Here is a 72,089-nt window from a genome sequence, read left to right on the forward strand (position 1 = left end):
CTTCGAGCTTAGCAAATAGAAGTAAATGGATGAGCTCTTGTTTAACTGACTAATTATTAGATCACTAAACACCATTTACAGGTAGCTAAGTGTTTTAAGGGGCAAAATACATTGAGGGGTGAGAACGGTAAAGAAATCCCATCTCGATGTAGATCATCTATATAGAGGATCTTTAAATCACAATAAGATTATAACAATGGTTAAATGAGATAGTATATTGATATCGTGGAACATACAATATGCTCTATACAAGTCTGAGAGTGCAATTCTAAGTTCTAAGAGTGGATTCAACGAAGAATTAATAAGTAGAAATTTACTTGGTAAATTTGGTTCACTTATTGGAAGCTCAGCATATAGATCCATGGTCCCCATTCTAGTTGAGAACATTCTGCTTGTAAGACTCATTAATTGATTCGTGATTGATCAATTAAAATTCTAAAGTTAGACTATGTCTAATTTTATGAATTTTCACTAAGCAGGGGTGAAATTGTAAAGAAAAGAGTTTCTAGGTTTATTTATTTATTAATGGACTTTATATGTCTAATTAATAATTAAATTAAATGGCAATAGTATATAATAATCTATTTTAGTTATTAAATAATTAGTTTTGGCATTTAAAAGGTTAGAATTGGAAAATTGACGTTTTTGAGAAAATAGAGATAAAATTTGATAAAACTGCAAAATCAAGTGAGGCCCATTACTACACCTTGGTCGGCCACTATATGGAGTTTTTCAAATTAATATTTTCATTATTTTAATGCCAAATAAATCCTAACCTAAACCTAGTAGTTGCCTATAAATAGAAAGTGATGGCTCAGTCTCACATAATGCTTTGACAAGTTTTCAGATCATCTTTCTGACAGAAATTTCTCTCTTCAGAAAAACTGAGCCTTCCCCACTTTCTATACCTTGGCCAAAACCCTCTCTCTCTTTTCTCCTTCATCTATTTCGACCCTAGTGAAAGAGTAAGTGCCCACACACAGCAAGCAGTAACTCAATCATAGATTGGAAGACTGTAAAGGATAAAAACTTAAAGAAGAAGGACATTCGGGCTCAAATCTTGATTATACTCTGCTACAGAAAGGATTCAAGGGTTAGAGATCTGAGTGGAAGGAGACATTAATTCCGCTGCATCAATGTAAGGTTTTCTTAACTTTATATGTGTTTAATTTATCGTTTTAAAAAGTTCATATTTAGGATGTTTAAACAACATACTTGTGAGCAGATCTAAGATCCTGGTAAAATAATTTCCAACACAAAGATGCCAAAGGAAATTGGCCAGAAGAACTCCCCGAAGTTCTGTGGTCATACCGTACAACGGAAAAAACAGCAACCGGTCAGACACCATTCTCAATGGCGTACGGTTATGAAGCTATGCTGCCCGTCGAACTCGAACCACCATCCCACAGAAGGTTGACGTACGATCAAGGTACCAATCACATACTCCTTGCAGAATCACTTGATGAAATCGAAGAAAAACGAGCAACTACAAACTTAAAGTTGGTAGCTCATCAACAAAAAGTAGCTCGGTATTTCAACAAACAAGTGAAAGCTCAGAAATTCTTTGTGGGAGATATGGTCCTTAGAAGGGTATTCCTAAACACCAAAGACAGCATGTCAGGCGTACTGGGACCCAACTGGGAAGGACCTTATCAGGTGGTCGAAGTTCTCGACTCCGGAGCATACAAACTTGGTAAGTATGACGAACATATGCAACTCATTTTAGTACCACGATACTGGAATGGAGAATATTTAAGGAAATACTACCAATGAATACTCAGGTCGGGTAGACCACTTCAAAGTACTCAGGTCAAATAGACCATTTCAAAGTAGTCAGGCCGGGTAGACCACATTAAAGTACTATTTAACATTCGCTATAAGTGAATGGCCTCTTGGGCGAATTCCGCGCAAAGGTTACAGAAACAAAAGTACTCAGGTCGGGTAGACCACTTTAAAGTACAGTTTCTTATTTGTTTTATGTCATGTTAAGCTATAAAGATCCACTGGATCACTAGCTCTGATGTAAGTTACTACAGTAACAAATACATTTTCGATCAATAAAAGAATAAAGATAGTATTTCCAATTCTATTGAGTCGAAAAAATCAGCATGATCAAAATTTACCTAAAGTGCGTACAAAAGGTTCAGTCGAACCCAAAACACCGAACAGAAAAGCAATATATTTGCAAAAGACAAGTGACCACGAGTCATATGTCTACTTGGTCACTTGGGGGGCACCTATACCTGTACAAAGCATTTGGTAAACATAAAACAGCGTGGTTCGCAAAAACCAACAGCGTGGTTAGCAAAAACCAACACAATTGCACTGCAATTATAAACAGAGAATGAAATTCATTAAGGATAGCAAGAGCATAAAGTACCGGGGTTAAAAGTTGCTCGGTCAGCCCGTTGTCCAAAAAATGAAAAATAATTCCAAGTTTAAAGACTGCTTGGCCGGTCATGATGTCTTAAAGGCCTTACGGCCATATATAATATGTATATAAACAGGAGAGATAAAAAGATCAATGGTCAAACAGCTGGAGTCCCAGGCTCTGGATTTGGTTCTTCTGAGCCGACTGGAGCAGGAGGATCTGTTGTTCGAGCAGGAGAAGCATCAGCAGCCTGGTTAGAAGCTTGGCCGGAAGTTGAAGCAGCCACCTCTTTCCCACCATAGGCAACTTGGGTGCAGTACTCGAGGTACATGTCCTTGGCGTCGCCTAAGTAGTCGAAGTTGACCTGGGGATTAGCCTTCCAAAAATCAAAGAAGAGCTCGAGGCCGGCAGTCTCCAAAGCATCGACTTTCTCCTTCAAGCGGTCCGCCTCGGTCGCCTGAGCGTCCTTATCTTCCTTCAGCCGAAGAAAGACCTGTCGCAGAGAAGTCCTCTCATCATGAGGACAATCAACCTCAGCAGATAAGGTCTCGATGGTTTCCTCAAATTTATCAGCAACCTTGAGGTCCTTAGTTAGCACAGTGATCTTCTTCTCAGCGACGAACAACTTCTTGTTGGCCTCACCCAACTTATGGCGGACAGCTGCAGTCTCCGCCCTGGCCTCCTCAACTTCCTTCTTGGCCAAGTCCACCTCCGCCCTCAAGGTGTCGAACAAAGCCGTACTCTTCGAAGCAGCAGATTTAGCCCGGGAGTAAGCATAACCCAGCTTCAAACCGGCCTGCACAAAGGAAAATGTCAGCATATAAAGCTAAGTATGAAAAACTAAAAGGGAATTGTCGAAAAGAAAAGACTAACCCTGGTAAGCTCCTGCAAGACTCCGCCCACCAACACATCCAGAGATGAGTGGTCTGCACCAGCCAGATACTCACCAACCTCAGGAACCAGCCGGTTCATGTGATGAGCCATCACCTCCCTGCCCTTCTTGACCTCAGGCAGCACGGGCACGGGTAGAGTTGGTGCCTGCATTCGCTCAGGAATCCTCCTGACCAGTTCGGACCCAGATGTTGGTGGCCAAGACTCTTTAGACTTGGCAGATTGGGGAGTAGAAGGATTTGCAGCAGCCAGCTCCTCAGAAAGGTCAATGACCTCTCCAGAAGGCCTCTTCTCTGAAGACGCCTCTCCAACCTTGGACTTCTTGGCCGGAGGAGAAGCACTAGAGCCTCCGCTCATCCTCTTCCTTAAGGCGTCCATCATCTGCCGAGACATGTCTGCACAAGAGCAAAAACAACATGGTTAGCAAAAACCAACAAAAAATACAAAGTATGGAAGCCAAGAAGCTGAAAAAGAAGTAAAGCGCAGAGTGAATGTCCGCCCAGAAAGTCAGAAGTCCATCATCACTTGATATCTCAGCCATAACGGCCTTTCCTTTTCCAGCATAAGGATGGGATGGCCGAACAGGTGAAATGGGCTCCCTTATGCGAATAGCATGTTCAACGGGCCTGGGCGTGGCCGGGAGTTTCTTCTTCCTCCTCAAAGGAGCCACCTGCTCAGCCTCAGCCTCAGCCTCGGCCTCATCTTCAGGATTCATGAGCTCCTGAGCATACTGCTTTGCCCGGGCACCTCCTTTCAACTTAGCTTCCCGCTTGAGTTGAATGAGCTCATCCTCCTTATTAGCTCATTCAGGCCGGGCATCAGTAGATTTTCCCTTCTTTCCTGTCACGGACTCAGAAGAAAAGTCCTTAGGGTAAAGCCCATACTTCACCAGATTTTCATCAGAGGTCAACTGGATAATATCCCTGTCTTCCGCCAGCAACCGGGCAAGCTTCTGAGCCCTATCCCTAAGGGTAAGAGTGAGGGGAGGACGGTGATATGTTGGAATTTGCTGAAACTGAGTTCGTGTGATGTTCGGATCCTTCACCATGAAGTATTCATCAACAAAATGCCCTATTTTGCTGATGGCCTTATTGTCCGTCCCGCTCAACCACTTGAAGCCTAGTTGAGAGAAGTAAAAATACCCCGACCTGCCTTGCTTGGGGGTAGACTTCAGGTCGAAGAATCAAGCGACCTCGTGGGGAGAAGGAGTGCCCCATCCCTGAGAAGCGTAGAGGACGAAGAGGGTAGACAAATACTTAATGCCCTTGGTAGTGATCTGGCCGGGCAGAGGCCAAAGAAGTCCGCCACATCCCAGAAGTACTTGTGCAAGGGCATCAACGCCCCTTGCTGGACGTGAGCCCCCGACCAGGCACACATCCCCTTACTAGGGTTTGAAGCGCGATTGTCGTGGGCGGGAATGAAGCAGTCCAGCTCGCCCAGGTATCCGTCCTGGTCGAGAGTGCGTAGGAGTGCCTCCAAAATCTTGGACGGAGGACTAACCCATCTGGCACCCAAGGCACCCTGCCTCCTATGAGGAACCGCCTCGGCAAGCTCCTCAGTGACGTAGTCGACGCCTGCAACCAGGACATCCCCGTCAGCATCCACTGGTTGCCCAGCCTCATTGTACTCCCCATAGTTTGGGGGTTCAATCTCCTCCTCTCCCTCAGTAGCGGGAGGGCTGCCCGGACGCGCCTCGTCCAGCTCATCAACCTCCTGAACTTCAGTGTCCCCCTCACGCTCCTCATCCATTGGGACCGCCAAATCCTGTTCGGCGTCGGGCAAGGTGGCAAGCCGAGCCACCTGGGGATCAGAAGCGTCAGCCAGACGCGTAGTTTTCTTCGTACGAGCCATCATTCTATGGCTGGGTACGGAATCAGACGGAAGATTAGCACGAAGACAAGGGTGGACTTCGTGCAGAAGTTGGAGCAGTTCCTGGTCGATTTGATGCTCGGGCTCCCAAGACTCACCTGGGTTCATCTACAAAAGACAACACGCAAGATGAGTGTTGGACGGAGTATCAAGGGAAAAAACAAGCAAATATGCCGACCAGGAATACCCAACTGATTAAAGAACAGCCATGTTCGAAGAAAGGTCTAAACTCAAGAAGTCAGAAATTTTTCTTGAGTTAAGCCATGTTCGAAGAAAGGTCTAAATTTAATTTAGGGGAATTACTCCATATGCTATTTTTTAACTTTTGTTTTTCAAATTTACAGTTTAGGTTGCTTCGGTAGTTTCTCCAGTAATTTCTATGTAGGTTGCTATACCGATCTTGGTTGCAATTTAATTTGCTCCATTAATTGTTATATGGGTTTTTGTGTATAATTCTGTAAAAAATGAAAAAGAAAAAACTATTTTGAAGTGTAAAAGTGAAAAAAAAAAAACAACTTTAATTTAGTTATTATATATAAATTTTAAAAAATAATATGTAGTAAATATATTTTTATAATTTTTATTATTAGTTAATTTATTATATTTTGTAATTTTTTTTTAAAAAATGACATTTACTAATTTAGTTTTCAAATAAGTACATTTTACATCTCAGCCCTAATAATATTTTAAATATTAGAAAGTCTTACATGACTAATGTGGAAAAATAGTACCATATAAAATATATGCTCTTTTCATTATCGATTTTTTTTTTTTTTGAGTTTTTACATCACATACTGAAATTTTTAATTTTTTTACTTTTTTTATTGTGGGGCGAAATTTTTTTCAAAAATATTGTTTTGTTTTATTCAAAAATATTTTGTAAGTTTTATACTGTGTACTGTGTTAAGTTTTCACAGTTGTTCTACGATTGTTTTTTAGTTGTTCCACTATTATTTTTATTACTCTGTTTTGTTGTTTTACGGTTGTTTTATAAAAAATCAGCATTTTTGTAAAATGCCCACAGTAAAATTGTAAAATTTTGCCAAAAATCTAATATTTTTGTAAAAACCCCTTATTTTTTACATTGATCCACACAACTTTCATCCCAAATTAGGTAGCAAAGAAGCATAAAAATTATCCATATGATTTGTTGACATTCATCTTTTTATTGTGCGTACATAATGAATCGACAACTTTGCAAAGCTTCTTTAATTACAACTTTTGCTCACCTCTAGGATCGGAATTCTTAATTTTTATATAAATATAATCTTAATACTACATATATATTTTTTTTGTGTCATGGTTTCTCATCAGGGATATTGGATGATGATGATCTAGTGGTGAGGGAAGGCCTCATCTGCACAATCTGTTCTTCATCAACTCCCATTCTCTTGGCATAACGTCCGGCCTCAAAGAAACGTTTGACAGCTTCTTCCATGTACTCTTTCCCTTCCTTCACACTCATTTGCTTCCCAATTTTTTCTGGGAAGCTTGTCAATATGTTATCTCCATTCAAAACAGAGGCAAGCTGCAGCAGCTCCTGCTGAAACTCACTTAGTTTCGCTTCTTCATTAGCCTCTGTCTTCCTTATTCTCACCGGAGTTGGTAGTATACCTGCTCAAACCAATGTCCATAAATAAATAAATAAATTAAATTATCTTCTCTTACAGTTGGATCAAACTATAATGGTGTCTATCAAATATGTCATGTGACTAACCTGGGCAATCTGTTCTTGGTTCTGTCCTCTTTTCAACAATGCCTTCAAACGTTCCTGCCCATTCATCCCTCTTCGTTAAAAAAGGTGAGGGAAGATTGAAAATCTTCTTAACCGTAGCCGGAATTGACGAATGTTCAAACTCTGACGTTGGGTATGGCAACCCGTTTGTTCCATGAACAACTGCATAGGCAGCAATATATTAATGCAAATCAATCATTTTTCTGTGATAGTATTATGCCAGACAAATATATATTTTTGACATAATCACATGTTTTCGTGTTTACCAGGAATTGCTTAACCCAACATATACATTCGTGTCTGTACTTTTTTTACTCTTGTTTTGTGGTGGGTGTGTGCCTTTCATGTACAATTGGCATGTTAATTTGATGTCGTAACAATTCAAACTCTAGTACTTTGAAAGAAAAAATGCAAAATCAACAATAATTTCCTAACCGCCCATTAATAATCAACATCATCTCATTTACTATCCAACAAGTCCGCAATTGAGTGTTGGTTAAGATAGTTGGACAAAAATGAGCGAGATTTTCTCCCAATTTATTAATATGTTATTGGCATAGCGTGACAATCATGCACTAATAAAAGTACTTTATAACTATGATTTCACCCACCAAATAAAGAAAAAAATAATGGAAACCAACAAAATACAGATGGCCATCAATATCGTTATGCCCAACTTGGTTAAAAAGCAGTGTGAAATAAATCGAGATAGTTGACAAACACTCAAAAGAAAGTAGAATAAGAAACCTGTAATATATATAAATATATATATTTACTTTGACGATCGAACAAATATAGTATTTCGTTTAAATAACCGCTTTTTAATTATAATTTGTATAATTTGACATGTACCCAACCCATTATTTTGGAAATGCATGAAAGAAATAACACTTTTTTTCGTTTTTTTTTTTGCTGGGAGAAAGAAAGAAGACTTGAAAACAAATATAGATGTCTTTTAAGTAATTAGAAATGAAGTTCATGTCGTTTGTTCTTTGTATCTAGGAGTACATCACTATATGATGTTCATACTGTGATCATATCTAAGGTAATTTTATGTTGTTTTATTTTTTTTTTAATTTTTGTAAGGGTAACCAAAGGTATGATAACAAATAACAAAAAATATATAATTTTGAAGATAATTAAGGTGAGGAGATCAGTGTGAAATGCAATTATTGCTCTATAACATGAAAAGTGATTATTGGTAATAAAATATTTGAGTAAATGGAGCATTGCATTAACCAAAATATCTACTACTCCATCAACATTTAAATCTAATACGTGTCGGTGTAATGAAAAAGAAGAAAGGAGAAAAAAAAGTCACCATAAAAGGGATTTTCTTTTTTACCTTTAAAAGAGGTCCACCAATACATTCCGTATCTGTTTCTCCACAGGAGAAAATTTTTTAGTTTATTTTTTTCATTATCGTCTACGTTGTAGTTATTGAAAACATCCTGTAAAATTTAGAGAGATTCAAAAATTTTAACACATCGAAAACAAAAATAGGGTTCAAATAGTCTGTTACACACTACTTTTTTTATTTTATACGTGTGTAAAATAGACAATTTGAATCCTATTTCAAGCGTATTAAGTTTTTTTGAATTTTTTAAAATTTTACAGGATGTTCTAAATAACAACATAAAAACAACCATAAAAAAAAATTAGACTAAAAAATTCATGCAAATATCAGAATAAATAAAGGGTACATCCATAAACCTAAGGAGAAGTATTGTAGAATTTTTCTATGTTTACATGAAAATAGGATTCAAACAGTATTACAAGCAAGATTTTTTTTTTATTATTTTATACGCGCCTGAAATAAACTGTTTAAACCTCATCTTCAACGAGTTAAATAATTTTTCTAAATTTCAAAAAAAAAAATCCTAAATAACTAAAACATAGACAACTATAAAAATAATTGAACTAAAATATTCTCCAAAATGTTGAAACAAATAAAAATTGTATCAATAGATCCCTCTATAAAACTTTTCTATAGTAAATATATACACTTCATTTTATAAATGATAAAACTGTAGAAACAATTGAAATTTAGAATGTTTTAACAGTTATTTTAAAGTTTTTCATCAACAATTTTTTTTAATATATATTATAGATATATGTTATATTAAATGTATCTATATAATACAAGATGTTATTTAAGAAATAAAAAATATTGATTTTTTTTAAAAGAATATTCTAATTCAAATTTTAACTCACTACAGATATAAAAAAAATATCTTTCTATTATTATTTTTTTACCCAATTCACATTTTTCTTATAAAATGTAGCTATTTTACAAAAATTGTTAGTTTAATAGTTTTTTTTCGTTAAAGCTAACGGTTAAAATTAACACCTTAATTAATAAATCAATTAATTATTTTTTTATTGAACAAAACATTTAAATATTTAAATTTAATTAAAAAGTATCAACAAATTAAATAATTATTTTTTTATGTAAATTTTAATTAAAATTTAAATTAAAAGTCAATTTCATTAATTAGTCATACTTTATAACAAATTTACAGTTATATTATTCAATTAATATTAACAAGTTATATTATTTAAAAATATTTAAATTTATTTATTTATTTTATTGTTTAATAAAATTTATTAGACATATTTATAAATAAATTTAAAAATAAATTAAAATTTAATATATTTAAAAAAAATATATAATTAAATTATATTAGATTTAATTTTATTATTATTGTTTAAATTAATAATTAATTAAGTAATAGCAACTAATATTTAAATAATTAACTAATATCTAAAAAATATATTTATATTATTATTTTTAAAAAAATAATATGATAGAAAAAGTGTTTGTATATCTTAAAAAATCATTGTGACACATTGTTATATATTACAGTTATTGAAAAAAAAAAACATTTTGCTATTATTATTTTTTTAAAAAAATTAAAAAGTGAATGATACTTAAAAAATTGAAAGTATTATAAAATGCCTTTAACTATTGAGATTGTTGGATTTAAGACTTTTGTTTAATTTCATTCAATTTTACTATTTTAGTGATTATTTATATACTAAATTATGCTTTCCAAATTTAATATCTACCAAATCATGTTTTTCGAACTTTGACATCTACTAATTAATCATAGTCATGTACTATTTTTAAAGTTGAGGGACATGATTAGCTACATCACTAAAATTCTAATTAGCCTATTATTAATATTATAGACCTCTAAACATACTTTGATATTGTTTATAGAACTCATCAATTTAGTTGCTTGAAAACAATTCATGGACTGAATTGGTAAACAATTTAAATAAATAGTATAGTACTTACCGGTTCCCTTCTCAATCCACGGGGAGACCATAATAGTAGGAACTCTAACCCCCAACCGATTAAACCGAAACGAAAATGGTTCGGGCCCCACAATGTCGTCAGGGCTAGGGACCCCGATAACGGGTGTGGGCACGTGATCAAAGAAACCACCATGCTCGTCGTAAGTAATAATCAATAGGGTTTGGTTCCACTGTGGACTGGCCCTGAGAGTCTCGTACACCTCCTTCACGAACATCTGACCTTGGTAGACATCATGGGAAGGGTGGTCATCATTGGCTGGGGAAGATTTTGTATCCGTGTACCGCTGCTCCACCACAACGTAGCCCGGGAGCTTCCCTTTGCTGGCGTCACTTTTAAAGGAACTCCCGTACGAGTGGAACTTGCCCCAATACTTAAGTTTCCTCAAGTTACGGTAAAACAGAGTGGCTGGGATGTTTTGGTAGTAAATTCCAAAGGATATTCCTGCGTCGTCCAGATTCTCGAAGATAGTTCGCTGAGGATAGCCCTTGGCCAGCATCGCTGGGATGTTGCTCGTTGCTCCGGCGGAAGTTCCCGAGTGTACATATAGACGGTTCGGCTGAGTTGATGAAGGCACAGACGCGAACCACCTGAAAATTTTGTATGAGATTAATTGTTTATATACCATAAAATAACATTATTATATTTTTTAAAAAAGAAAAATACGAAAGAAGTAAGATTATTCTTATTTGATTTATATATAAAAAATCTGTTTTTATAATCTGAGTCTTTATGGTGATTAACACCATGTAATAATCAGTGCTAAGCAGTTTATTATAGTATTTATTAAATCATAATGGGTTGAATGGGATATTAAAATGTTTGTCTATCTCTTCCTCTTCTCTTCTCCTGTGGTAATAATACGGTGTCACTTAATATTATTCTTATCTATTTTAATTAAAAAAGTAAAAATATTTTCCAAAACTAAATTTTATAAAATTATTTTTACTTTTTAATTTTTTAATTGGAAATAAAAATTTTAAAAATTTTAAAAACAAACAAAAAAATTACTTTTGAATTTTTTTAAATAACATACTTTTTCTTAATTAATATTTTAGACCTGATCCCAACATAAACCTTGGGACTTAGATTCCTACTTAAATAAAATTATAAAATAAAAATAAAAATTATAAAACACTTTTGTTTATGTTTTTTAAGTTAAAAAATAAAAATGTTTAAAGAACACATTTTTCTTTTTTGTAAAACAAAATTTTAAACATACAAATTTACTTCTATTTTTGTGATTAAAAAATTACAAAAATAAAAGTATTAACAAACAACCCTTAAATTTATCTCTTGATTATTAACCATTATTAATGTGTCATCTCTTCTTCTTCTCTTGTCCTTGTCTAGTTTTATTATTAATTAAGGATTGTAAAATTTTATTTTCTTCTTTACCAAATATTCAATTATATTTTGTTACATGATCAGCAAATTCATTATTTTCCTGGGCACTCTCGGTACCTCTCCGGTACTTATTTGATTGTAGCATTTTTAAGTATAATACTCTATGAAATTTTTAGACTCTTATATTAAGAATGATAAATTTCAATAACATTGATTTTTCATTTTAAACAAAATTCTCTGAATTAGAATACAATTAATTAATTCCAAAATTACTGTAATATACCAACACTGCAATTACTTTTGAAAAGATTTACCATTTATATAATTAATAGAGCAATAATATCACTTGCAAACAAAATAAATAATAAAACACTGATAAATAGTAATACGAAGCCACTAATTCATCATCTATAAATAATAGGGGTATTATTTGTTAAAAAAATAGGGATATATAAAATAATTTAAATATAAATTTACTTTTGGGACATTTAATGTCGTTATTTCTTTTTTTATATATATATAAAAAAATAGACTATATATAGATATATAGTAATAAATTAACATAATTTAAATTAATAATTCGAAAAAAAAAATTATGCGAAGTACATATTTTTTAAATACATGTTTTAAATTTGGAAATATTTTCAATATTTGTAAGATATTACTAAATATATATATTCTAAAAAATTATATTGTTATTATATATTATATATATAGTAAAAATCTAATAATCAATGTCTAACCATTTCAAAAAAAAATGTCCAACTTCCCATAACTATTCCGGAAAAATAAAATAAAATGTAAAATATTAAGGTGGACTCGTGATCAGAAAACAGTATGGGATATTATTATTGCAATGCAATTATTAAAGACACGTCATTTCAAGCTTTAAACTTTTTTGGCTCTATCAATATGTTCTCTGCTGACCAGAAACACCAATGGCATTTTATAATTATCTAATAATCCTATTAGTTTCTTATAATAGCGCAAAATTAGAAAGAAAGAGAGAAATCAGTTTTCGAAAAACAATTTATATATGTAACACATTCCGTATCCCACACTTTAAACTAAATTGTTGTAACCATTAATATGTATTACCTCTGGGAAAAAGTTCTTACAGTATTAAGAGATAATATTGTGTTAAAATTATGAATAATAAATAAAGAAATGAACATTTAATTAAATTACCTATCAAAGACGGCGAACTCAGAGACTAGAGCTTTATAGACGGGAACCATATCCGGGTCGAAGCCATTCATGACGGCCTGAGCCGTAGCGGTGGTGTTGTCCATGGCGAAAGCTTGTTGGGCGAATCCATTCATTGGAGGCGGCTCGGTGGAGCTCTCGTTATCGGAGCCGAATATCTGCTGGCGTATGGCTTGGAATGAGTGGCCCGGATCCGGGTCCACGTAGTGGGATTGATTCTGGAAGAAGACCCGTTTGGAGTTCGGGTCAGACGGGGTTATTGGATTGGACTCGGATCCATCTACACCGTTGATTTCGGGGTTAAGCCGTTTCATCCATCCCAGCATGTGGTCGAAAGACCGATTCTCCATGACTAGAACGACGACTGTTTTGATGGGGTTGCATGTCGTTTGGATCGGGGATTGTGAGAGAGTGATGATAAGTATTAGGAAGAAGATGGAGGTAGCAGCCATTGGAGAGAGAGAGTGAGAGAATTTAGCTAGGTTGGATGCTTGGAATTTATAATATGGGAAAAAAAAACGAATAAAAACTGTTGATATCCATTCTCCGAATTGAAGCCCGTGAGCTGTTATTTCTAATTTTATTTTTTTACAAGTGACTGTGCATGAAGGTAATTTTGGACTTATTTATTTCTATATATTTATACAGAATAAATTGATGTTAGCAATTTTCTACCACACAACTGAATATTCGAATAGGTTAGACGTATTGTACCTAGACAGCTTTTTGGGATTGTACCTACTGCGTAGGAAAAAACTCATCAAATGGAAAAGCTTGACTAACATAATAGAGTAGTAGCAGTTTTAGATAACAATGCTTAATTGGTTAAAATGTGAGTCACCTCTTTAGCTTCTCTATAAACAACAAACAAATAAGATACACAAACTTCAAATCTGGTGTAGCACCCCGTTCATATCGCCACAACTATCCTCTTTCTCTTGAAGAAGATCGATTGCTCTTAATTAAATAGTCCGATTCCACCAAATTGGCTAAAATAAATTGATGTTATCGTGTCATTCTCTCTCTGACAGATGCCACCATGATTAACACTAGTTTCGACATTCCATATATATTCCAAGCAACAATTAGAAAAAAATCAAATGTGTTGGAGTCCCAAACCCTTGCCATTGTGCTCAAGAAGGTGGTAAGTCTGGAATCATGTTGTCACAGACCTGTGTCCATAGTCCACACTCCTTCCGCACCATAACACTATATCGGCAGCCCCACAATGCATGAACTATATCATCTCTTTTCCCTTTAGAACAATGAGTACAAAGAGGTTCCACTTGGATGCCACATTTGGATAAAGCATAATTAGTAAGAAGCCATGAAGGACAAATTTTCCAAACAAAATGGGCGAAATTTTCTACCTCCATAATAATTTCCACCAGGCGTCAGTTTTGGACGAGTCAGATTGAAAAAATTCCTCTTATTTTTTGCATTTTTATAAGCATGACACGTGGATTCTAATCAAGGAAAGCCAAAAAATCATTACTTGCCCTAATCCCTCAATTGGTGCTCTAGGGAGATAAAGCCATCAACCTCACGTGAAGAGTCTCCGTGACGGGGAGTTCCCCGACTGCTGGCCACACGAAAGGTATCCGTGAACCAAAATCCCCTTCCATTCCAGGAGCAAAGGCTGTCAACGCCCGCCTGGATCGAGCATGGATTGCCCAGAGGGGCCAAGACATTCTGAAACACAGTGAACCAGTTATGCTTTTAACCCGCGGAAGCTTCACCCATACATGTCAGACTACGGACCTAGGGACCAGACTTTTTCAAGTACGACGTCAGAGGTTGTCTCCCACGACACACCATCGTATAGAGCATGTGTGTCCTTGTGTACTAGACCAAATGATCCAACAACTATGGATAAGGGAAATTCAAAAGGGAGAAGCCCTGAGGCGACACGCGTTCGAAGGCCCAGCTCGTACGATCTGACACCCTTAAATGGCATATGGGAAATACGCCACCTACCAATCCGATAGTGGGATTTTGCCCCTACTATGATCCATCTAAAGCATCCCATGCAAAGAAGCTGGCCTATAAATACCCCAGATAAAGAACAAGGAAAAGGGGACCTTCTCTTTCGAAAAAGGAGAATTTAAAAATATCGAATAAAATGATTATACAAAATACATATTTTTTTAAAAAAAATAATGAGCTTTTAATCAAGAGAGATTCGATCTCCATTGTTGGTTTTACATCGCGTTTGTTTTAGTGAGTAATCCTCCCTAATGGAGGAAGGTTCATTAGCAATTTCGCACCGTTTAATCTCGAAAGATAAGTAGTTTGTAAGTGTTTTGTATGGTATGGATCACCCTAATGGTGGCGACCATACTTGACTTGCAAATTATGAAACAATGGTGGAAGCTCATAAGATAGAATTGTCTTGACTATCGCCTAAACGGGACAATGCTGAATTCCAATCTTGATCGAATAAAAGGTTGCTAGAATGGTTATCATTTTAGATGAGTTGACAACTCTATTCAACGGATGATGCTTTGACTCTCGCCTAAACGAGACACTGTATCAGTTTGTTGAAAGACCTTGGAAAATAAACTATGTTAGATTTAGTATTTCTATAACATATGTGATTATTTGTTATTTTCTGAACTGTGTATGAATTTATGAACCAAAACCTTACTTCTGTTTTATTGATGTGTTGTAGTGTCATTATGAATAACCCTCACCCCGATCCTCTCCTAGTTAATATCTTAGCAAAAGAACTCTATAATGTGAAAATGCATCCTGGTAGTTGCATAAACTCGCACCTGTTGATGATGAATCTGAAGTTCCAAAAGGCAAATCTACTAGGAATTGATTTATCAAGAGAACAATGGGTCCAACTCATCCTTAATAGTCTTCCTCCGGAGTATAATGAATTTGTTATCTCTTACATGATCAACAATTCCAACTCCTTCGACTTGGACAAGCTCGAAGCAGAATTACGAGCCCATGAACGGAATCTGATTGCAATAGGTCCCCCTGGGTTTGCAATTCATAATCAGAGGAAAAGGACTAGGTATGAAGGATCTAGCAAAGCTGCTTCTTCAAGTACAATTATCAGACATAATCTTCTATGTTCGAATTGTAATGAAAAGGGACATCAAGAAGAACGATGTCCCAGGCTTCTAAACAATTCAAACGAAGGTAATGCTTTTGTCTTTGAATCATGTGTTTTAGAGAACGACAAATCGGTCTGGATTGTTGATTCTGGGTCTACTAACCATGTATGTTCTTCACTACAGTTGCTTGAAACTTGGGAAAATCTACTTCCAGGAGAGTTAAAGCTTAAAGTTGGCAATGGCGAATTAGTAGAAACTTGATTAGTGTCTCATGTTTGCAAACACAATCTTATATATTGAATTTTTCGAGTACAAATTGTTCAATTTCTCGTAATGGATTTCAAATATGTGTTGCTACCATGGAACAAGGGCTTTATGTTTTAAGACCGAATACATAAATCTCACTGAATAGTGAACTTTTCAATGTAGCTAAACCTAGAAACCTCAAAAGAAAAGAGATTGATAATGATGATCAAACTTATCTATGGCATTTACGTTTAGGTCATATAGGCTTTGATAGACTCAATAGGCTAACCAAAGGCGGTCCATTGAAAAATATCGTCTTAGGTGAACTACCAGTATGCGAGTCCTGCATAGAAGGAAAAATGACTAAACGTTCTTTCTCTGCAAAGGGAGAGCGTGCCAAAATGCCCCTAGGGTTAGTGCATTCCGATGTCTGCGGACCTTTGAATGTAAAAGCCCGAGGTGGTTATGAGTATTTTGTCACTTTCATTGACGATTTCTCTAGATATAGTTTTCTTTACCTAATGCAAAAGAAATCTGAAACGTTTGAAAAGTTGCAGGAGTTTCATGCTTTGGCCCAAAACCAATTAGGTAAATCATTAAAGATCTTGAGAACTGATAGGGGTGGAGAATATATGGATATGCAGTTCAAAGATCATTTAGTTGAACTTGGAATTGAATTAATCCCAATTCACTGCCCCAGGCACTCCACAACAAAATGGAGTTGCAGAAAGAAGAAATCGCACTCTTTTGGAAATGGTTAGGTCTATGCTGAGTTATTCAACTTTGTCTACGTCCTTCTGGGGATATGCTATACAGATGGCAAATGACATTTTAAATGTTGTTTCATCTAAAGCAGTCCCTAAGACACCCGTCGAACTTTGGAATGGTCGTACACCTAGTTTACGCCACTAAAGAATTTGGGGGTGCCCTGCTCATGTCTTAAGAAACAAAGAAGGCAAACTTGAATCTTGTACCGAAGTATGCATGTTTGTCGGAAATTCTAAAGAGACTAGGGGTGGACTATTTTATAGTCACAAGGATAACAAAGTGTTTATTTCTACAAATGCTACTTTCCTTGAAGAGAACTATATTAAAGACTACAAACCGAAAAGTAAAGTTGTTCTAGAGGAATTGCTATCAGATATAAGTCCTTCCAATGTTCCGTCCTCTTCCACTCGTGAAGAAGACAATCCCACTCCCTCAGTCGAACCAACTGAGAAATTACTACTAAAGTTTCTGTTCAGAAGATCACCGCACCTCGTCGTAATGGGAGGGTTTCAACAAAACCAGCTCGTTATGGCTTGGATGGTGAAATCAATATGGTCGTAGGTGACGGTATTGATGACGATCCATTAACCTATAAACAGGAAATGGCTAGTCCGCAACGGAAACGATGGTCGGCCGGCATGGATTTAGAAATGGATTCCATGAAAAAGAACAAAGTTTGGGAATATGTAGACGCACCTGACGAATATCATCCGATAGGATGCAAGTGGGTTTACAAGAAGAAAAGAGGAGCTGGAGGCGAAGCCGAAACTTTTAAAGCTAGACTTGTAGCCAAGGGTTATACCCAAAGAGAAGGCGTGGACTATGAGGAAACTTTTTGTCCTGTTGCCATGCTCAAATCCATCTGAATTCTTCTCTCCATAGCTGCTGCTTTCGATTATGAAATCTGGCAAATGGATGTCAAGACTGCCTTCCTTAATGGGGTACTTGAAGAAACCATCTATATGGAGCAACCAGAAGGTTATGTTCTTCCAGGGCAGGAAAAGAAAGTTTGCAAATTATATAGGTCTATCTATGGACTTAAGCAAGCTTCTCGCTCATGGAACAAAAGGTTTGATGAAATCATCAAGACCTACGGCTTTCTTCAGAATGAAGATGAACCTTGTGTTTACCAACTCAAGGAAGACCAAGTAGTAGTATTGCTGGTCCTTTATGTTGATGACATTTTGATTATTGGAAACAATGTCAAGAGAATGAATCACATCAAGGAATGGCTCAACACTCAATTCGATATGAAAGATTTGGGTGAAGCAGCCTATGTTCTTGGTATTTAGATTATCAGAAACCGGAAGAACAGACCTCTTGCTCTCTCTTAAACAACCTACATAGACAAAGTCTTAGAGAGATTCTCCATGAACAACACCAATGGGGCAAACATGCCTTCTAGATATGGTATTCGTCTATCTAAGGAACAGTCTCCGACTGATCCTTAAGAGATAGAGGACATGGCGAAAATTCCCTATGCCTCTGCAGTTGGAAGTCTAATGTATACAATGTTATGCACTAGACCTGACATCTATTATGCAGTTGGAATCGTGAGCAGGTATCAGTCTAATCCAGGACATGAACATTGGAATGCAGTGAAGTATATTCTGAAATACTTAAAGAGTACAAGGAATCTTATGTTAGTCTACAAGGGTGGTGCTTTAAATCCCATAGGCTACACTGATTCAGATTTCCAGGCAAGTCTTGAAGACAGGAAATCTACATCTGGGATGGTGTTTACTCTTGGGGGTGGAGCAGTGGTTTGAAGAAGTGCAAAACAAACCGCGATATCGGACTCAACTATGGAAGCTGAATACATAGCTGCAGCCGAAGCTGCTAACGAACTTGTCTGGCTAAGAAAGTTCTTCACCAGTATAGGTGTCGTTCCTGGAATGGAAAAGCCTCTGGTCTTACTTTGTGATAACAATGGAGCAATAACAAACAGTAAAGAACCTCGAAGCCAAAAGAGAAGCAAACACATTGAATGGAAGTATCACATTATCAGAGAATACGTGGCAAGAGGGGATGTACTAGTTGAGAAAGTTGACACAGAGGACAACCTAGCTGATCCATTTACCAAAGTCTTGGCCGTGACAGCATTTGAAAAGCACCGTCAGAATTTAGGATTAATTGATATGTACTAATTAGTTTTATATTAGTGCAAGTGGGAGTTTGTTGGGTTTTATGCCCTAAATAAAACTCCATTTCAATGTAATCTATTTTATTTAACATCAATAAAGAAACAGAAGTATTTTTCATTCATTTGTGTATGTTTTGGTTCACTTAATCAATTGCTTGACTATTTGATTTATAAATTCATCTTAAACCCTTTTCACATACTTGATCCTGTTTATTGTGTTGTCATCACATTGGAAAGTAAACATGACTATGTGAATAAAGTTTCCTAGATTTATCAAACACAGGGTTTTACTGATATGATAATCTACAACGAGAGTTTACTTGCATTTGGAGAAATGCTATGTTCTTTCCAGAGCATTGGCTAAAGTAAAGCTCAGGTTGGATGCATGGAGTATGCATCGGAAGGGACCGATATTGAACTTTGACTTAGATTTATTAAACTTACCGTAAAATCTATTCAAGTCAATATCGCCTAGTTGATCCTAGATCAAATGTTCTTAATCCTGTTATGATTAGGCTCAATCTTGAAAGGCTATTCGTGTTCTTTGATTTGTTAGGTAAGCCTACTTTTAGTTCAGGGTGATACGTACATTTTGGGAACAAGGTAGTGCAATTGAGTGGGAGCGCTAACATAAACATGGAATCTATAGCTTCTATCTGGCGAATAGTAAGCAAAGGATGATCTCCTTCGAGCTTGACCAAACGAACATAAATGGTGGAGTACTCATTTCACATAAGCTGAAATATCATTTATACGGGGTCAAGTGTTTTAAGGATAAAATACATAGTAGGGTGTAACGGTAATCTAATCCCTTTACAGTGTAGATCATTCATATAGAGGATCATTGATCAAATTAGGATTATAACAATGGATAACTAATGATGTGTCTATATGGTGGAACATATAGAGCATTCTATATACTGAGAGTGCAATTCTAAGTTCTATGCATGGATTCAACGAAGAATTAATAAGTTAGTGAATTTTGGTGATAAATTCTTGATCTACTTATTGGAAGCTCGGTTATATAGACCCATGGTCCCCGCACTAGTTGAGATAATATTGTTTGTAAGACTCATGTAATTGGTTTTGATTAATCAATTATAATTCTCAAATTAGACTATGTCTATTTGTGAAATTTTCACTAAGTAAGGGCGAAATTATAAAGAAAGAGTTTTTAGGGGCATATTTGTTAATTATGATACTTTGTATGGTTCAATTAATAAATATGATAAATGACAATATTATTTAATAATTATTTATAGTTATTAAATAGTTATAATTGGCATTTAAATGGTTGAATTAGAAAATTGGCGTTTTTGAGAAAATCAGATGCAAAAGTGATAAAACTGCAAAATTGCAAAAAGTGAGGCCCAAATCCAATAAGCCATGGCCGGCCACTTTTATAGGATTTATCCTCTGATATTTTCATTATTTTAATGCCAAATAATTCAAACCTAACCCTAGTGGAATGCTATAAATAGGTAGTGAAGGCTTCAGAAAAAAATACACTTCTCATTCAGAAAAACCCGAGCCTCTCTCTCTACCTTTGGCCGCCCACTCTCTCTCTCTCTCTTCTTCCTTCATATTTCGAAACCCCTTAGTGATTAGAGTAGTGCCCACACATAGCAAAAAATATCTCAATCATAGTGAGGAAGATCGTGAAGAAAGATCATCAGCAAAAGGAGTTTCAGCATCAAAGATTCAGAGAAAGAGATCCTGGTTCAGATCTTGATAATACTCTGCGACAGAAAGGATACAAGGGTTAGAGATCTGAACGGAAGGAGTCATTTAATTCCGCTGCACCCAATGTAAGATTTCCTAAACTTTATATGTGTTTATTTCATCGTTTTAGAAAGTTCATATTTAGGGTGTTAATCAACATACCTGTGAGTAGATCTAAGATCCTGGTAAAATAATTTCCAACAGGATGTACCCCTGGTCATCCATCCATCTTAGGAATTTGCGTCTCTATTGAGCAAATACATCGCAATCATCAGTGCATAGTTCTTCAGTCAGACATGCGCGGCCTACAACTTCCCTGAGTCAAGCCAACTCAATGTCTTCTCCTAGGTCCAGATGAGGCTCGCCTATTGCTGGCTCGCCCACTCCCAGGCCTATTTCTCTAGTGTAAAATTGGATTTGAGGTCAAGTTGTTGTTCCAGGAGGCTATCGCCCCTAGGTCCTTCCTTCAGTGGGAGGCGTCAATGGTGGATCTACTGTTAAAGGCATAGGCCTACCACTTGGATCCACCGGGATGCTCACGTAAGGCTGGCCAGCTCTGGTGGCCAGACTTGTTGCGCCCTGTTGTGGTGAAGGGATTCACCACATCTGCAGTATTCATGGGTATCCTAGTTGTGATTGGAACCTGAGTGTCTAGGTCTACAATCTGTGGGTCTTGAGGGAGACCCGAAGACGCAAATGGTGTCATAGGAGTTCTTCTTGTGTTCACCATGGCGTTTGATCAGATCATGATTAGCTCTCAATGAAAGCACCAAATTGTTGACCCTAAAAAGTGATCAACCGACAACGGGGTCGATAGATTTGATATTTGCCATGTGTGTGTACAAATAAGAATAAGAAATAATAGACAACAAGATTTGTTATAGAGGTTTGCCCCCTTGTGATAGCAGGTAATGACCTACTCCCCTTTTTGTTGTATTATACCGAGTGAATCACTATCCAGATCGCTATAGTTGGGATCTGCTATAGTGCCCTTTAGGATTACAATGTATGAATCGGTATCAGGGAGACTCAAGTGTTGGATAGCATAGGGTGTTGTGCAACCTAGGCTTGGGCATGTAAGAGAGAGAGAGAGAGAGAGAGAGAGAGAGAGAGAGAGAGAGAGAGAGAGAGAGAGAGAGAGAGAGAGAGAGAGAGTCTGACACTTAGAGAATATGAGATTTCTAGCTTAGAGGAGGCTTAAGCAACTTAGCTTTTTAGATAGAGGTTAAGGCATTTATATAGGAGGCCTAGACCCTAGGTTCACAACTTAAGTCCCACTAAAATATGATAGTTAGCTAGATATTTACATAAGACCAAAATGCCCCTAGATTCTAGATATTTCCCAGCCTGTTTATTGGGCTTTTGGGGCCCAATTCGTAGCCCACTTATGATGTCCACGTGTGGGTGTGTCGGACACATTGAGTAATCCTTGGCCGGCCATGGCCTTGTGCTGGCCAGGTTGGCCTGGCTGGCCATGATGCTGTTTCCTGGCCTGGTTAGCCACAGGACCGGCTAGGGGTGGCTAGCCAACTCTCGAGAGCGAGCTAGACTGTCACTTGATCCCCGTTTGAGTGTCGGGGTCTTCGTTGGCTCGGATGCTGACTTAGCCTTTTTTTTGGGTGAGTTGTACTGCCACGTGGCACAGAATCTGTCTCCATAAGCATGCCACGTCATAAAGATAAAAATTGGGATAACAAGGTATATATATATATATATTAAAACATAAAACATGTTAATAATTAGTGATAACTTAGAAAATTCACATATAAATATTGCATAACTTCGTTAGATAACTTTTCCTTATTTTGTTTTCTTTGAATAATTTTATTTATAAAATTGAGAATCAGTAATAGAAAAAAAAAAAAAAACATAAAGAGTAACTACCAAATATGAAAATATAATTTTTAAGCTTAGGCTATTATTAATTTTATATAAAAAGAAGAGTAAATGGCGGCAAAACCCCCAATACTTTGGTTTTGGTTTCACTAAACCCCCACAACCCAAATTTCTGCGGGTTAACCCCCAAAACCACTATTCTGTTAGCAAAAACACACTTCCGTCGAAATTTAGCTGTTAACTGCCAGGTTAGACTGGACCGAGGACACGTGGCACAATTTTATTGGTCCACGTAAAAAATTATTTAAAAAAATTAAAAAATTAAAATAAAATTAATTTAAATTTTTTTAAAAAAATTATTAATAAAAAAAAAAAATCTGTTTTTTTCTTTCTTTTTTTCTTTTTTCTTTTCTTTTTCTTTTTCTTTTTTTCTTTTTCATTTTCTTTTTTTTTTTTTTTTTTTTCAATTTTCATTCTTCTTCTTCTTCCTTCTTCTTCTTTCAGTCACAAATTATCACCACCACCATTTACAGCCACCGAAACCACCACCCACCATTTCTAAAATCACCACCACCTACTGAACCACCACCACTACCTATTTTCAAATCCAAATCACAAAAAAAAAAAAAAAATCAAAACAAAACACCACCCACCAAAATCACCACACAACCTATTTTTCAAATCCAAATTACAAAAAAAAATAACAAAACAGAACTAAAACCAATTTAAACAAATCCAAATCCAACAAATAAACAAACACACACATATACATATATATACACAAAATCTCAGCCCCAAAAACTCATACTTAAAAACCCTAAATTTATTTCCCCACAATTATTATTTTTTCCCATCTAAATCTAAAGAACACAAAAAAATCCAAATAGGGGCTAAGAGAGAGAATCGAATCGGGGCTAACCGGCGGTCCTCGATGGTTCTTCGCGGTACGTGGTTGAGATCGATCGGCAACGGCACTGGCTTGGTGGTCCTCGTCCTCGGCAACGGCACTGTCTTGGTGGTCCTCGGCAACGGCTCCAACTCGGTGGTCCTCGTTGCACCTTACCTGCATCCATACCAGAGAGAGAGAAGAAGAAGAAGAAGAAGAAGAAGAAGAAGAAGGTATCGTGAAAATGAAAAAAGAAAGAAAGAAGAAAAAGAAAAGAAAGAAAAGAAAAAGAAGGAAGAAAAAGAAAAAAGAAAAAAAAATATTTTTTTATTTATAATTATTTTTTAAAATTTCAAATTAATTTTATTTTAATTTTTTAAATAATTTTTTACGTGGACCAATAAAATTGTGCCATGTGTCCTCGGTTCAGTCCAACCTGGCAGTTAGCAGCTAAATTTCGACGAAAGTGTGTTTTTACTAACAGAATAGTGGTTTTGGGGGTTTACCCGCAGAAATTTAGGTTGTGGGGATTTAGTGAAACTAAAACCAAAGTATTGGGGATTTTACCGTCATTTACCCTAAAAAGAATAATAAGGATACCGAAAGAATAACTTTAAGATGTTGTATTCACTATATCTCACTTATAGTCACTACTACATTTAAAGTTGTTGTTATCACCGTATCTTATTTGTGCATTCAATCAAACATAATATATTTTTAAGAAATTAGAGCAGCTTTATAAATTTACACACTATAGTATGTAGATCTACATAATCCTCCATTAAAACTTAATTAGGTTTTAATAAATAAATACAAACAATATAAAATGTTAAGATGGCAATAAAAAAATAATCTTGCATTTTGATTAAACTTGAAATACAATAATTAAACTTTCATACCATATTCTTATCTGAATAATTGATATCCCTAGTCCTTTTTGTACCATATTCTTATCTGAATAATTAATATCTCTAATTTGTGCCTATCAAATAATCAAAAAAATTAATTACTTAAACAAGTATTGTACATAAACTATAAATTATAATATGACTTCAAAATTCATGTAGTTACTCTTAAAAATTAAAATAATATATAAAAAGGTTTTATGAAGATATTTAGAATTGAACATAGAAATTCTTACATTAGTGTGTGGCAAGCAAAAGAAATAATATGCATAAAATAGATGAGATAGAAAAATGAGTGACCTTCAATATAAGAGATACATTAAAGTAAATGATTGGCTTGCGAAAAATATAATTTATATATAATATAAGATATATAATATAAGAGTTGATTTTAGTTTTAGATTTAAGATTTAAGAGTTGAATTTAGATTTAGATTTTTTATAATATAAGAGTTGGTAGTTTCAAATTTTTTTTAAAAAAATTATTATTATTATTATTAGGCTAATTAGGATATTTGCTCCCTGAACTTTGACATGTACCAAATCATGCCCACTGAACTTTTAAGGCCATTGAAAATGCCCCCTGAACTATTGAGATTGTTGGATTTAAGGACTTTTGTCTAATTTTATTCAACTTTACTATTTCAATGATTGTTTATGTACTAAACCATGTTCCCAGACTTTGATATCTACCAAATCATACCCTTCGAACTTTGACATGTACTAAATTATGCCCCCTGAACTTTCATCCATGTTAGACTTTTTTACTAAAATTAGAAAAAAGTCCTTAAATCCAACAATCTCAATAGTTCAGGGGGCATTTTCAATGGCCTTAAAAGTTCAGGGGGCATGATTTGGTACATGTCAAAGTTTAGGTGACAAAAATCCTAATTAGCCTTATTATTATTATTATTATTATTATTATTATTATTAGATTTTTTATAATATAAGAGATAAAATAAAAGAGTTGGTAGTTTCAGATTTGTTTTACAAAGAAATTATTATTATTATTATTATATTAAAAAAGGATGTAGTTATAAATAAATATATATTTTTAATTAATTAATTAATTGATATTTAAAAATTTAATAAAAAATTAAAAAAGTAAGAGGATTAAGGAGATAATAGATAGTGCTATTTAAAGAGATTTTAGAGTGTCATGTCACCGTCTCATATCTCTCATTTATATATATATATATATATACACACATAGATATATATAGATATGAAGGATATTTAAATGGTTACATCAAATATGTAATCATCATAGTTACATTTATTTTTAACTATTAGATCATTGTTGAATGGTTGTGATTGATTTAGAAATTAAAAGAAAAATAAATAATAAATAACTTGTAGCTTGATACTTTATTTTCTTATAAAAACTTAATTAAATTTTGTTATATTTAAAATTAAATTACTAATAATTATTAATTAATTTTATGCAATTTCTTAATAAGTAAATATCTTTTAGCAATTATTTGTTTAACTTAAATAATTAAAATAATTGCAACAAAAATTCTTATAACTTAAAACTATTATGCACATAACCTTAATTAATAAAAAAAAAATAGTATGAATGACCTCTAATTAGAAGTAATTTCATGCTCAATCTTATTTTTTAACACTTTTAAGTGTCAAATTAATATGTCAGTCAAAGATTGGTTCAAGTTATTTAGTTTTTTTTTTTCTTTTAAAAAATGTAATAACAACTATAAATTAATGATTGTTAACTATTTTCGCTCCTCGTTGAAATCATCTTCATCAATCTAAAGATTGTAAAAAAAAATTTATCAAAGTAGATTACTAATTAATTGAAATCGTTGCTTCCTTTTCACAAACAAGCATAACAATAGCATAATAGTAAGCAAATTATTAAAAATCAAGGTGAAATCTAACGGTAGCTGGTTGAATAGAGAGATAGGTTTGTGGCATAGATGTAGAAGATTATATCAAAGTAAAAAAATCACATAATGTTAAGTTGGAATCAATTGAAACCCTAATTTTTTATTTTTTTTTTTATAAAAGAAAAAGATAGGTCAAATGGTTATTGCAAGCTAATAATTAGATGCCATTTTTAAAAATTAATTAAGTATTCAAAAATTTATTTTAGAAGGGGTAGAAGTTTAAATTTTGTAAAAAAATAATTTCATTGTAAATATTATAGTTTAATGGTTTAAATATTAAAAATATTATATTAGGGACTTAAATATAAAAATAAAATTATTTATAAATATTAAATATTTAAATTAAAATTAATTATTTTAATAAAATTGTTAATTATAATTAATTTTACTTATTGGTAACCTGCTATTATAGGTCAAAAAAAAAATATAATCATCATGATTACAATAAAAATATTATTGTTGAATAGTTACTTTGATATTGATGATTATATATACATACAGAATTTATTTCGTAAATCCTTAATATTTTTAAGGCTAATTAGTAATTTTTTCCCCTGAACTTTGACATGTACTAAATCGTGCCCTCTGAACTTTTTTGGCCGTTAAAAATTCCCCTCGAACTATTGAGATTGTTAAATTTAAGAACTTTAGTCTAATTTTAGTAAAAAAATCTAACATGGATGAAAGTTCAAGGGGCATGATTTAGTACATATCAAAGTTTGAGGGGCATGATTTGGTAGATATCAAAGTCTGGGAAACATGGTTTAGTACATAAACAATTACTGAAACAGTAAAATTGAATAAAATTAGACAAAAGTCCTTAAATTTAACAATCTCAATAGTTCGAAGGGAATTTTTAACGGCCTAAAAAGTTTAGGGAACACGATTTACTACATGTCAAAGTTCAGGGAGAAAAATTACTAATTATCCTATTTTTAACCAATGAAAGAAACAAATGTGGTTTTGGCAGTGTGCAGCACAATAATTTTGAAACTAAAATAAGAGCGATTTATTATGTTAGAAGCCGCTACAAGAGAAAACTGAAATCTCATTTCTATGCGAAACTTTTATGTGTGATAAGTTATAATAATAACATGAATATGAATAAGGCCATATCAGCCTCAAAGCAAAACATGGTTCATGAGTTTTTCAGTGCAGATAAAGCATCCTTGGTTGTTGCTGAGATAACCGCATCTGAAGCGTTTGGCAAGTAATAATATTTTCCTGCACAAAGAAATTTACAATGAGACTTTTGTTCCCTCATGGGTTTAAAAGTTTACTTGATAATGTCTTTAAGTCTTATCAGATTAGTTGAAAGGAAACCTTGAGCTACTCTAGCAATCTCCTTGGCAAAGCCAGTTGAGACAAACTTGTTTTCAGTGTCAATCACTAGGAGAGACATCCCCGATTTGTATATTTTACCCGCAACTTCAAGAATCTCATCCTTTATTGACAAGCATTGTTGAGAAAGAGAGCATGTAGTCAGTACGATAAACTTTTATGCTTCAGAACTTCAAGCTCTATCTAGTATGCATATGATTAAATGACAAGCTAGCATTAACAATAAAAATTCGCTCCAACATCTTATATACTGATGATTGAGCTTGTTTTCTTCAGAAAATTGCAAGTGCTTTGTCGTATCAAGCAAGAAATTTTGTCATCACTTAGGCTACTAATAAGAAGTATTAGACTTTTCATTCACAACATGCCACATGTATATTAAAAAAAATATTATATTCACCTTCAACTCCTGTGATGATGGTCTTGGGGCATCGGCAGCAGCAGCAGCTTCGGGGTCAGTTGATCTTTTTAGTGATATGTTTGCCCTACCATCAGTCAATACGACAATCATCACACGTCCAACATCGCCACTTTTCTCTGCATTTAGCCCAACCCTGACAGCCTAAAGAGATTTTAAGTTCATATTTGGAAAATGGTCAGTAATGTTACCACTGCACTTACGAGCAGATAATAAGACTCATACACTTTGCAGCACCAAAAAATATGGTGAGTGTAAAATTAAAGAATTAAAAGTGTATATTTTCGTTATTTGTTTTAAGAATAATTAAGCGCATATCAGAAGGTCCATACTAAGTGGAGCCTAGTCATAATATATAAAACACTGAACATCTCCAAACAGAGTTTTCCGTCCATATTTTTCTTCATTTTAGTTTCTTACTTTCGTACAAGATCAATTAGTTGTGGATTAATGATATAATACACACCGTGGTAAGACCATGAGCAAGGGGTGAGCCTCCACCACATGGAAGTCTCTCAAGACGGTTTCTTGCCATTGCAATTGATCTAGAAGGAGGAAGAAGAACTTCTGCAGAGTCTCCACGGAAAGGAATAATAGAAACCTGGTCCACGTTCACTTAAAAGACTCAGACATATTATCTAAATTAACAAGATCAACAAGTCTCATTATAACACAACTTGTCCTTTTCTTATTATTAGAACATAATGGAGAATTGTATAATCTGAAGATACATTTGAATCAGATTGAAAAAATAAAGCAAAAACTAGTATTGTTTCCACTTTGAACTGATTAATTCGGTGTTCATACTTAATCTACATTTGAACATAGAAGTAGTGAATGTGCCTGCATCTGCGGCCATTTGATATTCCACAATTACCTTCAATGTTTAACTGAACACACGCAAACATACTTTTGAACTCACTATTAGTCAACAATTATGGGCTCCAGTAAATTCATTTTCTCTCTTAAGATATGTCAGTTATTATGCCAAAACCGGTGACTTTTCTTTCAGATCCTCCCATTACTATTACATTTCAAGCTTAAGTCCCCCACCATTTAGACAATGTGACTGAATATCCAGTAAATATTCAAGTATGCCTCAACATAATTAGCGAAGGCTTTTAGGACAAAATTTAAAAAATAAAAAATAAAAAAAAGGACGCAATTTGCTGGAAGAATAACTTGTAACATGGTAGTTCATTGGTAATTTAATACTTGTTGAAAATGAAGATGGTTTGTTTTTTCAAAACAAAGAATGAAGTAAAAACCATAAATTTGGACCTCAATTTTTGTTTTGAGGTGCTAATTACAGCACAGATTTATGAGATCATAAGAGTCATACATATATTTGTTTACTCACCTGATCCCTGCTTGTATAACTCTCTGCTAGTAACTTTAGAGCGGCACCTTTCGCATTCTGCATTCTGTTCAGAGCCATGCTGCCACTTGCATCAACTACAAATATAACCTGTAATGATGTCAATGTTAGAGCACATAAGATCTTTCAAGCGTAAAATCAAAAGTTCACCATACAGAGAGAGAGAGAGAGAGAGAGAGAGAGAGAGAGAGAGAGAGAGAGAGAGAGAGAGAGAGAGAGAGAGAGAGAGAGAGAGAGAGAGAAGATGACATGATTCCACTGGTCATGGTGTACATGGTGTAGAAGATCTCCATAACCCGCTAGTTATGGACAAAATAGTAAGAGATATTGGAGTTTTAAGACTGTACATAAGGTGTTTATGTTAACAGCTTCCATTGATGGAGGAGCAGTAAAAATTGTACAGAGGACTATATTATCAGGGTATGAGAGATACTAGTCCATTAGACGCTGCCTATTGGTTGCTCCAATCATTAGGAAAATTACTTAAACAAGCTTTTAGCGCTTTGTCAGGTTTCAATATTAATAAGACTCAAATTAATTTAATGGGGCTGAATGTGCTGTGGGAAATTGGGCAGGGAAATATTTAGGATTGCCTTTGAGAGACAACCCTAACAAGGTAAGATTTTGGGAGCCAATCATAAGAAAAGTTTCCAAAAGACTAGAAGGATGGAAAAATGACTATTTGTCCAAAGGCGAGAAGGTTGACCTATAATCAGTGCTATCTTCGTTGCCTATTTCTTATTACCTTTTAAAATTCAAAGCTCCTATGTCGGTGGAAACAATAGAGAGACAAATGAGGGACATCCTCTAGGAGGGAGGGGATTTAGGGAGAGGGGAGCATTTAATTTCATGGGGAACAGTTTGTATACCCAAGAACTCTGGAGGTTTGAGCATAGGGAAGCTATCCATGAAAAGCAAATCCCTACTTACAAAATGGCTATGGAGGTTCCCAAGCAAAAAATCATTGTTGTGGCACAAGGTTATCGAAAGCAAATATAAATTGCAAAAGTTAGATGAGCATTTAGTTGGAATCTTCACCTACTTCGACATCTAAATGATTGAGTATTACATTAAGCTAATTCAGAGATTGGAGAATATACATCTGCAGGATATACTGGAAGACCGGAGAGCTTGGAAAAGGGATATTTCATAGATTTTTCCATGCAAATCAGAATTTGAGTCCCTCCGAATGCATGAAGGTTACGTTAGCATTTTGTGGGCAGCTTCTCATTGGAATGTTGAGGCACCGCCTAAAGTCAAAAGATTTTATGGCAAGTGTTGTGGAACAAAGTGAATTTTCATATGGCAATGCAAAATAGAAAAACTTTCAGCTGTTATCCTCAAGTTGGTGTGTTTTGTGTGGAAGAGGAACCCAGTCAATAGATCAACTATTTCTACAGTGCTCATTTTCCTTGAATCTGTGATTAAGGTTCTCAATGAATTCAGTTTATCTTGGTGTGTTTCAGCATGTTGCACTCAGACTTTGGCCGTTCCATATAAGGGAGAACCAACACAAGCAAAAGCTGTGGCAATCCACTGTAGCTGTTGTTTTTTTGGGTTTTGTAGTCAGAAAGGAACAACCGAATTTTTCATGACAAAAGAGAAAGACATAGATAGGCTAATATCAAATTGGCACTGTATAATGTCAAACACTTTGGTTACATCCATTTTTCAGATTGGCTAAGAGACTGGAATTTTATTTTCCAAATTTAGTTTTGTATTTTAATTTCATTGGATTTGGCGTATGTTTTGTTTTCTTCATGTCTGTCAGCAGTTTTGCTGTTCTTCAGTTCATGCTCTCCGTTTCAAAGATAGCATGCTTTTTTTTTCTTTGTATATTCTACTACCCCTTTGATTTAATAATATGTTCTGTTTCTTGAAAATATATATATATATATATATATATATATATATAAATATAAAAGGAAACAAATCCATGTGACAAAATCGTGGTTAAGAACTTCAAATACCAGTGCTCCTGCTTTTCGTGCCATTCTCTTCGCCCTCATATCAGATTTTTCCACAAAAACTTTCCTAATCTTCTGAGTGTCCTTCTCCTTGCGCAATTTTTGATATGGTGCAGCCGCTCTAAGGGTTGCATCAACAGCTAATCTCTGTACAGGACCCTGTTAAAAATAAAGTTTGATTAGAGAACTGTTATATGGTAAATAAAATCATTATTAGATGTATCAATTTGAGACTTCCGAGGTTTTTGGAAGAGAGTTGCAAATTCCCTTTGACAGAGAAAGTCAACGAACTCAATCTTAGAGAAAAGTCTAGAAAAGCTTGTGAACCCAGGAGGAAAATACACAAGTTTGTTAATATAAGGATATTTTGGGACTCGTAAATGGACCAAACAGCAAAGTGAAAAAGTCAGAATGGTTGGAAGAGAAGAGCTCAAACAATCAATATGCAGAGATAAGTTCACAAAGGCGTAGATGCAATTCCTATTTTGAATCGGTGATTTAGAACAAAGACAATACGAAACATGATGGGAAGAACCAACCTTTGGGAGCATTGGCTTGATGTATCTTCCCCTATCTTCTGAAAATATAACATTCTTTGATCTCCCTGCCTTCCCGCGGCGTCTCTGTGCTTGTTGAGCAAAGAAAAGAAGTTTCTCATCCACCAAACCTCCTTCGGCATCAAATATAAATTCTTCAGGTATTTGATCTTGTTGTTCATTCTCTTCATCATTGTCATCCTCATCATCCTGGTTATAAAGAAATATTGTATCATAGGTAAAACAGCAAGTCCTTTGAAATCTTAAGGTGTATGAAAGCTAGGAATTAAGCTATCAAATGCATCCAACTATATTTATAGTTGCTTGAGAAAAGAAAATCATCTAGATACTATCGTATGTTAAATTGAACATTTGATCAATATTAACAAACCTCTTTGTCTTCTTCCTCATTCTGTTCTTCTTCTTCTTCTTCTTTCCCACCCTCTTCATTTTGTGGAGGTGGTGGTGGTGGAGGAGGCTGTTGATTTTGCTGGTCGGGTGGATTTTCATTAATTACTGAGCGTGGAAGAATGACAAGTTCTACCTGGAGTATGTAATATGTCACAACAAAATTTTTACAGGTATATATTCAAGTAAAAGGAAAATCAAGCAAAGTAAAAGTGAAATAAACTACACACTCAATTCCTTAATTAAATTTGATGACAAACTTAGTTGGATCAGCAAGATTTCAGGAAGCACAACACTATAAGCATTTTGCACCACACTAGAAGTGTCTCCATATATGAAGTTATTGAAACATCTTCAAATGTAAAATGCAAATGACATATATAAACATTATATAAATGGAAAGAAAATCACGAGACAAATCTTTCTGAAGAATACTTAACAGCTTTCTTCAAGTCATCAACAGTAACTTTTTCACGCCCTTCTAGAGCGGTTAAGCATTTTGCAACACGGGCAGCATATATCTCAGCTCTGTGTCCCTGCAGTTTGCAGTAAATGGTTGGTGATTATGAAGTGCAATTTAAATATACGAAGCAGCATATAATGTAATCTGCACCAGAAAAGAGGCTAGGATATCTAAATAAACAGCATAGTTACAAGATACATCATAAAAAAAGAATTTTTTTTTTATTGAAATGTGTAAACGTTATGAGTAGAATAGCTCTCATGTGATTCAGATCACATATTATAAAGTTAAATCCCTTTCTTATGTCATACATGATAAATCCATTTTTGTTTTGCATATGTTTGCTTTCAAGTAGAATATGCGTCATGTTATAAAATTTACAAGTGATAACAGCTAATTCCAATAGATCAGTGTGATATTTTAAGTAAATGAGTGGCGTGAGTATCATCCACTACTGCAAAGGAAAAAGATTGATGGAAATCTGTATTCAAATGGAGCGTGATCATGGATTTGACTTAATCTTCCTCATCCAAAGGAAAAAGATTTATGGAAATCTGTATTTAAATTTGGAAAAATGAAATCATGAAAATGTATAATATCAACATTTTTTCGTTTCTTTTTTTTTTTTTTTTTTTTTTTTGTGCGGGAAGGAGGAGGGAGGAGGAATTAATGTAAGAACCTGACATCCGCCTCGAATTGCTTCCATAACAAGATATTTTAATTGGTCCTTACTGATAGTAACATCTTTTAAATACTCCCTTGCCAAAATGATCTGCAGAGTGAAAACATCTACAATCAGTTATTCTTTATTTGAAATGAATTATTGTTGCGGTGTGATAAAGTTGAAATAGGAAGAGAAACGAATGAAGAAACCAAGTGCTTGCAACATATATAATTACAAGTTAAATTTATAATTGATAAAGTCATTATTGGTTTGAAGTAAGCCTAGTACTCCAGTTGCTTAAAAATAGTGTCACAACCATTGTCGAATTGAGCTAGTCCACAATCTAAAATGCAAAACCACTAGTTTATTTTATGAATACCTGAGTTTTGGCAACCTCTGTTTCCTCCTCAACCATCTTATAAACTTTATTACTAAATTCCTGGAATTGAGTTGCAATTCCAACAGCTGCAACACGATCGTCAAAACTCATTGGAAGATCTGCACTGCAGAAGAAGTGTGTCTTTAGTAGAAAGAGAATTTATGTAAGAAGTTAAAAATGAGAATCTATTCTTTAGGCTGAAAGGTGTGCACCTCAAGTTGATTGCAATCCGATCTAATAAATGCTCACGCACAGCACCCTCTTCCGGATTATATGTAGCAATCAAGAGTGGTTTACAAGGGTGTCGAAAGCTGATACCCTCTCTTTCCACAATATTAACTCCTTCAGTCAATACATTAAGAAGCAAATTACTAATACCCTCATCCAAGAGATTGATTTCATCAACATATAGAACGCCTCTATGAGCTTCAGCAAGAAGGCCAGGCTGGAAAATGGTCGTTCCTGATTTTACAGACTCCTCAACATCAACAGACCCAATAAGTCTGTCTTCTGTTACTCCAAGTGGAATCTGAAAGACCAAAAAGGAGGGAGATCATCAGTATTTTTGTATTGTTCAATGAGAAAATTGAGTGGGATAAACTGCTGAGACATAAAGAGAGCAGAGAGAATGCAACTTTCAGTTTGGTTAGTGAGACAATCTCTTGAAACCCATGGATGTAGGTCACCTTGGCAAAACTAAATTAAAATCCAGGCGAGACCTCGAGATAGACTGTGCTCTTGGTTGTTGTATTAGAGTGAATCATTCCATTTTTCAGGTTTACCTTTAAACTAAGACAAGAACCTTGTATGGAAGGACTAAAGAAAAATACCTGAACAAATGGAGACCTGACAACTTGAGTCTTAATATTGCCAGCAGAATCATACTCTAGTTTTTCAGCTAGATCATCATCCCACCTTGAGAATCACAACCAAACAATCATTATCATAAGAAAAAAAAAGATAACTTCCAGTAAATTTCTTTTTTTTTTTTTTTTTTGAAACAAGATTAAGATGACTAAATTATAACAAAAAACAATGAAAGCTTCTTCAAACTTATGTTCCTAGAACATTACAATTCATATTTCATCAAATATGTTAGATTTATAATAACATCTATATGATATTCTGATGAACGCCAATAACTAGGTTCACTACACCAACACGTGTTTCCAAACTTATTATAAGAATTTTAAAAGACAAAATTGAAGATTCATATTATGCTCATTCTCTAAAAGATTAGGGTAACAATCATAAAGACTTCACTTTTAGAGTTTGTATGTGTCATGTTTTTGATGGCAAATTATTCAGGAGAAGGTTCCTATTGCTGCTGATCAAGGTGTTGACAGTAGTTCTGCTGTCCACGGAGAGTCAGTTACTGCTGGTGTACAGGGGGATTTACCCATAGTTTTTCCATCTTCTGCAGCTCCTACATCTGTTGATCCTTCTGCAAGTCTTTCTGCTGAAGTTCATACTGTTCCTGATGATGTTGCTGCCTCCATGGATGTTCCTGCTTTTGCTCTTGTAGCCTATTCTAGCAGTGAGTGATTATGATCACCAGGGGGAGATATTGGGATTATTTTCTTTTGTAAAGATATGTAAAACATTGTCAATATTTTGGGTTAGGTCATATGGTTATGCTAACTTTGTTAAGTGTGATAGTAGTATATTTGTCTAGTCTTTTGTTGTTTGAACTGGTTATATCCTTTGGGTTGTTTGTTATTGACTTTGGTCTTTTTGTCTCTTCTCTATTTTTTTCAATGATCATAATTTGTCAAGGAGAGATGGTAAGTGTCATGTTTTTTATGGCAAATTATGTTGGTTGTTGTTCTGTCTGTTGTGTCTTTATTTGCATTTTCCTGACTTTAATAGTTGTTCGTCTAAGTCTTTGTTAGATGCGTCTGTTAATCTGTATTCAATTAACTTTTGTTAGGTCAGCTTTTTGTTCGTTTTTGTTAATTGGTACAGCTCATTGCCAGTTGTGATGAGCTAGCTTATTGTTGGTTAAGTTGTTTTAAAAAAAACTGATCAAGCTTTTTTTTAACTAACTTCTTCATCTTTGATAGGATTATGTTGAGATTCTTTCTCTGCTAGGGCAAATCCATTTTTCGGATAATCTTGTGTTTGCAGATTGTCAATCATTAGATCTTCAAGGTTTGAAGAAGGAATGTTAATCTGCAATACCCAAGGGAATTTAAGACTAATCTATTGGAGGGAGTTCAGCTAATCAGAAGTAAGGGGACCTTGTCTTCTCAGATCTAAGGGATCTTAGATCTTTGTTCTTAATTGTTGATCAAGTGTATTGGTAATTTTTGTATGAAATCATTTCTTTTTACTTTGTTTGATGTGTAATCAAAACTAGAGAATGTATTTCAAATGATTTCATAGTGATGGTTATTTTACTCGGTTCAAGGAGACCCAAGCAATACTCGATTGGAATGTGTTTCCAATGTCGGAGGTAACTTCTGTGGTCATTGATTTACAATTTTAGTTTTAATACATTAGATTCAAACCTAAAATTGATTAATTAGCTTTCAGATAAAATCGAATTTTCAGAGTTTATACAGAGTATAGCCATATCCTTACTCGTCAGGGCATGCGGGATCAGCATTTGATATTGAACCAACAACTACTTCAATGGGCGGCAAAACTGCGTGTAGCCCACGAGCCATAACAGTTTTAGCTGTGCCTCGCTTCCCGGAGATAGCAATGCCTCCAATTTCACGGTCTATAGCCCCAAGTAACAGAGCAGTCTTTATGGCATCCTATAAAATGGATGTAATCACAAAATGCAAAATCATTACAATTTTCAAGGAAGAGAGAGAGAGATTAATCATCAATTTGAACCTTCTATGATGATTACTGATTAATCATATAATATGAAACGTTCAATGTGAACAGCCAAAAATAAAATCATTGTTTCCAAAACCAAGTGACACACAAATTCACATAATTAACACACACACACACACACACAATATGTCACAATCCATTAATCATTTTACTTGGCAGTACAAAATCAAAGCATTTGCTTTTTCTTTCTGGAAAGAGATAGGGAGAGAGAAGGGAAGTACCTGACCAACAACAGCAGCAAGAGGGAAATACTGTCTTCCATAAGAAGTAACATTGGAGTTGTTATCCTGAGTGAGCATGGCGCCATTCCCAGGGTCAGCGGCGATAGTTGCAGAAGATGCACGAACTCGAAGGTCATGTCGATGAAGACGTTTTGAGGTCAAAAAAGAAGTGAAAGAGGGGGAGAAGAGGAAAGGGTGTCGTAATTTAAGTGAGGGAATTAGTAAAGAGCGAAGCCTAAAAGGATAAGAGGAACACGTTGGGGCTGAATGCAAGCCCGCCATGGAAGGTACAGTGAGAGAGAGAAGTTGAACGCTCTTTCTTATCTGGTATCACATTACATAATCATAATAGAGCGGAAGGACCTCTTGTGGGTCCATTGAAATCTGGAAATCTTAGTAGTATTATGGCCCTCGTTCGTGTGTGTGAATTCTCTCTAGGGATTATCTTTCTTTATTTTTTATTTATTCTTTTTTTGATAAAGTGATAAAAATTAGAAGAAAAAAAAAACAAAACATCCATGTAGAGTAACGTTCGATTAGCCAAAAGGTATACAATATAAATTGAGATTATTTCACAAATATACAAAAATTATTATAAAATTATAAAAATATAGTTTTATAGAATTTTAAATATTTTTACGGTTTTTTTTATTTTATTTATAGAAAAATACGGTCTTTTTATGTTGTACTCTTGTTAATTTGTTGTTGATTTTTTATTATTTGTATGTTATTTTTTGTTGTTATTTAGATATTATTTTCATGTTACTTTTATGTAGTCTTCTTGTAGTTTTCGTGTTATTTTTATGAAAAACTGTAAAAATTAAAAAAGAAAAAAAAAATTCTTTCAACGTAAAAATATAATTTTTTTATAAAAAAAATAGTGTCTTATGTGATTATTTCATATAAATACTTACACAGGGCCGGCCCCGGCCCTGAAACAAAGTGGGCCACAGGGAAAAAAAAAATTGACCCTTATGTTAGAAAAAATGTGGTATTTTTCAAAATCAATAAAAAAATGTATAATTTTAAAAGAGGAAAAAAAAATTGAGCCCCTGGGCTAGGTGGGCCCTAGGCACAGGCCTAGCCCACCTATGCCCAGGGTCGGGCCTGTACTTACAAAATAAAGCTATTTATATAAGACCAAGTTACATAAATTGGGGATAAATTGATAAATACTTCTTTTTTTTATCTATTAATTAAAAATATTCTTATATGATATTTTATTTAAATCTACTAACTTTTATGAGTGAGTTGCTTAATATACTCTTGCTCTCTACTTAAGTGTAGCACATGATTTATATTAATTAAAGGGTATAATGGGGACATAATTTATAAAATTAAGTATATTTTAAAGAATATGAAAATAATAGCAAAAATGAAAATAGATAAAGTAAAGTGGACCTACAATACAATTTCTACCATAAATTTAGACAAAACTATTTAACTTTGAAAAAAGACCCTCAATCTAAATGAACAATTTAAGCAAACCTACAGAATAAATAAATAAAGTATAAATTTGATTAGCACACTAAATAAATAAAATGGTAAGATATATATATATAAGAAAGAAATGTTCAACTATTTTCTTTTTTGACAAGAAATAAAAATTAGCGAAAACTTATATTTGAGAAATTCTTGAATAAAATAGTGTCACCCTTTATCAAAACTAATATGAGTAGTCTAACTTTTAGATATATCTTCTAAGACGAAAAAATTAAACAAGAAAACACCTATAACCACAATCATACAATGCAAAGTGAGAATTAGAACACTAAAATTGATAATGATAAAGATAAAAATATTTAACAATAAGAGTAGGTAGCTCAAATTTTAGTAATTCAACTTATCTTTGATGACTTTATGACTTTAGGACTTATCTACCTCTACCAAAATATAATAAAGACATACTATTAACTTATAAAGACTGAGAATAACTTAAAAAATAATATAAAATATTTATCGAAATTTTTAAAAACTAATATAATAAGAGCTTACCAAATAATCAAATGTAGTAATAAAGGAGATGAAGATTTTTACGTAGTTCAGGCGTTAATGAGTCTTAGTCCATGAGTCAGTCTATTGGCCTTAAAAGGCTTGGATGATACTTTTACAGTGTTTATGCAAGAAACCCTAACTCTATACTCTTTGTTTCTCTTGAAGAAGAGGAAAGCTTAGAGTAATGTTAATAGAGCTTCGACTATCTTGATTTTGATCCCCCTTTCGTATGAAAATGGAAAAGTATTTATAGGCTAAAGGACAGGTATGGGCATGCTCATGACCCATCTAAGGTTTTCACAAAAAGCCCACTAATAGAGTAAAATACATGCAAAGAGCTGACTATTGGGCCCCTTGGAAGGTATTGTGCTCGTGCGTTGAAGCAGTTGGACAATATGGGACCACCATTTCGTATAGAATGTGTGTCACCAAAAGGTTTAACCTTGAATAGTAAATGCCTGGAATAACTGTCTGGCAAAAAGTGTTGGGAATATTTTACTAGGATTTAGATTTACTAACAAGTATATTGATTAACATCCTAAATATGAATATCTCTAAAACAATAAAATTAAACACATAAGGGTTTAAAAAAATATTACATTGATTGCAGCAGAATATAATGACTCCTTCTGTTCAAGATCTCTAGCCCTTGATTCCTTTCGGTCGCAGAGCATTATCAAGATCTGAACCTGGATCTCTTTCTCTCCTTCGGGTTTGGTTACCACAGTCTTACTCACTATGATTGAGTACTTGACTTGCTATGTGTGGGCATGGCACTCTTTCACTCAAGGTTTTAAATTGGATGAACAATGAAGGAGATTTGAAACCACTATTGAAGGTGTCTCTCATCTACAAGTTGTCAAAGAATGAAAACTAGATTTGGTAGGTTGAATAGTCAAGTTGACAAGAGGATGAGATGAGAGCATCATGTTCCTTTTATAGTGTTTCAACTAGGGCTTTAGGCTGAATTATATGGATTAAACAAGAATAAAATTTTGGACAAAAAATCACTTAAGTGCCGTCCACTTAAAGGACCACTTTCTAGTTACAATTTTGCCACTTTATTTCAATAATACCATATTTTTCAATTCAATCTTATAAATGCTAAAACTATTTATTTAATAATTATAATTAATTATTCAAATAAAATTGTCATTTATATAATTTATTAATTAGACCGTACAAAGTCTCTTAATTAATAAATTGACCCCAAAACCTCTTTTCTCCACAATTAAACCCTTGCTTAGTGAAAGTTCATAAATAAGGCATAGTCTAATTTTAGAATTATAATTGATTTATTAAAACCAATTAACCAAGTCTACAAGCAGTATTATCTCAACTAGTGAGGGGACCATGGGCCTACATAACCGAGCTTTCAATAAGTAGATCTAGAATTTGCCAAGTAAATTCTCTAACTTATTAATTTCGTCTTGCGCCACTATAGATTTGGAATTGAATAGCACTCTCAGTTATATAGAACGCTCTATATGCACCACAATATAGATACGTTATGATTATCCATTGTTACAATCCTAATAGTCAAAGATCCTCTATAGATGATCTACACTGAATAGGGACAAATTTAATGTTCTACCCTTCAATGTATTTTATCCTTAAAACACTTAGCCACCTATAAATGATACTTTTTTTTTTAAGAAAAACGAAGCAATATATATTAATAAGAGAAAGAGTTAGACCTCGCGGTCATTACATAACTGGTTCCCCGGTAAAGAGGAAACCGGAATAATACCAAATGTCTTGTGGGTGAAAGCCCACTTGGCCACGTTATGGGCCGCGTAATTACAGGTTCTACTAACATAAGAAAAAACACAACTGGAAAATAAAGGAGTAGATCTATTACAAAATGAGATGTAGTTCTCAAGCGCCCATTGAGACTCCTTCCCAATAAGAGCATTGATAACCACACTCGAATCATTCTCCACAATAATAAATTTTGCCTGAAGAGCCAGCGCCGTCTCAATCGCCAAGCAGCAAGCTGCCGCTTCGCCACACAGAGAATCAACAAAATCTAGCCTGGCTGTTGTAATCCGAAGCACCCTGCCAAGATGATCCCTGGCCACCACAACCGAACACATGCTATCTAACCCCACTTTGATATCACAATTAAGTTTGATCCAATCCAGTGGAGGAGGCCTCCAGTCCTGCAAAGGGGGGGGGGGGACTAGGAGGAGGGAAAATGGTAGCATGCATATCTGCAAAAGAGTAGCAAATAGAGTCAATACATCTGCTAACATCTACTGGACTATTGTTGTGTACCTTATCATTACGCATTCTCCAGATGGCGTCAACAGTAATCGAAGCATAGAGGAAAACATCCTCCGCATTAACACCCTTGTTCTTCAGGTCCCAAATGAATTTTACCCAGTCCCAAGGTTGAATTCCGGTATTGCAAACTGGATAAATACCCCAGGGGGAAGAACGCCAAAGGTGGAAGGCCACCTCACATGAGAGGAACAAATGTTCAAAAGTTTCCTCTCCTCTCCCGCAAAGAGGACAGCTAGTATCTTCAATGGGAAATCTTCTATTAATCTCAGCTCTAATAGGAAGGGCTTTAGACAAAATACACCACCAAAGCATCTTATGTCTCTCAAGAACCTTACTATTCCAGAGTTTATTCCAGAGTGAGGGAGCAACCTCACACGGAGGCGCTCTCTCCAAAGCCTGAGTTAGGTAAGCGGACTTGCACGAGAATTTTCCATTTCGTTCCAGAGTCCAAGCCCACCTATCCCTACCTTGCCCAGAGGGATGACCCCCTTTTAAGATAGCCGAAATCGTATCTTGATTAAACAGAGCGTTTAGTTTATTAATATCCCAACCCCCATTAGGGAGTAAAAGATCAGCCACCTTATAATCTTCGTTTCCATACGAGACAACCGGCTTTGGGGTAAAGTCTTTGCCATGTGGAATCCAAGGGTCCCTCCAGACGCTGGTATCTTGGCCATCCCCAACCAGTTTACAGGCACCCTTCCTCAAAACCGCATTCGCTCTTATCACGTTTTTCCAAAACCATGAATCCGAACTCTTATATTTATGATTCAGGAGATCCTTCCCTTTTAAATACTTTGCTTGCAGAATCCTACAGCAAAGAGAGTTACACCCATTCAATAAATTCCATCCCCATTTAGCCAGAAATGCCAAGTTCATCTCGCGTGTCTTCCTAAACCCAAGACCTCCGTGGGACTTCGGAAGGCACAGCTTATCCCAAGCTCTTAGGTGCAGACCATGGTTCCCTTTTTCAAATCCCCACCAAAAATCTCTCACCATCCCATCAATTTTGCTGACCAGCCTGTTGGAAAGTTTGGTGGTTTGCATTGCATACATCGGCATTGAAAGGCCCACTGATTTGATCAGGGTAGCACGCCCAACTTTAGTAAATGATACTTTAGTAAACTAATATAATTACTGAAATGAGGCCTCAATTATTTATCTCTATTTAGCCAAGCTCGAAAGAAATCATCTTTTCACTTCTAAATACTTATAAAAGCTATAGATTCCATATCTATGATCAATGCTCCCACTCAAATTAACTACTATGTTCCCAAGATGTAAATATCCGCCAGAATCAGTGGTTAGCTTCCACGAACAACTTGAAGAACATAAATAATACAACTAAGTTGAACCTAACCATATTAGGATTAAGATCCATAGACCTAAGATCAACCATTGATATTGACTTAGAAAGATATAACGGTAAGTTTATGATATCTTATCCAAGATCAATATCGGTCCATTCCAATGTATACTCCATACATCCGATACTGGTAAACTTTGCTAATGCCCTAGAAAGGACAAAACACTTATCCAAGGTGTAAGTATACCTTATCGTCGATTATCATGTCAATCTAAATCCATTGAACTAATAAATTATGGGAATTAAACTTTTGAACATATAATCATGATTATATTCCACTATGCTGACGACACTATAATCATGAACAAATATAAATTTATATATAATCTGGACTTAATAGAATTTATACATTAAACATAATCATGAAATAAATTATATGCAACATAAAATAATTTCTAATCTTATATTAATTAGTTTATCTGATTATATTGAAATGAGTTTTATTTAGGACACAAAACCCAATAAACTCCCACCTGCACTAATATAAAACTAAAAGTGCATTTCAAATACTCTCAACACCTTGATATCCAGATCAAGTGTAGTATGTAGTATTCTCTCCGTAATAGGATTTGACAGGTTGTATTCAATACAAACTTTCCTCCACCATTACATTTCCTTAATCACAAAATCCTTGATTATGTGAAATTCCTCTCTATATGTCTACTCCTCTATGGATACTGAATTCTTTACTTTTTGGCAACTACTTTTGTGTTAGTTAGGTTGTAACACTAGTAGTTAATAAAATGTTGGTACAACGCCAAAAACTATATAGAACTTTCCATAGACTGAAAAAGTATCTTTCCTGCAACTTTAACATTCAGTCTCACTGGTAGAGTTAGAGACTTCAGATCAGTTTTTACACTTCTCCAACCCTAGAGTAATCACCATCTCATCAGTAGACTTTCTAGCACTAAGGCAAGTCTAGAAACTTGATTTGGTGTAGTCTAAGAGTATTAAAACACCACCCTTATCGACTAACATATAGTTCCTCTTCTTGATCTTATGATTTTCTTTGATTGTCTCTCAATGTTCATTTCTTGGATCAATCTGATACCTACTCATTACTCCCACTCAACACCAGGTGTCTGGTCTAATGCATACTAAAGCATATCTGAGACCTCTCATTATTGATTTTAAGGAATGCTTTCTTTGGCTTTTATCTTTTCTGGAATAGTTGAGACTTTTCCTTAGATAAATAAAATCTATGTCTAGAAGTCGAAAAACTTCTATAGATTGCCATTAGAAAAATGCTCCAGCAACTTACTAAGGTAAGTTGCTTGCACTAGAGTAAGTAAATTACCAGGTATACTATAAGCCACAGGTTTAGATAAACTCAAACCTATAATACTAGGAGCAGGAAGTTTTGTTAAGTCCATTGAATAAACTTATTTTCAAAATTTTCTTTCTTGTCCTTGTAATAGAAAATATTTTGGTTACTCCATATGAATGGTTTGAACCATAGTTCTCTTGGTTTTACTTCTTAGTTCCTTATTCTGACTATTCATTTCTTGTTTAAACAAACAATGGATTTTCTCACAAGTATCTTCCAAGTCATAACAGGGTGAGTTCTTTGAAACCCTCCCATTACGACAAGGTACCGTGACTTTCTGTCTAAGAATATAAGTGGTATTGTCCTCTTCGGTTGTGTCAATAAAATAGAGGAAGTGAGACCATCTTGTATATGTTGGGTTTTGTGCCCTAAATAAAATCCATTTCAATATAATCAGATTTACTTATTAATAAAGATCAGAAATAACATTTTATGTTGCATGGTTCACATGATTTATTTCATGATTATATATATATATATATCTAATGTATGAATTCTATTTAAGTCCAGAACATATGAATTTGTTAAAGATTATAGTGTTATCAGCACAGTGGAATATAATCTTAATTATATGTTCAAAATTTTATTCCCTGATTTGTCAGAACATTGGATTTAGACTGACATGGTATAATCAACGATAGGTATTCTTACACCTTGAAAAAGTGTTATGTCCTTTCAAGACATTGGCAAAGTTTACCAGTATCGGATGTATGGAGTATACATCGGAAGGGACCGATATTGAACTTTGATTAGATATATTAAAATTTACCGTAATATCTATTCAATTTAATAACACCTGTTGATCCTAGATCAAATGATCTTAATCCTGATATGATTATGTTCAATCTCAAGAGTGTTATTCGTGTTCTTTGATTTGTTAGTTAAGCCTACTTTTGGGTCAGGGTGATACGTTCATTTTGGAAACACGGTAGTGCAATTGAGTGGGAGCACTAACATAAATATAGAATCTATAGCTTCTATCTGGCGAATAGAAAGTAAAGGATCATTTCCTTCGAGCTTAACCAAACGAAAATAAATGGTGGAGTACTCATTTCACTTAGCAGAAATATCATTTATACAGGGTTAAGTGTTTTAAGGATAAAATACATTGTAGGGTGTTATGGTAATTTAATCCCTTTACAGTGTAAATCATCTATATAGAGGATCATTGATCAAATTAAGATTATAACAATGGATAACTAGTGACGTATCTATATCGTGGAACATATAGAGCGTTCTATATGAATGAGAGTGCAATTCCAAGTTCTAAGAGTGGATTCAATAAGGAATTAATAAGTTAGGAAATTTACTTGGTAAATTCGGTTCGACTTATTGGAAGCTTGGTTATATAGACCCATGGTCCCCATACTAGTTGAGACCATATTGCTTGTAAGACTCAGTTAATTGATTTTGATTAATCAATTATAATTCTAAAGTTAGACTATGTCTACTTTATGAATTTTCACTAAGCAAGGGCGAAATTGTAAAGAAAAGAGATTCTAGGTTTATTTATTAATTAAGATACTTTATATGTCTAAATTAATAACTATATTAAATGACAATATTATTTAATAATTATTTTTAAGTTATTAAATAATTAGAATTGGCATTTAAATGGTTAAATTGGAAAATTGGCATTTTTGAGAAAATGGGAATGAAAAATAACAAATTGGGAAAGTTGTAAAGTGAGGCCCAATTTCCTTATATGGGCCGCCCACTATGCATAGGCTTTTACCATTTTATTTTTCCATTATTTTAATGCCACACAATTCTAACCTAAACCTAGAGGGCATTCTATAAATAGAAAGTAATTGCTTCAGGAAATAACATATAATTGCATCTCATTCTTTTCATAGTGAATTCCTGAGCCACCACTTTCCTCTCTCTTTTCTTCTCTTCTAAATTTCGAAAATTCCTTGAGTGATAGAGTAGTGCCCACACACATCAAGTGGTACCTCAATCATATTATGTAAGACTGTGGAAAATCAGCAACAAGAAGGAGAGAAAGAGATCCAGATTCAGATCTTGATTATGCTCTGCTACAGAAAAGAATCAAGGGCTAGAGATCTGAATGGAAGGAGTCATTATATTCCGCTGCACCCAATGTAAGGTTTCTTAAACTTTATATGTGTTTATTTTATTGTTTTAGAATTCATATTAGGATGTTAATGAAACATACTTCGTAGTAAATCTAGATCGTGGTAAAATATTTCCAACAACTGGCACCAGAGCCATGGTAATGATTTACTTTCATGTAATATGAATTAAAACGATATTTTATATGTTTTGTGTTGATTTGGATGGTTTCATGTTGGTTTATGTGCTTATATGATGAAAGTTTGTGCTGTACGAATTTTTTCCATGAAAAATATTTTTTCTATTTTTGAAAATATTTTATTTGGATTTCTTGTGAAAAATTAAGCAATTTTGTTTTTTACGGAACTCGATTCCATTAAAAATTGAAAAAGTTATGAATTTTGGAAAATCGGATTTAAGGCTGTCGAGTGGGCACCAGGCACTCGGACAAGCCCCATCTGCGCGAGCGAGCACCCTGCTGATCCGCCCAGGATCACCCTGCCAGCGCCCACGATTGCCGCCCATGCACCCTGCATCCGCCGAGTTTCCTCGGCTGGGTGCTCTTGTTCCGCGCGCGTAGGAGGCTGCGTGCAACCTTCCTGGGCTGCACGTGCAACCTCTTGGGTTGCCTTCACCAAAATTGCGTTTTTTTTTTTGGATTTTTCCCCAAAAAATCCAATTTTTATGGGATTGTTTCCCAAAAGTTCAATTTTTCCAATTTTAGATTTTTTCAATTTGAAATATTTCCAATTTGAAATATTTAACTTTTTTTTTTTAAATATTTCCATTTTGGAATATTTCTAATTTTAAATATTTCTTATTATGGTAAGATTTAAAATTTGTTAACTTCTTTAATATTTATATATTATATAATTATAAGATTAGATATTTTGATATTTAACATATTTTAAATTAAAAGGTAACTTTGTCTTTTTATTTAAAATATTATATTAAAATTATCTTATATGACAAATTAAATAATTAATAAATTTGAAATTAACATAGATAACTTTGTCTTTTGATCAGTTAATGCAGAAAATTCAACATTGTGGGACGGATTTGCAAGCCTGGGGAGAGTCGGTTGCTGGGAATTTTTCTTCAAGTATCAAGCAGTGTAATAGACAACTTAAGCTTCTTAAAAGAAGACGTGATGTTGAAGGGAAAGAGCAGTATGCGGCAGTTAAACAGCAGCTATTTGAGGTTCTAAACCAGCGTGAAATCTTTTGGCGTCAAAGGTCCAAGCAACTGTGGTTAAAAAATGGAGATAAAAACAGTAAGTTCTTTCACTCAAAGGCTTCCTCTCGTAGACGTAATAATAATATTGTTTGTCTTAAAGACACAATGGGGGTCTCGAAAGGCTGGGATAATGGCTTGGGGGAATTAATGGTGGATTATTTTGCCAATCTTTTTACTGCTGAACCGGGTAGATGGGATGAGGTTTTAAGTTGTGTAAAACCAAAGGTTAATGAAGAACAAAATTTAATGCTCACTAGGCCGATTGAAGATCAAGAAGTTAAAGATGCGTTGTTCCAAATGCATCCTGATAAATCTCCGGGACCTGACGGAATGAATCCAAAGTTCTTTCAAAAGTATTGGCATATAGTGGGGTCGGATGTGATTGCTTGTGTCAAGAATTTTTTTATGTCAGAGGTGATGCCTACTGGGATGAACGATACCAACATTGTCCTAATCCCGAAGAAGAAGAAACCAGATCAAATGAGTGAGTTAAGGCCTATCTCCCTTTGTAATGTTGTTGCTAAAATTATAACTAAAGTGCTTGCCAATAGATTAAAGGTGTTACTTGGCGACATTATTTCTTTGAATCAAAGCGCTTTTATTCCGGGAAGGCTGATTACGGATAATATAATGGTGTCGTTTGAGGTCCTCCATTACCTTAAACGAAAACAAGTGGGTAGAGATGGGTGTATGGCTTTGAAGTTGGACCTTAACAAAGCTTACGATCGGGTTGATTGGAATTTCTTGAGGGCTATGATGGTTCGGCTGGGCTTCAATGATAAATGGATCCGATTGATTATTGGATGTCTTTCTTCGGTCTCTTATAACATAGTCAGTAGTGGACATACGGTGGGGCCTATCATTCCTAGTAGAGGGCTCCGTCAGGGGGACCCTATATCGCCTTACCTTTTTCTCATTTGTGCTGAAGGTTTGTCAGCTCTTATTCAAAGCTTTGAGGAAAGGAAGCTCATACATGGATGTAAAGTGGCTAATGGTGCTCCTGTTGTATCACATATGCTTTTTGCAGACGATAGCTTTATTTACTGTCGAGCCACGGAGAGGGAAGTTTCTAATGTCCAACACTTGCTTGATCTCTTTGCTAATGCTTCGGGGCAAAGAGTCAATTTTGGCAAATCCTCTGTTGTTTTCAGTACTAATACGAATAGTGGAATGAGGCAAACTATTTGTCAAAGGCTGAGAATTAGAGAGGCTGAGGAAAATAGCAAGTATCTCGGGCTACCTAGCTCCATTGGTAGAAATAAGACTTTAGCGTTCAGTTATGTGGTGGATAAGGTGCAAAAAAGGATTCAGACTTGGGATAATAAATTTCTCTCAAGAGCTGGAAAGGAAGTTCTAATAAAAGCAGTTGTTCAAGCTTTGCCGGCGTATACAATGAATATGTTCCTACTCCCTTTGAGTATTTGCCAACAAGTGGAAAGCGCTATTAGTAGATTTTGGTGGAAGTCTAATAACTCTAACGGAATACATTGGATGAGTTGGGATAAACTGGCTTCTCATAAGTTTGATGGTGGGATGGGTTTTCGGGACTTTCGTGACTTCAATCTTTCGTTGCTAGCAAAACAAGGTTGGAGGTTACTCGTGGGGGGGGAAAATTTGGCTTCCAAAATCTTCAAAGCTAGATACTATCCCAACGGTACTTTCCTTACTGCTACTATTGGAAGCAACCCAAGTTACATTTGGCGTAGTATTTTGGAATCTCAAGCATTGGTGCGAATGGGAGCGAGAAGACTGGTTGGGAATGGGTCAAATATTGCTATACTTCGTGAGCCTTGGCTTATGGATGAGGCTAATCCTTTTATAGAAACGTCCCACCCGAGTCTTGAAGGGAGATTGGTCAACTCTTTGATGAAAGTGGACAAGATTGAATGGGATAGTGAGGTTATCTCTGATGTTTTAAATGATAGAGATCAAGCTCTTGTTTGGAAGATTCCTTTATCTGAGGCTAGTTCTACTGATGATTGGTTCTGGTGGAAAGATAGTAAAGGTCTGTTTACTGTGAAGAGTGCATATAGATTGCAACATGGGCAAAGTGGACAGCTCTCCCATAATTTTTCTTCTGATCTGTGGAAGAAGGTGTGGACATTAAATCTGCCTCCTAAAGTCCTTAATTTCTTATGGCGTGTGTGCACCAATTGTCTCCCAACCAAATTTATGCTTTCCATAAAGCATGTGCAAATTAGTACAAGCTGCCCGTTTTGTTCTGCTGCACCAGAAACGGCTTTGCACCTGCTGGTGCGTTGTAATTTTGCCAAAAGCTGCTGGCAGTATACTGCTGTCCCGACTGTGGCCCCTGCTGCTATGACCTTTGGCAGCTGGTTTGAAGAGGGATTCTCAAGGTGGAGTGAGGCTGTTTGTGTGGCGGCGGCAATGACGCTTTGGGCGTTATGGAAGGTTCGTAATGAGGTGGTGTGGAATTCAGTTTCTCCTTCTTTTGATGAGGTGATTCACACGGCAAAAGTGAACTACTCGGACTGGTGCAATGCACAACGATTCGAGTTAGAGCCTCATACTGAGATTCACAGTGCTTGGCCGGAGAAATGGTATCCTCCAAACCTTCCTAACATCAAAGTTAATGTCGACGGCGCTCTCTTTGCTTTGGAAGGTCGTTTTGGAGTGGGATTGGTGGCTCGGGATGCTGCGGGCTTGGTCATTCAAGCTGTTACTTTGCTGAAAATGGGCTCGCTTCAGCCACATGAAGTTGAGGCTATTGGAATCAAAGAAGCCTTGAGTTGGATCAAGACCAATGGATGGAATGGGGTTATTTTGGAATCGGATTGTTTACGGGTTATCTCTGATATTCAAGGTAATAAAAATATGGTCTCTCCTTATGGCCATATAATCTCAGAGTGTAAGGCTTTATATGCCGAGATTGGTAACATCTCTCTTAGTTTTGTAAAGCGATCTGCGAATAGGGTAGCGCATAGTTTGGCGCGATCCTCTCTTCTTGAGGCTGATCGTATTTTTAATTGTTTTTCTTTACCTTTTGTAGTTTCTTCGTTGGTTTTGGATGATCTAAAGTAATGAAGTTTACATTTTCACTCAAAAAAAAAAAACATAGATATTTTTATAGATATTTTGTTAAATATTTAATTATTTATAAATTATAATTTTAAAAATGATATTTTTCTATATATATCATTTTTTTCCTTATTGGAAATTTATAAATCATATCTTGAATATTTAAATAACTTAGATATTTTGTAGAAATTTGAATATTGCTTAATTTAGATATTTTGACATATAATTATGGTAATTATTATTTATTTATTATTTTACCTCTAAAATAATAATTATCTAACCAAATCTATTTTAAAATTGATTTATTTTATTAAATTATAAGATTTGAAAATGATATTGAAGATTCTTTCTTTCAAATCATTGATCTTATTCGATATTTAATTTGATTTAATTCAAATAAACTTAGATATTTTAAAATTAGTTTCTTTATTTTGAGATTTTAAGGTTTGTTTTAACAACCCTAAAATTTCAAAATCTAGTTGGTTAGTTTAAAAATAATAATTTAATTATATTAATATCTTATTTCACATCTATTACATGGACAATGTTTGTTTATTTATTTATATTGTTTATTAATTTTTTTTTTTTACAAACATATTATTTATTTGATCTAAATTGCTATGATTAACTTGTTGACAGATTCAATGATCTGATTTTAATCATAGTCCAATTGTCAATAAATCTTATAAATAATTTGTAACAGGTAAATTTTGTACTTCTTTCATCTGTGTAAACCTAGTAACATGATAGGACTCATCCAAATCTTTTGACATGTGTGAGCCTATATGTTTGCTATTGGACTTAGATGCATATAGGAAGCCCATTTAAGTTTTACTAAGTAAATGGACTAGGTTGCTAAAATAAAATATGACATCAGTAATTTTATTTAGGCCCAATTAGATTTGGGCTTATTCAATGAATAACAATTGTTTATTTAAAGGTTAAATTTCTCTCTTTTGGGTCTTGTGTGATAGTTGGGGGCCAATAGAAGTGGGTACGACATACTGAACTTAGCTCCCCCTCACATGAACTACCCTAATTGTGAAGGCCCATTTGCCTTATTTAAATAATTGTATTAGGTTAATTATATTAGTCTAACCTAATTAAAATTGAATTAGCAACATAATTAACTTTTAAAATATATGAAATTTATTTTTCATTTAATATTTTAAAGTTAATTTTAGAAAAACACTTAGTTAATGATATATATTCTAGATAGTTATTTTTAGGACTAATTATTATTTCTAATATTACAATAGGAAAATATCATTGATTGTGAAATTAATTGTTTCATAATTAATTTTGGTACAATCTAAGTTTAGTATATTTTCCTAGTATTAAACTAGAATTAATAATTAAGTTTCCTCTATACTTAATTATTTATTTCTTGAATTTAATACATTTAACTAAATTGAAAATTTCAATATCCAAGTTGATTTTCATCATGATACTTAAATATTGTTATTTTCATGTTATTTAATTAAAGTTGAAAATGATCTTAAGTTTGGAATCTTATTTCTGAATAACTTAAATTTGAATAATTTTCAAAATATATTTTTTATTTTATTTTATTAATCTTTTTCCCAAAATTTTGAAAATACATTTCTTTAATGCAGAAATTTCGAATTTTATTTGAAAAATAGATTAAAGTTGAAAATTATTTATTCTAATTTTGGACCAACTTAAATCAATGATTTTTTTCATTTAATGATTAATTAAAATAAATGAACTGAAATATATTATAATTAGAAATTGAATTAATTAGTCAATGAAAGTCTAGATAGATATTATCTGTTTTGCTTGAAGTATTTTTCTAGTGTATTTAATTAAATAGAAAATTAATATTTAAGTTGATTCTTAATCATGATACTTAAATATTTAAAATGTTTCTTAAATATTTAATTAAATAGGAAAATTATATTTTTGTTGCAAATTAATTTTATTAATTAATTTTGGGTCAACATAAAATTTAGATAATTTTTCCAGGATTTATTTTTATTTTATTTTAAAGTATTTTCGAAAGTAGTATTCTTATACACTTCATTTTTCGAAATACAATATATATTTATAAAAAATTAAGTTTGAGTTGTAAATTAATTTTGAAACAACTTAAATTGCATATTTTTCTAAATATTTATGGAAATTATTACTAAGATAGAAATAATTCACGTTATTTTCATATCCATCTAAGTATAATATTACATTAAAATTTATATTTAGAATTTTTCATTCTAAATTGGAAATTTTAATTAAATAAATATATATATTTAAAATAAATAAATTAAAATAAGTTTTAGAAGAAAATACAACTTTCATTAAATAATGAGCTTTATTATTTGGACATTCGATCTCCATTGTTGGTTTTACATAGCTTTTGTTTTAGTGAGTAATCCTCCCTAATGGAGGAACGTTCATTAGCAAGTTAGCACCGTTTAATCTCGAAAGATAAGTATATTTGTAAGTGTTTTATATGGTATTGATCACCCTAATGGTGGCGACTGTATTTGACTTACAAAATATGAAACAATGGTGGAAGCTCATAAGATAGAATAGCCTTGACTCTCGCCTAAACGGGACAACGCTGGATTCCAATCTTGATCGAATAAAAGGTTGCTAGAATGTTTATCATTTTAGATGAGCTGACAACTCTATTCAATGGATGGTATCACTGACTCTCGCCTAAACGGGACACTGATATCAGTTTGTTGAAGACCTTGGAAATTGGATTGTATGTTTTAGTATTTTCACTTGTCATTCCTACTTGCTATATGTTTAATAATTTCTGAATTGTGTATGAATTCATATTGAACCATGTTATTTTCTGTTATTAAATTGTAGTTTAATTTCGAATCTTCATTGTTGGTCTAACTTGGTTGTTTTTCTAATGAGATAAATCCCTAATGGATTTTCACCATTAGACAAACATAATAGTGTTAGATCTCGAAAGATAAATATTGTATATGCAACATCTAGCTGTTCATCAATTGATGACACCTTAGACTAGTATTTTACAATATGAAACAAGAAGATTGTATAAATAAGATTACTTTGACTCTCGCTAATCGGAGCATCGTTGGATTCTTATTTAAAACGAAATTATCCTAATTCCTCTTAGCTTATTCATTTCGAATTAGCTCAATGACATACTATTGGATGAATGGTCTATAAATCATATAAAGTCATTCTATATTTTCTCTTAAGAAATTAAATGACGAATATGAATATATTCCCAAAATTCTATCCCAAAATGATATAAATCCTCAATCTTAGAAATCTCCTACTTGTATGGGCAAATCAACTTAGAGTTAAATTAGAAGTGGTGGTCCAAGAAAGAATTACTCATCATACAGTTACACTTTCACAAGTGTTTAAAAACCATTTTCGTTCAATTGATTCAAACTGTATGAGTTGAGTATTCTGTGACCAGAATCCACTTGCACTATTCTAAGAACTCTTTGATGTTGTTGGAATTATTTTACAGGATCTTAGATCTACTCACAAGTATGTTTATTAACATCCTAAATAAGAACTTTCTAAAACGATAAATTAAACACATATAAAGCTTAAGAAACCTTACAATGGGTGCAGCGGAATTAAATGACTCCTTCCGTTCAGATCTCTAACCCTTGAATCCTTTCTGTAGCAGAGTATTATCAAGATCTGAACGTGGATCTCTTTCTCTGAATCCTTGATGCTGTATCTCCTTTGCTGATGATCTTTCTTCACGATCTTCCTCACTATGATTGAGGTATTGCTTGATGTGTGTGGGCACTTTTCTAGTCACTAAGGTAGGTCGAAATATGAAGGAAGAATAGAGAGAGAGAGTGGCGGCTAGAGAAGAGAGAGAAGGCTCAGGTTTTTCTGATTGAGAAAGTGTAATTTTCCTGAAGCCTTCACTATCTATTTATAGCATTCCACTAGGGTTAGATTTGAGTTATATGGCATTAAAATAATGAAAATATCAACTTAAAAAGCCTACAAAGGTGGCCGGCCATGGCTTAGTGGACTGGGCCTTGCTTTTTGCAATTTTGCAATTTTAACACCTTTTGTATCTGATTTTCTCAAAAATGCCAATTTCCTAATTCAATCATTTAAATGCCAATTCTAACTATTTAATAATTATAAATAATTATTAAATAATATTGTCATTTATCATATTTATTAATTGAACCATACAAAGTATCATAATTAACAAATATGCCCCTATTAACTCTTTCTTTACAATTTCGCCCTTACTTAGTGAAAATTTCACAAATAGACATAGTCTAACTTGTGAATTATAATTGATTAATCAAAACCAATTACATGAGTCTTACAAACAATATTATCTCAACTAGTGGGGGGACCATGGGTCTATATAACCGAGCTTCCAATAAGTAGATCAAGAATTTAGCACTAAAATTCACTAACTTATTAATTCTTCGTTGAATCCACGCATAGAACTTAGAATTGCACTCTCAGTATATAGAATGCTCTATATGTTCCACCATATAGACACATCATTAGTTATCCATTATTATAATCCTAATTTGATCAATGATCCTCTATATGAATGATCTACACAGTAAAGGGATTAGATTACCGTAACACCCTACTATGTATTTTATCCTTAAAACACTTGACTTCGTATAAATGATATTTCATCTTATGTGAAATGAGATCTCCACCATTTATTTTCGTTTGATCAAGCTCGAAGGAGATCATCCTTTGCTTACTATTCGCCAGATAGAAGCTATAGATTCCATGTTTATGCTAGCGCTCCCACTCAATTGCACTACCGTGTTCCCAAAAAGTACGTATCACCCTGACCTAAAAGTAGGCTTAACTAACAATTCAAGGAACACGAATAGCCTCTTGAGATTGAACCTAATCATAACAGGATTAAGATCATTTGATCTAGGATCAACTTGGCGATATTGACTTGAATAGATTTTACGGTAAGTTTAATTAAATCTAAGTCAAAGTTCAATATCGGTCCCTTCCGATGCATACTCCATGCATCCAACCTGAGCTTTACTTTAACCAATGTTCTGGAAAGAACATAGTATTTCTCCAAATACAAGTAAACTCTTGTTGTAGATTATCATATTAGTAAAACCCTGTGTCTGATAAATCTAGGAAACTTTATTCACATAGTCATGTTTACTTTCCAATGTGATGATAGCACAATAAACATGATCAAGTATGTGAAAAGGGTTTAAGATGAATTTATAAATCAAATAGACAAGCAATTGATAAAGTGAACCAAAACATACACAAATGAATGAAAAATACTTCTGTTTCTTTATTGATGTTGAATAAAATAGATTACATTGAAATGGAGTTTTATTTAGGGCATAAAACCTAACAAATTCCCACTTGCACTAATATAAAACTAATTAGTACATATCAATTAATCCTAAATTCTGACGGTGCTTTTCAAAGGCTGTCACGGCCAAGACTTTGGTGAATGGATCAGCTAGGTTGTCCTCTGTGTCAACTTTCTCAACTAGTACATCCCCTCTTGCCACGTATTCTCTGATAATGTGATACTTCCTTTCAATGTGTTTGCTTCTCTTGTGGCTTTGAGGTTCTTTGCTGTTTGCTATTGCTCCATTGTTATCACAGAGTAGTACCAGAGGCTTTTCCATTCCAGGAACAACTCCTATGCTGGTGAAGAACTTTCTTAGCCAGACAAGTTCTTTAGCAGCTTCGTCGCTATGTATTCGGCTTCCATAGTTGAGTCCGATATCGCAGCTTGTTTAGCACTTCTCCAAACCACGCTCCACCCCCAAGAGTAAACACCATCCTGCATGTAGATTTCGTCTTCAAGACTTGCTCGGAAATCCGAATCGGTGTAGCCTATGGGATTTAAAGCACCACCCTTGTAGACTAACACAAGATTCCTTGTACTCTTTAAGTATTTCGTAATATACTTAATCGCATTCCAATGTTCTTGTCCCGGATTAGATCGATACCGCTCACGATTCCAACAAAGATAACGTATGTCGTGTCTAGTGCATAACATTGCATACATTAGACTTCCAACCGGCAGAGGCATATGGAATATTCGCCATGTCCTCTATCTCGAGGATCGCCGGTGATCGTTCCTTAGATAGACGAATACCATATCTAGAGGGCATGTTTGCCCCATTGGCATTGTTCATGAAAAATCTCTCTAAGACTTTGTCTATGTAGGTTGTTTGAGAGAGAGCAAGAGATCTGTTCTTACGGTTTCTGATAATCTGAATACCAAGAACATAGGCTGCTTCACCCAAATCTTTCATATCGAATTGAGTGTTGAGCCATTCCTTGATGTGAGTCATTTTCTTGACATTGTTTCCAATGATCAAAATGTCATCAACATAAAGGACCAGGAATACTACTATTTGGTCTTCCTTGAGTTGGTAAACACAAGGTTCATCTTCATTCTGAAGAAAGCCGTAGGTCTTGATGATTTCATCAAACCTTTTGTTCCATGAGCAAGAAGCTTGCTTAAGTCCATAGATAGACCTGTTTAACTTGCAAACTTTCTTTTCCCCGCCTGTGAAGAACATAACCTTTTGGTTGCTCCATATAGATAGTTTCTTCAAGTACCCCATTAAGGAAGGCAGTCTTGACATCCATTTGCCAGATTTCATAATCGAAAGCAGCAGCTATGGAGAGAAAAATTCGGATGGATTTGAGCATGGCAACAGGACTAAAAGTTTCCTCATAGTCCACGCCTTCTCTTAAGGTATAACCCTTGGCTACAAGTCTAGCTTTAAAAGTTTCGACTTCGCCTCCAGCTCCTCTTTTCTTCTTGTAAACCCACTTGCATCCTATCGGATGATAGTCGTCAGGTGCGTCTACATATTCCCAGACTTTGTTCTTTTTCATGGAATCCATTTCTGAATCCATGCCGGCTGACCATCGTTTCCGTTGCGGACTAGCCATTGCCTGTTTATAGGTTAATGGATCGTCATCAATACTGTCACCTACGACCATATTGATTTCACCATCCAAGCCATAACGAGCAGGTTTTGTTGAAACCCTCCCACTAGATGAGGTACGGTTGTCTTCTGAACAGAAACTTTAGTAGTAGATTTCTCAGTTTGTTCAACTGAGGGAGTGGGATTGTCTTCTTCACGAGTGGAAGAGGACGGAACATTGGAAGGACTTATATCTGATAGCAATTCCTCTAGAACAACTTTACTTTTCGGTTTGTAGTAATATAGTTCTCTTCAAGAAAAGTAGCATTTGTAGAAACAAACACTTTATTATCCTTGTGACTATATAATAGTCCACCCCTAGTCTCTTTAGAATTTCCGACAAACATGCATACTTCGGTACGTGATTCAAGTTTGCCTTCTTTCTTTCTTAAGACATGAGCAGGGAACCCCCAAATTCTGAATGGCATAAACTAGGTGTTCGACCATTCCAAAGTTCGACGGGTGTCTTAGGGACTGCTTTAGATGGAACAACATTTAGAATGTCATTTGCCATCTTTATAGCATATCCCCAGAAGGACGTAGACAGAGTTGAATAACTCAGCATAGACCTAACCATTTCCAAAAGAGTGCGATTTCTTCTTTCTGCAACTCCATTTTGTTGTGGAGTAGCTGGTGCAGTGTATTGGGATTCAATTCCAAGTTCAATTAAATGATCTTTGAACTGCGTGTCCATATATTCTCCACCCCTATCAGTTCGCAAGATCTTTAATGATTTACCTAATTGGTTTTGGGCCAAAGCATGAAACTCCTGAAACTTTTCAAACGTTTCAGATTTCTTTTGCATTAGGTAAAGAAAACTATATCTAGAGAAATCGTCAATGAAAGTGACAAAATACTCATAACCACCTCGGGCTTTGATATTCAAAGGTCCGCAGACATCGGAATGCACTAACCCTAGAGGGATTTTGGCACGCTCTCCCTTTGCAGAGAAAGAACGTTTAGTCATTTTTCCTTCTAGGCAGGACTCGCATACTGGCAGTTCACCTAAGACGACATTTTTCAATGGACCGTCTTTGGTGAGCCTATTGAGTCTATCAAAGCCTATATGACCTAAACGTAAATGCCATAGATAAGTTTGATCATCATTATCAATCTCTTTTCTTTTTAGGTTTCTAGGTCTAGCTACACTGAAAAGTTCACTATTTAGTGAGATTTGAGTACTCGGTCTTAAAACATAAAGCCCTTGTTCCATTATAGCAACACATATTTGAAATCCATTACGAGAAATTGAACAATTTGTACTCGAAAAATTCAATATATAAGATTGTGTTTGCAAACATGAGACACTAATCAAGTTTCTACTAAAGTTTGGAATAAACAAAACATTTTCTAAAATTAAAAATCTTTGTTGAAACTTGATGCGGGCTTTTCCTCTAGCTTTGACCGATACTAATTCGCCATTGCCAACTTTAAGCTGTAACTCTCCCGAAGCGCATTTTCCCAAGTTTCAAGCAACTCGCAAAGTGAAGAACATACATGGTTAGTAGACCCAGAATCAACAATCCAGATGGATTTGTCATTCTCTAAAACACATGATTCAAAGACAAAAGCATTACCTTCGTTTGAATTGTTTAGAAGCCTGGGACATCATTCTTCATGATGACTCTTTCCATTACAATTCGAACATAGAAGATTATGTCTGATAATTGTACTTGAAGAAGCAGTTTTGCTAGATCCTTCATACCTAGTCCTTTTCCTTTGATTATTGATTGCAAACCCAGGGGGACCCATTGCAATCAAGTTCCGTTCATGGGCTCGTAATTCTGCTTCGAGCTTGTCCATGTCGGAGGAGTTAGAATTGTTGATCATGTAAGAGATAACAAATTCATTATACTCCGGAGGAAGACTATTAAGGATAAGTTGGACCCATTGTTCTCTTGATAAATCAATTCCTAGTAGATTTGCCTTTTGGAACTTCAGATTCATCATCAACAGGTGCGAGTTAATGCAACTACCAGGATGCATTTTCACACTATAGAGTTCTTTTGCTAAGATAGTAACTAAGAGAGGATTGGGGTGAGGGTTATTCATAATGACACTACAACACATCAATAAAACAGAAGTAAGGTTTTGGCTCATAAATTCATACACAATTTAGAAAATAACAAGTAATGACATATGTTATAGAAATACTAAATCTAACATAGTTTATTTTCCAAGGTATTTCAACAAACTGATACAGTGTCCCGTTTGGGCGAGAGTCAAAGCATCATCCATTGAATAGAGTTGTCAGCTCATCTAAAATGATAACCATTCTAGCAACCTTTAATTCGATCAAGATTGGAATTCAGCGTTGTCCCGTTTAGGCGAGAGTCAAGGCAATTCTATCTTATGAGCTTCCACCATTGTTTCATAACTTGCAAGTCAAGTATGGTCGCCACCATTAGGGTGATCTATACCATACAAAACACTTACAAACTACTTATCATGCGAGGTTAAACGGTGCGAAATTGCTAATGAACGTTCCTCCATTAGGGAGGATTACTCACTAAAACAAACGCGGTGTAAAACCCACAATGGAGATCGAATGTCTTTTGATTAAAAGCTCATTATTTAAAAAAATATTATATGTATTTTGTATAATCATTTTAATTCGATATTATAATAATAAAAAATTACAAACTAAAGTTGGTTTAAATAAAAATCAACTTTAATTAATTTTCAATTATTATTTAAATTTGAAAAATAAATTCAAATAAATATCGAACAAGTTCCATAATATAATAATGAAAAATTACAAATCAAAGTTGGTTTAAATAAAAAATCAACTTTAATTAATTTCGAAAAATAAATTCGAATAATAAATGGAACAAATTTGAAAATATCTTGTTTAAGTTGTTTTAGAAGAATCTAAAAAATCAACTTAAATATCTTTCAAATCAGATTTAATTAAATTTAAAATTAAGTTATAACCACTTAATTTGAAGATATTCCATTTTAAGTTAATATTCGAAAAGATATTCACTTAAAAAATATCTAAAGAATCTTAATAACCAATGCCTAAAATTCCTCAACTTAATTTTTGAAATTTTAAATTCAAAAGATATTTAGATTTAAGTTGGTTAGTTGTAGATAACTAAATATCAACTTAAATAGGAATATTTAATGAAAAATTTAAATTAAGCTTAAGAAAGAATCTAGATGGTTATAATTCTGTATTTAATTAAATACAAGAAAATACATATAGTTTAGCTTAGAATATAAAATTCTTTAAACTATGATTTTCTAAATTAATTTCAAAATAAATGAAATTAATTATGTTGCTAATCAATTTTAATTAGGTTAAACTAGTGTAATTAACCTAGTACAGTCATTCAAATCAGGCAAATGGGCCTTCACAATTGGGGTGGTTTGTGTGAGGGGGTGCTGGGTTCAGTATGTCGTACCCACTTCTATGGCTCCCAACTCTCACACAAGGCCCAAAAGAGAGGAATTTAACCTTAATAAGAACAACTGTTATTAATTGAATAGGCCCAAAAACTAAATGGGCCTAAATAAATTCTATCAAGAACTATGATAATTTATTTTAGCAACAACAACCTATATGCATCTATAATAAAATTAAACACATAGGCTCACACAGGCACACTTTGGATGAGTCCTATCATGTTGCTAGGTCATACACAGATGAAAGAAGATTGTAAATATACCTGTTACAAATTATTATCTTGACCAAGGGAGCCATTAGATCATTAGATCTGGCAAAAGGTAACCATGGCTATTTGCAATCAAATAATAATAGGTTTTGAAAACTTACACATAAGCTAAAACACATACTCCTGCAACAAGGTTAGTTGGATAGTTGGATGTAGGATTTATTTAATTTTAAATTAAATAATTAATTTCGAAAATAATTAATTAAAAAAAATAAATTTTCGAAAATTTTTTTAAAAAAATTTGAAAAATTATAAAATTTCAAAATTTAATTAAATATTTAAATTTAAAATTAAACCTACAATTTTTGAAAAATTAGGTTTCAACCAACCTAAATATCATTTCAAAAAATATTTGCTAACTACTTTTAAATTTTAAATGTTATTTTATAAATAAAAATTAAATAAAAAATTAGAAAAGATAAATGAATATCTTTTTCAAATTTTAAATGTAATTTAAATAAATAAAATAACAAAATTTAAAAAATTAGCAACATATCTTATATCATTTAAAAATTACATGATTATAATTATCTTATTTTAAATTTAAAATAAGATAAGATATAATCAAATTTTAAAATAAGATAGATTTTTAAGCAAGAAGATAGATACTAATTCTATTCAAATTCAAATTACACTAATATCTTGAATTAAATTTAAAAAAATATTAAATTAATTCAAAATGATAATTAGAATTGAATTAGGAATAGTAATAGTATAAATATAGAACTACACAAAAAAATCGGAAGTTAATTCCATGAAAAAGCATGAAAAATCGAAGAAAAACGAAAAAATTGTGAGCTGTACGGACAGTTTTCGCGATCGCAGGAAAATTTCAGCACAACCCCGATTTTTTCAAATCTTCAAAAATTCATAACTAATTCAAATAAAATCGAAATTGAGTTCTGTAAAAAAGTAACTTGCTTAATTTTTTCCATACTATCCAATAAAAATAATTCCAGAAACAGAATCGCAATTATTTTTCACGAAAATTTACAAACATCAATCAATCATCAAATAACACTCAATACAACATGATACCATCCAAAAACATACAAACAATCGTTTTAAAGTCCAAATTTCTTGCAAGTAAATCAATTACCATGGCTCTGAGGCCAGTTGTTGGAATTATTTTACCAGGATCTTAGATCTACTCACAAGTATGTTTATTAACATCCTAAATGAGAACTTTCTAAAACGATAAATTAAACACATATAAAGTTTAAGAAACCTTACATTGGGTGCAGCGGAATTAAATGAATCCTTCCGTTCAGATCTCTAACCCTTTAATCCTTTCTGTAGCAGAGTATTATCAAGATCTGAACTTGGATCTCTTTCTCTGAATCCTTGATGCTGTATCTCCTTTGCTGATGATCTTTCTTCACGATCTTCCTCACTATGATTGAGGTATTGCTTGATGTGTGTGGGCACTACTCTAATCACTAAGGTAGGTCGAAATATGAAGGAAGAATAGAGAGAGAGAGTGGCGGCTAGAGAAGAGAGAGAAGGCTCAGGTTTTTCTGATTGAGAAAGTGTAATTTTCCTGAAGCCTTCACTATCTATTTATAGCATTCCACTAGGGTTAGATTTGAATTATATGGCATTAAAATAATGAAAATATCAACTTAAAAAGCCTACAAAGGTGCCCGGCCATGGCTTAGTGGACTGGGCCTTGCTTTTTGCAATTTTGCAATTTTAACACCTTTTGTATCTGATTTTCTCAAAAATGCTAATTTCCTAATTCAATCATTTAAATGCCAATTCTAACTATTTAATAATTATAAATAATTATTAAATAATATTTTCATTTATCATATTTATTAATTGAACCATACAAAGTATCATAATTAACAAATATGCCCCTATTAACTCTTTCTTTACAATTTCGCCCTTACTTAGTGAAAATTTCACAAATAGACATAGTCTAACTTGTGAATTATAATTGATTAATCAAAACCAATTACATGAGTCTTACAAACAATATTATCTCAACTAGTGGGGGGACCATGGGTCTATATAACCGAGCTTCCAATAAGTAGATCAAGAATTTAGCACTAAAATTCACTAACTTATTAATTCTTCGTTGAATCCACGCATAGAACTTAGAATTGCACTCTTAGTATATAGAATGCTTTATATGTTCCACCATATAGACACATCATTAGTTATCCATTATTATAATCCTAATTTGATCAATGATCCTCTATATGAATGATCTACACAGTAAAGGGATTAGATTACCGTAACACCCTACTATGTATTTTATCCTTAAAACACTTGACCCCGTATAAATGATATTTCATCTTATGTGAAATGAGATCTCCACCATTTATTTTCGTTTGATCAAGCTCGAAGGAGATCATCCTTTGCTTACTATTCGCCAGATAGAAGCTATAGATTCCATGTTTATGCTAGCGCTCCCACTCAATTGCACTACCGTGTTCCCAAAAAGTACGTATCACCCTGACCTAAAAGTAGGCTTAACTAACAATTCAAGGAACACGAATAGCCTCTTGAGATTGAACCTAATCATAACAGGATTAAGATCATTTGATCTAGGATCAACTTGGCGATATTGACTTGAATAGATTTTACGGTAAGTTTAATTAAATCTAAGTCAAAGTTCAATATCGGTCCCTTCCGATGCATACTCCATGCATCCAATCTGAGGTTTACTTTAACCAATGTTCTGGAAAGAACATAGTATTTCTCCAAATACAAGTAAACTCTTGTTGTAGATTATCATATTAGTAAAACCCTGTGTCTGATAAATCTAGGAAACTTTATTCACATAGTCATGTTTACTTTCCAATGTGATGATAGCACAATAAACATGATCAAGTATGTGAAAAGGGTTTAAGATGAATTTATAAATCAAATAGACAAGCAATTGATAAAGTGAACCAAAACATACACAAATGAATGAAAAATACTTCTGTTTCTTTATTGATGTTGAATAAAATAGATTACATTGAAATGGAGTTTTATTTAGGGCATAAAACCGAACAGATGTAACTAAATCAAGTCATCAAGAGACACAACCAAATAAATCTAGGGCTTTTGTGTAATGACCGCTCTAGTAAGTTAGTTTAAGTAAGGGCAATTAGCACTAATTTTTATTATTTTATTATTATATGTGAATTAATTTAATTGTGGACCCCAATATTTAGAAATAAATATTAGAGTTATAATTTCTCAATTCCGGAGATTTTATTAAACTCTAGGGGTATTATTTAGCTTATATGTGAAATATGTTATTTTTGTAATTTTTGCTCGGCGACAACGGAAAATGCGATGGATGGCTAGATTGATCACATGGGTAAGTTTAGAACCTTTTTTATAGTGGGAAATATTTTAGAGAAAATAAATTATCGAGATTGAGCGGGGTTATGGATTTTGACCATTTTACCCCTAGCTTTAGAAAAACCTTAATATTGGGTTAAAGGGCATTTTAGTCTTTTGGTTAAGGGGTGAGTGAGGTGGCTGCCCAATTAATTGACACCTAGCACAACAATTATTCAGCAAAGAGTTAATTGGGGAAAACCCTTTTCATTTGAGAAAATTAAAAGAAATTAAAATTAGAGAAATAGCAATTCTCTCTCTTGGTGTTCGGCCCTCACAAACCAGAAGGAAAACCCAGCCATTTCTTCATTATTTTCTGTGTTTTCAATCAAGGATTCAAGGAAAAATAACTAAGGTAACCCTAGCTCCTTTTCTTTTAAGTTTATGATGTTGTATTTTGGTTTTAAGAAGTGATTTTGGGTTGTAGGGGCTGTTAGGGTTTGAAGTTTGCTTAGTTCGAATTTTAGGGTTTGTTTGGCTTAATTTTAGTCCATGGTAGCTGGTTTAGAGATTGATTGTTAGTTTTATGCAATTTTAAGCTTTGAGTTCAAAGCTTTGAGCTTTAATGGCATAAATTGATTTGGTGTGTTTTTCTGTGAAATACTGGTTGGTTTATGTTGTGTATGCATTGTTTAGGAGCTCTGGAAAGTTTGGTAACATTTGGTGGAAAATTGAGCAAAAGATGAAGTGATTTGGGATTACTGGTGCAAACCGGCTAGCCGGTTTGCAGTGCCACAAAAACCGGCTAGCCGGTTTTGGCAAGATTCCCGAACACTTCGTTTTCTCAATTTTTGTCCATTTCAGTGCCTCAGATGGGTGTTTCCCCATTTCCAGAGTTAGAATAACCCTTTAAGAGCATGGCAGAACCTAGGGTTTTGGTTTTGGGTTTCCCAGGATTAGGGTTTTAATCGTGTGACTTACCCAGTTTCAAAATGTGATTAGGGCATCCATCTAGCACGAGATTTCCGTTCGTGCCTGGCCAAAGACACTTGAATTCGGAAAACAGGTAAGAACTGAATATAATATGTGATGTGATTATCTGAATGTGTGTATATGTGTTTGTATATGCATGCTTAAATTATGATTTGCACTACCAACACTTGTATGAATATGTTACAGAGTGCATTGGTATAGTGAGTGTTATTGTTGTGAGTACGATATAGCGATACCAACACGGGCACGGGAAAGTGGTACTCAGGGTACGGAATAAACCCTACAAACACTCGTACAGTGAGGTTTGATGTGTATGTGGTATAGTGGTTGTACCCTAGTGTTGAACGTTCATACTCATCTGTTAAGCTCTGTAAATAGGTGTATGGGCGCTTATTTACAAGTCGGAAATTATATGATATGTTATATGCATTTCTTACTGAGTCTGTTGACTCACAGTTTCTGCTTCCATGTGTAGGTAAAGGGAAGGCGAAGGCTGAACAGGAGTGAACCTGAGCTCGGGTGAGATTGTACATGTCAAGCAGCGCGACCTGGAGTGTTCGGTCTCGGGACATCTGGGAGTTGTATTTTGAAAGTCGCTGTGCGACCAGTAAATTGTGTATTTTGGAATGTATATTTTAGAAAGTAAATTTTACAAAGTTTAAAAAAGGGATCCCGACACTTGTAAATATTTTATTATATTACAAAGTATAATATTTAATGCAAAAGTTTTAATTTGACACGTTTTTCGAGAAAATTCTTTGATTAGCAAAGATTGCACTATAATTGAAAAAGCACTGTAGCGTGCCTTAGCATTAGGGCGTTACATTTTGTATCTTTTTCATACTGGTTTTGACAAGATCAATCTCTGCAAAGAGTTAATATGCCTATATCCACTGAAAGTAAGTTCATCTCATTCGCAGATGGATGTACATTCAGGGGTGGATATGAGTTTTCGTTGTATTCTTAAAGCGATCACTCGAGATTTTACCTTATGCAAAAGAAATTTGAAATGTTTGAAAAATTTCATGAATTTCTAGCAATGGTGAAAAACTATCAAGGTAAGTGGTTAAAGATCTTGCGAACTGATAGGGGTGGAGAAATAGTTAGTTGATATGCAGTTCAAAGATCATTAATTTGATTTTTGAATTATATCTAAACTTACCTCCCCAGAAATTCGATTTGCATATTGATAATTAGTTACTAGTCGTTGCCTACATCCTTCTATGGTAATATAATTTCAGAATGATGCAATGGTTGTATACTTAATGTAAATCATTACTAGATTCATGGATGACCTAATCAAAATCTTAAGAAAAGCTAGAACTGCTAACCTTGGTTTGCATGTTTGTTAGCTATTCTAAGTGATTAGGGGTGGACCATCCCATAGTCATTAGATAAGAAAGTGTTTGTTTAAACAAATACTACTTTTCTAAGAAAATGACTAAGTTTGAAAATAAAGTAGCAAATAAAGGAGATAATTTTTTCTTGATTCCATAAGTGTTCTATTATATTATTCGTTACAAGATGATCCCACTGCCTCTGTTGTCTTAACACAATCAAAGAGGTCAATACCATTTAGTTTTCTTAGACATAATTCACGGTACCTTGTCGTAGTGGGAGGGTTTCTAGGAACTCACCTTCTTATGATTTGGAAGACACTAGTGATTAAAATCCATTGTAAGTTTAAACAAGTAATGGATTGTCAAAATAAGAAACTAAGAAGAAAGCCAATAGAGCTATGGTTTGATCCATTCACATGGAATAACCTAAAGTTTTCTATTACAAGGATAAGAAAGGAAATTTTCGTGTATAAGTCTATTCAATGGACTTAACAAGACTTCCCGTTCCTAGTATTATAGGTTTGAGTTTATCTAAACCTATGGCTTGTGGTATACCTGGTAATTACTTACTCTAATGCAAGCAACTTACTTTAGTAAGATTTCTAATGACAATCTATAGAAGCTTCTCGACTTCTAGGCATAGATTTCATTTATCTAAGGAAAAGTCTCAACTATTCCAGAAAAGTTAAAGCCATGAAAGAATTTTTTAAATCAATAGTGAGAGGTCTCAGATATGCTTTAGTATGCCTTAGACCAGACACCTGCTATTGAGTGGGAGTAATGAGTAGGTATCAGATTAATCCAGGAGAGGAACATTGAAAGACAATCAAGTAAATCTTAAGATTAAGAAGAGGAACTATATGTTTGTAACGTCCCCGTTTCAAGCCTCCATTGGGCCCTTACACCCACGGACTAATGGCTCTTATACACGATTACGCGACTCTGGCTGCTTCCTGGATTGATGACTGACCCTACAGACCAACACAAGTGTTTCCAGCGTGCTTTGTCCTCACTCACACGTATCCTGGGAAAACTTCCCAGGAGGTCACCCATCCTTGAAATTGCTCCAAGCCAAGCACGCTTAACTGTGGAGTTCTTTCGAGACGGGCTACCGAAAAACAAGATGCACCTTGTTGATATAGGTAGTACCAATCAATCCTTTTAAGCCCTCTTCAACTGTGTAGTCCCATACCTACACAGTCTCAGAATCATCCCACTTGACCTTCCCCAGGCGATGTGGGATTGCACAGCTTACCCGGTATTTCCCCTTACGGATCATGGGACTACTGACTGTCACAATCACCCCCCCTTACGGGGTCCGACGTGCTCGTCGACCACACTTCCGGCTGGGTCAAGGCTCTGATACCATTTGTAACGTCCCCGTTTCAAGCCTCCATTGGGCCCTTACACCCACGGACTAATGGCTCTTATACACGAGTACGCCACTCTGGCTGCTTCCTGGATTGATGACTGACCCTACAGACCAACACAAGTGTTTCCAGCGTGCTTTGTCCTCACTCACACGCATCCTGGGAAAACTTCCCAGGAGGTCACCCATCCTTGAAATTGCTCCAAGCCAAGCACGCTTAACTGTGGAGTTCTTTCGAGACGGGCTACCGAAAGATAAGATGCACCTTGTTGATATAGGTAGTACCAATCAATCCATTTAAGCCCTCTTCAACTGTGTAGTCCCATACCTACACAGTCTCAGAATCATCCCACTTGACCTTCCCCAGGCGATGTGGGATTGCACAGCTTACCCGGTATTTCCCCTTACGGATCATGGGACTACTAACTGTCACAATGTTAGTCAATAAGGGTGTGTTTAAAACTCTTAGACTACACCACATCAAATTTCAAGACTTGCCTTTGTGCTAGAAAGCCTGCTGATAAAATGGTGATTACTCTTGGGGTGGAGTAGTGATTTTGGAGAAGTGTAAAAACCTATCTGAAGTCTCTTAGTCTACCAGAAAGAGACTGAATGTTAAAGTTGCAGGAAAGGTACTTATTCAGTCTAAGAAAAGTTCTATACATTTGTGGCACCGTTCCAACTTGCCTTAACTACTAGTGTTACTTCCTGAATAACCAAGAAGTAGTTGCCAAAAGTATAGAATCCAGTATCCCAAGAGAGTAGACACATAGAGAGGAATTTCACATTATCAAGGATTTTGTGATTAAGGAAGAGTAATGGTGGAGAAGAGGTTGTGTTTAATTCAACCTGTCAGATCCTATTACAAGGAGTTTACTACTATTACACTTGATTTGTATATCAAGGTGTTGAGATTATTTGAAATGCACATTTTGTTTATATTAGTGAAACTGGGAGTTTGTTGGGTTTTGTGCCCTAAATAAAACCCATTTCAATTTAATCAGATTTACTTATTAATAAAGATCAGAAATAACATTTTATGTTGCATGGTTCACATGATTTATTTCATGATTATATATATAATGTATGAATTCTATTTAAGTCCAGAACATATGAATTTGTTAAAGATTATAGTGTTGTCAGCACAGTGGAATATAATCTTAATTATATGTTCAAAAGTTTATTCCCTGATTTGTCAGAACACTGGATTTATACTGACATGGTATAATCAGCGATAGGTATTCTTACACCTTGGAAAAGTGTTATGTCCTTTCAGGACATTGGCAAAGTTTCCCAGTATCGGATGTATGGAGTATACATCGAAAGGGACCGATATTGAACTTTGATTAGATATATTAGAATTTACCGTTATATCTATTCAATTTAATATCACCTGTTGATCCTAGATCAAATGATCTTAATCCTGATATGATTAGGTTCAATCTCAAGAGTGTTATTCGTGTTCTTTGATTTGTTAGTTAAGCCTACTTTTGGGTCAGGGTGATACGTACATTTTGGGAGCACGGTAGTGCAATTTAGTGGGAGCACTAACATAAATATGGAATCTATAGCTTCTATCTAGCGAATAGAAAGTAAAGGATCATTTCCTTCGAGCTTAACCAAACGAAAATAAATGGTGGAGTACTCATTTCACTTAGCTAAAATATTATTTATACAGGGTTAAGTGTTTTAAGGATAAAATACATTGTACGGTGTTACGGTAATTTAATCCCTTTACAGTGTAAATCATCTATATAGAGGATCATTGATCAAATTAGGATTATAACAATGGATAACTAGTGACGTATCTATATCGTGGAACATATAGAGCGTTCTATATGACTGAGAGTGCAATTCCAAGTTCTAAGAGTGGATTCAATAAGGAATTAATAAGTTAGGGAATTTACTTGGTAAATTCGGTTCGACTTATTGGAAGCTCGGTTATATAGACCCATGGTCCCCATACTAGTTGAGACCATACTGCTTGTAAGACTCAGTTAATTGATTTTGATTAATCAATTATAATTCTAAAGTTAGACTATGTCTACTTTACGAATTTTCACTAAGCAAGGGCGAAATTGTAAAGAAAAGAGATTCTAGGTTTATTTATTAATTAAGATACTTTATATGTCTAAATTAATAAATATATTAAATGACAATATTATTTAATAATTATTTTTAATTTATTAAATAATTAGAATTGGCATTTAGATGGTCGAATTGGCATTTTTGAGAAAATGGGAATGAAAAATAACAAAATGGGAAAGTTACAAAGTGAGGCCCAATTTCCTTATATGGGCCGCCCACTATGCATAGGCTTTTACCATTTTATTTTTTCATTATTTTAATGCCACACAATTCTAACCTAAACCTAGAGGGCATTCTATAAATAGAAAGTAATGGCTTCAGGAAACAACATATAATTGCATCTCATTCTTTTCAGAGTGCATTTGTGAGCCACCACTTTCCTCTCTCTTTTCCTCTCTTCTAAATTTCGAAAATTCCTTGAGTGATAGAGTAGTGCCCACACACATCAAGTGGTACCTAAATCATAGTATGTAAGACTGTGGAAAATCAGCAACAAGAAGGAGAGAAAGAGATCTAGATTCAGATCTTGATTATGCTCTGCTACAGAAAGGAATCAAGGGCTAGAGATCTGAATGGAAGGAGTCATTATATTCCACTGCACCCAATGTAAGGTTTCTTAAACTTTATATGTGTTTATTTTATTGTTTTAGAATTCATATTAGGATGTTAATGAAACATACTTGGTAGTAAATCTAGATCGTGGTAAAATATTTCCAACAGTATAGAATAAGATGATAGAACACTTTGGAATTAAGAAAAAAATATATCCTCTACTTTGCTACTTTATTTCAGATTTAGTCATATTCTTAGAAAAGTAGTATTTGTTGAAATAAACACTTTCTTATCTTAATGACCATGGGATGGTCCACCCCTAATCACTTAGATAGCTATCAAACATGCAAATCTTAGTTAGCAGTTCTAGCTTATTAAGGTCACGATCATGATATCCATGAATCTAGTATGGGTTTACACTAAATACACAACCATTCCATTATTCTAAAATTTTCTTATCACTAGGGTATTTCCCTAGAAGGACTTAGGCAACTACTAGTAAGTTTGGATACAATTCAAAATTCAACTTACTGATCTTTGAACTACATATCTACCAAATATTTCTCCACCCCTATCAGTTCGCACGATCGTTAACCACTTACCTTAATGTTTTTCAATATTGCTAGAAATTCATGAAATTTCTCAAACAATTCAATTTTTTTTGCATAAGGTAAAATCTATAGTGATCGTATTAAGAATTCAAAGATAACTCATATCCACCCCTAAATGTACATCCATATTTTCGAATATAGATGATCTTACTTTCAAGTGGATATTGACATATTTACTCTTTGCAGAGAATGATCTTGTCAAAACAACTATGAACAAGATACAAATGCCATAGATATATTAAAATGTGGTTGTGATTTTTGAAGACTTAGGTCTAGTTACAATAAAGAGTTCTTAGAATAGTCCAAGTGGATCCTGGTCACAAAATACTAAACTCATATTCCGTACATTACCATACAGTTCAAATCCATTGACAAAAAATAGATATCAAAACTTGTGAAAGTTGTAATGTAATGTTCAATGTCATCTTGGAAATAGAAATTAAAAATTTCTATTTGAAATCTAGAATTTAAAATCAAAGACTTAAATTTATACCAAATATACATGAGTAATATTCTAGCTTGGACCACGACTACTAATCTAATTCTAAGTTTAAGATGCCTTAAGTAAGCATATACAAGTAGGAGATTCTAAGATCGATGATTTATATAATTTTGGGATAGAATATCAGGAATATAGTCATCTGCATCATTCAATTTAAAAGAGAATATAGAATGACATCATAATCATATGATTTATAAATCACCTATCCAATGATACTTTCTAAGCAATTTCTAAATGAAAAAGCTAAGACGAAACTAATAAAGGATAATTTCGATTAAAATAAAAATCCAACGATGTCCCGGTAAGCGAGAGTCAAAGTTATTCTTATTTTATAAAATTCTTCATTGTTTCATATTGTACACACCAGTCTAAGTTGTCATCTTTGGATGTACAACTAGATGTTGCATTTACAAATACTTATATGTCGAGATCTAACACTACTATATTTGTCTAACAGATGACAATCTTTTGGGATTTGTATTAGAATATTTCTAATTAAGGAATAAAATAAAGAATTGATTTTGTGATAAATGAATATTTTATACTCATTGAATCTG

The 72,089-nt window shown here is 34.2% G+C and overlaps 2 protein-coding genes across 2 annotated transcripts; both read right to left on the reverse strand.

The window, feature by feature from the left end:
• Positions 1-6,187: 6,187 nt before the first annotated feature.
• On the reverse strand, positions 6,188-13,774 carry LOC115719187 (non-specific phospholipase C2). Its single transcript, XM_030648132.2, has 4 exons — positions 12,721-13,774; positions 10,168-10,775; positions 6,849-7,028; positions 6,188-6,745 (listed from the first exon to the last, which is right to left on the reverse strand). The coding sequence occupies exons 1-4, from the start codon at positions 13,188-13,190 to the stop codon at positions 6,429-6,431; spliced, it is 1,575 nt and encodes a 524-aa protein (XP_030503992.2). The 5' UTR covers positions 13,191-13,774; the 3' UTR covers positions 6,188-6,428.
• A 13,429-nt stretch (positions 13,775-27,203) lies between these two features.
• Positions 27,204-37,321, reverse strand: LOC115718534 (magnesium-chelatase subunit ChlD, chloroplastic). Its single transcript, XM_030647335.2, has 15 exons — positions 36,844-37,321; positions 36,356-36,534; positions 34,603-34,687; positions 33,985-34,301; positions 33,773-33,896; positions 33,409-33,501; positions 32,707-32,802; positions 32,250-32,402; positions 31,862-32,068; positions 31,326-31,481; positions 29,338-29,445; positions 28,444-28,578; positions 27,960-28,121; positions 27,542-27,662; positions 27,204-27,442 (listed from the first exon to the last, which is right to left on the reverse strand). Exons 1-15 carry the CDS (start codon positions 37,123-37,125, stop codon positions 27,357-27,359), a joined length of 2,304 nt encoding a protein of 767 aa, XP_030503195.2. The 5' UTR covers positions 37,126-37,321; the 3' UTR covers positions 27,204-27,356.
• Positions 37,322-72,089: the final 34,768 nt, after the last annotated feature.

This window comes from Cannabis sativa, chromosome 2 (assembly GCF_029168945.1).
Source record: "Cannabis sativa cultivar Pink pepper isolate KNU-18-1 chromosome 2, ASM2916894v1, whole genome shotgun sequence".
Classification (NCBI taxonomy): Eukaryota; Viridiplantae; Streptophyta; class Magnoliopsida; order Rosales; family Cannabaceae; genus Cannabis; species Cannabis sativa.

What these genes read in the sequence shown, in the direction of transcription:
- LOC115719187 (XM_030648132.2), bottom strand. Translation starts at nt 13,190, where the DNA reads ATGGCTGCTACCTCCATCTTCTTCCTAATACTTATCATCACTCTCTCA. An exon ending in GAGTTCGCCGTCTTTGATAG is followed by an intron (nt 10,776 to 12,720) that starts GTAATTTAATTA and finishes CAAAATTTTCAG; the next exon opens with GTGGTTCGCGTCTGTGCCTT. An exon ending in ACCAAGAACAGATTGCCCAG is followed by an intron (nt 6,746 to 6,848) that starts GTTAGTCACATG and finishes TGGTTTGAGCAG; the next exon opens with GTATACTACCAACTCCGGTG.
- LOC115718534 (XM_030647335.2), bottom strand. Translation starts at nt 37,125, where the DNA reads ATGGCGGGCTTGCATTCAGCCCCAACGTGTTCCTCTTATCCTTTTAGG. An exon ending in GATCCCGCATGCCCTGACGA is followed by an intron (nt 34,688 to 36,355) that starts GTAAGGATATGG and finishes GTGATTCTCAAG; the next exon opens with GTGGGATGATGATCTAGCTG. An exon ending in CATCATCACAGGAGTTGAAG is followed by an intron (nt 27,663 to 27,959) that starts GTGAATATAATA and finishes TTGTCAATAAAG; the next exon opens with GATGAGATTCTTGAAGTTGC.